At 43.3% G+C, this 70,991-nt stretch overlaps 4 protein-coding genes across 5 annotated transcripts in view; all 4 read right to left on the bottom strand.

Moving 5' to 3' along the window:
* Positions 1-21,072: 21,072 nt before the first annotated feature.
* Positions 21,073-35,974, bottom strand: LOC106546669 (uncharacterized). Its single transcript, XM_087708037.1, has 11 exons — positions 35,855-35,974; positions 34,793-35,394; positions 34,455-34,569; positions 34,268-34,335; positions 32,490-32,619; positions 30,051-31,029; positions 25,496-25,973; positions 25,139-25,253; positions 24,952-25,019; positions 23,996-24,122; positions 21,073-22,452 (listed from the first exon to the last, which is right to left on the bottom strand). The coding sequence occupies exons 2-11, from the start codon at positions 35,204-35,206 to the stop codon at positions 21,500-21,502; spliced, it is 3,447 nt and encodes a 1,148-aa protein (XP_087564163.1). The 5' UTR covers positions 35,207-35,394; positions 35,855-35,974; the 3' UTR covers positions 21,073-21,499.
* A 6,488-nt stretch (positions 35,975-42,462) lies between these two features.
* On the bottom strand, positions 42,463-48,187 carry LOC148047305 (uncharacterized). Its single transcript, XM_087711586.1, has 5 exons — positions 47,649-48,187; positions 47,278-47,392; positions 47,096-47,163; positions 46,088-46,217; positions 42,463-44,513 (listed from the first exon to the last, which is right to left on the bottom strand). The coding sequence occupies exons 1-5, from the start codon at positions 48,060-48,062 to the stop codon at positions 42,634-42,636; spliced, it is 2,607 nt and encodes an 868-aa protein (XP_087567712.1). The 5' UTR covers positions 48,063-48,187; the 3' UTR covers positions 42,463-42,633.
* A 3,952-nt stretch (positions 48,188-52,139) lies between these two features.
* On the bottom strand, positions 52,140-61,478 carry LOC148047304 (uncharacterized). Its single transcript, XM_087711403.1, has 6 exons — positions 61,421-61,478; positions 60,387-60,969; positions 60,025-60,139; positions 59,838-59,905; positions 57,621-57,750; positions 52,140-55,170 (listed from the first exon to the last, which is right to left on the bottom strand). The coding sequence occupies exons 2-6, from the start codon at positions 60,786-60,788 to the stop codon at positions 53,360-53,362; spliced, it is 2,526 nt and encodes an 841-aa protein (XP_087567529.1). The 5' UTR covers positions 60,789-60,969; positions 61,421-61,478; the 3' UTR covers positions 52,140-53,359.
* A 5,786-nt stretch (positions 61,479-67,264) lies between these two features.
* Positions 67,265-70,991, bottom strand: part of LOC106555978 (uncharacterized) — a 20,667-nt gene continuing 16,940 nt past the window's right edge. The window contains exon 6 of one of the 2 annotated variants that reach the window (XM_087711368.1): positions 67,265-69,345. In XM_087711368.1, coding sequence (XP_087567494.1) covers positions 67,265-69,345 — 2,081 coding nt within the window. Of the gene's footprint in view, positions 69,670-70,991 lie in introns of both variants that reach the window. The other variant, XM_087711367.1, reaches the window with a different exon arrangement.

The following is a 70,991-nucleotide window of genomic DNA, read 5'->3' as shown; positions in this document are numbered from 1 at the left end:
GTATATTTCCTAGTAAAATACATGGGGAATGCCATTGGGGAAAATTCCACTTAGGGTTAGGGTTAGCTCTCCATGAATTCGGAGAGCAAAATGGACATCGCCATTCGATTTGGAGCCCATCAGTTTGGTTAGGAGGGTGCACGACTTTTTAACCAGACTTATGTATATTTCCTAGTAAAATACATGGGGAATGCCATTGGGGAAAATTCCACTTAGGGTTAGGGTTAGTTCTCCATGAATTTGCAGAGCAAAATGGACATCGCCATTGGATTTGGAGCCCATCAGTATGGTTAGGAGTGAGCACGACTTTTTAACCAGACTTATATATATTTCCTAGTAAAATACATGGGGAATGCCATTGGGGAAAATTCCACTTAGGGTTAGGGTTAGCTCTCCATGAATTCGCAGAGCAAAATGGACATCGCCATTGGATTTGGAGCCCATCAGTATGGTTAGGAGGAAGCACGACTTTTTAACCAGACTTATGTATATTTCCTAGTAAAATACAGGGGGAATGCGTTTGGGGGAAATTCCACTTAGGGTTAGGGTTAGCTCCCCATGAATTCGCAGAGCAAAATGGACATCGCCATTGGATTTGGAGCCCATCAGTTTGGTTAGGAGGGTGCACGACTTTTTAACCAGACTTATGTATATTTCCTAGTAAAATACATGGGGAATGCCATTGAGGAAAATTCCACTTAGGGTTAGGGTTAGCTCTCCATGAATTCGGAGAGCAAAATGGACATCGCCATTGGATTTGGAGCCCATCAGTTTGGTTAGGAGGGTGCACGACTTTTTAACCAGACTTATGTATATTTCCTAGTAAAATACATGGGGAATGCCATTGGGGAAAATTCCACTTAGGGTTAGGGTTAGCTCTCCATGAATTCGCAGACCAAAATGGACATCGCCATTGGATTTGGAGCCCGTCAGTATGGTTAGGATGGAGCACGACTTTTTAACCAGACTTATGTATATTTCCTAGTAAAATACATGGGGAATGCCATTGGGGAAAATTCCACTTAGGGTTAGGGTTAGCTCTCCATGAATTCGGAGAGCAAAATGGACATCGCTATTGGATTTGGAGCCCGTCAGTATGGTTAGGAGGGAGCACGACTTTTTAACCAGACTTATGTATATTTCCTAGTAAAATACATGGGGAATGCCATTGGGGAAAATTCCACTTAGGGTTAGGGTTAGCTCCCCATGAATTCGCAGAGCAAAATGGACATCGCCATTGGATTTGGAGCCCATCAGTATGGTTAGGAGGGAGCACGACTTTTTAACCAGACTTATGTATATTTCCTAGTAAAATACATGGGGAATGCCATTGGGGAAAATTCCACTTAGGGTTAGGGTTAGCTCCCCATGAATTCGCAGAGCAAAATGGACATCGCCATTGGATTTGGAGCCCATCAGTATGGTTAGGAGTGAGCACGACTTTTTAACCAGACTTGTGTATATTTCCTAGTAAAATACATGGGGAATGCCATTGGGGAAAATTCCACTTAGGGTTAGGGTTAGCTCTCCATGAATTCGCAGAGCAAAATGGACATCGCCATTGGATTTGGAGCCCATCAGTATGGTTAGGAGGAAGCACGAGTTTTTAACCAGACTTATGTATATTTCCTAGTAAAATACACGGGGAATGCGTTTGGGGGAAATTCCACTTAGGGTTAGGGTTAGCTCCCCATGAATTCGCAGAGCAAAATGGACATCGCCATTGGATTTGGAGCCCATCAGTTTGGTTAGGAGGGTGCACGACTTTTTAACCAGACTTATGTATATTTCCTAGTAAAATACATGGGGAATGCCATTTGGGAAAATTCCACTTAGGGTTAGGGTTAGCTCTCCATGAATTCGCAGACCAAAATGGACATCGCCATTGGATTTGGAGCCCGTCAGTATGGTTAGGATGGAGCACGACTTTTTAACCAGACTTATGTATATTTCCTAGTAAAATACATGGGGAATGCCATTGGGGAAAATTCCACTTAGGGTTAGGGTTAGCTCCCCATGAATTCGCAGAGCAAAATGGACATAGCCATTGGATTTGGAGCCCATCAGTATGGTTAGGAGGGGCCACGACTTTTTAACCAGACTTATGTATATTTCATAGTAAAATACATGGGGAATGCCATTGGGGAAAATTCCACTTAGGGTTAGGGTTAGCTCCCCATGAATTCGCAGAGCAAAATGGACATCGCCATTGGATTTGGAGCCCATCAGTATGGTTAAGAGTGAGCACGACTTTTTAACCAGACTTGTGTATATTTCCTAGTAAAATACATGGGGAATGCCATTGGGGAAAATTCCACTTAGGGTTAGGGTTAGCTCTCCATGAATTCGCAGAGCAAAATGGACATCGCCATTGGATTTGGAGCCCATCAGTATGGTTAGGAGGAAGCACGACTTTTTAACCAGACTTATGTATATTTCCTAGTAAAATACACGGGGAATGCGTTTGGGGGAAATTCCACTTAGGGTTAGGGTTAGCTCCCCATGAATTCGCAGAGCAAAATGGACATCGCCATTGGATTTGGAGCCCATCAGTTTGGTTAGGAGGGTGCACGACTTTTTAACCAGACTTATGTATATTTCCTAGTAAAATACATGGGGAATGCCATTGAGGAAAATTCCACTTAGGGTTAGGGTTAGCTCTCCATGAATTCGGAGAGCAAAATGGACATCGCCATTGGATTTGGAGCCCATCAGTTTGGTTAGGAGGGTGCACGACTTTTTAACCAGACTTATGTATATTTCCTAGTAAAATACATGGGGAATGCCATTGGGGAAAATTCCACTTAGGGTTAGGGTTAGCTCTCCATGAATTCGCAGACCAAAATGGACATCGCCATTGGATTTGGAGCCCGTCAGTATGGTTAGGAGGGAGCACGACTTTATAACCAGACTTATGTATATTTCCTAGTAAAATACATGGGGAATGCCATTGGGGAAAATTCCACTTACGGTTAGGGTTAGCTCCCCATGAATTCGCAGAGCAAAATGGACATCGCCATTGGATTTGGAGCCCATCAGTATGGTTAGGAGGGAGCACGACTTTTTAACCAGACTTATGTATATTTCCTAGTAAAATACATGGGGAATGCCATTGGGGAAAATTCCACTTAGGGTTAGGGTTAGCTCCCCATGAATTCGCAGAGCAAAATGGACATCGCCATTGGATTTGGAGCCCATCAGTATGGTTAGGAGTGAGCACGACTTTTTAACCAGACTTGTGTATATTTCCTAGTAAAATACACGGGGAATGCGTTTGGGGGAAATTCCACTTAGGGTTAGGGTTAGCTCCCCATGAATTCGCAGAGCAAAATGGACATAGCCATTGGATTTGGAGCCCATCAGTATGGTTAGGAGGGGCCACGACTTTTTAACCAGACTTATGTATATTTCCTAGTAAAATACATGGGGAATGCCATTGGGGAAAATTCCACTTAGGGTTAGGGTTAGCTCTCCATGAATTTGCAGAGCAAAATGGACATCGCCATTGGATTTGGAGCCCGTCAGTATGGTTAGGAGGGAGCACGACTTTTTAACCAGACTTATGTATATTTCCTAGTAAAATACATGGGGAATGCCATTGGGGAAAATTCCACTTAGGGTTAGGGTTAGCTCCCCATGAATTCGCAGAGCAAAATGGACATCGCCATTGGATTTGGAGCCCATCAGTTTGGTTAGGAGGGTGCACGACTTTTTAACCAGACTTATGTATATTTCCTAGTAATATACATGGGGAATGCCATTGAGGAAAATTCCACTTAGGGTTAGGGTTAGCTCTCCATGAGTTCGGAGAGCAAAATGGACATCGCCATTGGATTTGGAGCCCATCAGTTTGGTTAGGAGGGTGCACGACTTTTTAACCAGACTTATGTATATTTCCTAGTAAAATACATGGGGAATGCCATTGGGGAAAATTCCACTTAGGGTTAGGGTTAGCTCTCCATGAATTCGCAGACCAAAATGGACATCGCCATTGGATTTGGAGCCCGTCAGTATGGTTAGGATGGAGCACGACTTTTTAACCAGACTTATGTATATTTCCTAGTAAAATACATGGGGAATGCCATTGGGGAAAATTCCACTTAGGGTTAGGGTTAGCTCCCCATGAATTCGCAGAGCAAAATGGACATAGCCATTGGATTTGGAGCCCATCAGTATGGTTAGGAGGGGCCACGACTTTTTAGCCGGCCTTATATACATTTCCTAGTAAAATAAATGGGAAATTGCATTGAGGAAAATTCCACTTAGGGTTAGGGTTAGCTCCCCATGAATTCGCAGAGCAAAATGGACATAGCCATTGGATTTGGAGCCCATCAGTATGGTTAGGAGGGGCCACGACTTTTTAACCAGACTTATGTATATTTCCTAGTAAAATACATGGGGAATGCCATTGGGGAAAATTCCACTTAGGGTTAGGGTTAGCTCTCCATGAATTTGCAGAGCAAAATGGACATCGCCATTGGATTTGGAGCCCATCAGTTTGGTTAGGAGGGTGCACGACTTTTTAACCAGACTTATGTATATTTCCTAGTAATATACATGGGGAATGCCATTGAGGAAAATTCCACTTAGGGTTAGGGTTAGCTCTCCATGAGTTCGGAGAGCAAAATGGACATCGCCATTGGATTTGGAGCCCATCAGTTTGGTTAGGAGGGTGCACGACTTTTTAACCAGACTTATGTATATTTCCTAGTAAAATACATGGGGAATGCCATTGGGGAAAATTCCACTTAGGGTTAGGGTTAGCTCTCCATGAATTCGCAGACCAAAATGGACATCGCCATTGGATTTGGAGCCCGTCAGTATGGTTAGGATGGAGCACGACTTTTTAACCAGACTTATGTATATTTCCTAGTAAAATACATGGGGAATGCCATTGGGGAAAATTCCACTTAGGGTTAGGGTTAGCTCCCCATGAATTCGCAGAGCAAAATGGACATAGCCATTGGATTTGGAGCCCATCAGTATGGTTAGGAGGGGCCACGACTTTTTAGCCGGCCTTATATACATTTCCTAGTAAAATAAATGGGAAATGCCATTGAGGAAAATTCCACTTAGGGTTAGGGTTAGCTCTCCATGAATTCGCAGAGCAAAATGGACATCGCCATTGGATTTGGAGCCCATCAGTATGGTTAGGAGTGAGCACGACTTTTTAACCAGACTTGTGTATATTTCCTAGTAAAATACATGGGGAATGCCATTGAGGAAAATTCCACTTAGGGTTAGGGATAGCTCCCCATGAATTCGCAGAGCAAAATGGACATCGCCATTGGATTTGGAGCCCATCAGTATGGTTAGGAGGGGCCACGACTTTTTAGCCGGCCTTATATACATTTCCTAGTAAAATACATGGGGAATGCCATTGGGGAAAATTCCACTTAGGGTTAGGGTTAGCTCCCCATGAATTCGCAGAGCAAAATGGACATCGCCATTGGATTTGGAGCCCATCAGTATGGTTAGGAGGGAGCACGACTTTTTAACCAGACTTATGTATATTTCCTAGTAAAATACATGGGGAATGCCATTGGGGAAAATTCCACTTAGGGTTAGGGTTAGCTCCCCATGAATTCGCAGAGCAAAATGGACATCGCCATTGGATTTGGAGCCCATCAGTATGGTTAGGAGTGAGCACGACTTTTTAACCAGACTTGTGTATATTTCCTAGTAAAATACATGGGGAATGCCATTGGGGAAAATTCCACTTAGGGTTAGGGTTAGCTCTCCATGAATTCGCAGAGCAAAATGGACATCGCCATTGGATTTGGAGCCCATCAGTATGGTTAGGAGGAAGCATGACTTTTTAACCAGACTTATGTATATTTCCTAGTAAAATACACGGGGAATGCGTTTGGGGGAAATTCCACTTAGGGTTAGGGTTAGCTCCCCATGAATTCGCAGAGCAAAATGGACATCGCCATTGGATTTGGAGCCCATCAGTTTGGTTAGGAGGGTGCACGACTTTTTAACCAGACTTATGTATATTTCCTAGTAAAATACATGGGGAATGCCATTGAGGAAAATTCCACTTAGGGTTAGGGTTAGCTCTCCTTGAATTCGGAGAGCAAAATGGACATCGCCATTGGATTTGGAGCCCATCAGTTTGGTTAGGAGGGTGCACGACTTTTTAACCAGACTTATGTATATTTCCTAGTAAAATACATGGGGAATGCCATTGGGGAAAATTCCACTTAGGGTTAGGGTTAGCTCTCCATGAATTCGCAGACCAAAATGGACATCGCCATTGGATTTGGAGCCCGTCAGTATGGTTAGGATGGAGCACGACTTTTTAACCAGACTTATGTATATTTCCTAGTAAAATACATGGGGAATGCCATTGGGGAAAATTCCACTTAGGGTTAGGGTTAGCTCCCCATGAATTCGCAGAGCAAAATGGACATAGCCATTGGATTTGGAGCCCATCAGTATGGTTAGGAGGGGCCACGACTTTTTAACCAGACTTATGTATATTTCCTAGTAAAATACATGGGGAATGCCATTGGGGAAAATTCCACTTAGGGTTAGGGTTAGCTCTCCATGAATTTGCAGAGCAAAATGGACATCGCCATTGGATTTGGAGCCCGTCAGTATGGTTAGGAGGGAGCACGACTTTTTAACCAGACTTATGTATATTTCCTAGTAAAATACATGGGGAATGCCATTGGGGAAAATTCCACTTAGGGTTAGGGTTAGCTCCCCATGAATTCGCAGAGCAAAATGGACATTGCCATTGGATTTGGAGCCCATCAGTATGGTTAGGAGGGAGCACGACTTTTTAACCAGACTTATGTATATTTCCTAGTAAAATACATGGGGAATGCCATTGGGGAAAATTCCACTTAGGGTTAGGGTTAGCTCCCCATGAATTCGCAGAGCAAAATGGACATCGCCATTGGATTTGGAGCCCATCAGTATGGTTAGGAGTGAGCACGACTTTTTAACCAGACTTGTGTATATTTCCTAGTAAAATACATGGGGAATGCCATTGGGGAAAATTCCACTTAGGGTTAGGGTTAGCTATCCATGAATTCGGAGAGCAAAATGGACATCGCCATTGGATTTGGAGCCCATCAGTATGGTTAGGAGGAAGCACGACTTTTTAACCAGACTTATGTATATTTCCTAGTAAAATACACGGGGAATGCCATTGGGGAAAATTCCACTTAGGGTTAGGGTTAGCTCCCCATGAATTCGCAGAGCAAAATGGACATCGCCATTGGATTTGGAGCCCATCAGTTTGGTTAGGAGGGTGCACGACTTTTTAACCAGACTTATGTATATTTCCTAGTAATATACATGGGGAATGCCATTGAGGAAAATTCCACTTAGGGTTAGGGTTAGCTCTCCATGAGTTCGGAGAGCAAAATGGACATCGCCATTGGATTTGGAGCCCGTCAGTATGGTTAGGATGGAGCACGACTTTTTAACCAGACTTATGTATATTTCCTAGTAAAATACATGGGGAATGCCATTGGGGAAAATTCCACTTAGGGTTAGGGATAGCTCCCCATGAATTCGCAGAGCAAAATCGACATCGCCATTGGATTTGGAGCCCATCAGTATGGTTAGGAGGAAGCACGACTTTTTAACCAGACTTATGTATATTTCCTAGTAAAATACACGGGGAATGCGTTTGGGGAAAATTCCACTTAGGGTTAGGGTTAGCTCCCCATGAATTCGCAGAGCAAAATGGACATCGCCATTGGATTTGGAGCCCATCAGTTTGGTTAGGAGGGTGCACGACTTTTTAACCAGACTTATGTATATTTCCTAGTAATATACATGGGGAATGCCATTGAGGAAAATTCCACTTAGGGTTAGGGTTAGCTCTCCATGAGTTCGGAGAGCAAAATGGACATCGCCATTGGATTTGCAGCCCATCAGTTTGGTTAGGAGGGTGCACGACTTTTTAACCAGACTTATGTATATTTCCTAGTAAAATACATGAGGAATGCCATTGGGGAAAATTCCACTTAGGGTTAGGGTTAGCTCTCCATGAATTCGCAGACCAAAATGGACATCGCCATTGGATTTGGAGCCCGTCAGTATGGTTAGGATGGAGCACGACTTTTTAACCAGACTTATGTATATTTCCTAGTAAAATACATGGGGAATGCCATTGGGGAAAATTCCACTTAGGGTTAGGGTTAGCTCCCCATGAATTCGCAGAGCAAAATGGACATCGCCATTGGATTTGGAGCCCATCAGTATGGTTAGGAGTGAGCACGACTTTTTAACCAGACTTGTGTATATTTCCTAGTAAAATACATGGGGAATGCCATTGGGGAAAATTCCACTTAGGGTTAGGGTTAGCTCTCCATGAATTCGCAGAGCAAAATGGACATCGCCATTGGATTTGGAGCCCATCAGTATGGTTAGGAGGAAGCACGACTTTTTAACCAGACTTATGTATATTTCCTAGTAAAATACACGGGGAATGCGTTTGGGGAAAATTCCACTTAGGGTTAGGGTTAGCTCCCCATGAATTCGGAGAGCAAAATGGACATCGCCATTGGATTTGGAGCCCATCAGTTTGGTTAGGAGGGTGCACGACTTTTTAACCAGACTTATGTATATTTCCTAGTAAAATACATGGGGAATGCCATTGGGGAAAATAACACTTAGGGTTAGGGTTAGCTCTCCATGAATTCGCAGAGCAAAATGGACATCGCCATTGGATTTGGAGCCCGTCAGTATGGTTAGGAGGGAGCACGACTTTTTAACCAGACTTATGTATATTTCCTAGTAAAATACATGGGGAATGCCATTGGGGAAAATTCCACTTAGGGTTAGGGTTAGCTCTCCATGAATTCGGAGAGCAAAATGGACATCGCTATTGGATTTGGAGCCCGTCAGTATGGTTAGGAGGGAGCACGACTTTTTAACAAGACTTATGTATATTTCCTAGTAAAATACATGGGGAATGCCATTGGGGAAAATAACACTTAGGGTTAGGGTTAGCTCTCCATGAATTCGCAGAGCAAAATGGACATCGCCATTGGATTTGGAGCCCGTCAGTATGGTTAGGAGGGAGCACGACTTTTGAACCAGACTTATGTATATTTCCTAGTAAAATACATGGGGAATGCCATTGGGGAAAATTCCACTTAGGGTTAGGGTTAGCTCTCCATGAATTCGCAGACCAAAATGGACATCGCCATTGGATTTGGAGCCCGTCAGTATGGTTAGGAGTGAGCACGACTTTTTAACCAGACTTATGTATATTTCCTAGTAAAATACATGGGGAATGCCATTGGGGAAAATTCCACTTAGGGTTAGGGTTAGCTCTCCATGAATTCGGAGAGCAAAATGGACATCGCTATTGGATTTGGAGCCCGTCAGTATGGTTAGGAGGGAGCACGACTTTATAACCAGACTTATGTATATTTCCTAGTAAAATACATGGGGAATGCCATTGGGGAAAATTCCACTTAGGGTTAGGGTTAGCTCCCCATGAATTCGCAGAGCAAAATGGACATCGCCATTGGATTTGGAGCCCATCAGTATGGTTAGGAGGGAGCACGACTTTTTAACCAGACTTATGTATATTTCCTAGTAAAATACATGGGGAATGCCATTGGGGAAAATTCCACTTAGGGTTAGGGTTAGCTCCCCATGAATTCGCAGAGCAAAATGGACATCGCCATTGGATTTGGAGCCCATCAGTATGGTTAGGAGTGAGCACGACTTTTTAACCAGACTTGTGTATATTTCCTAGTAAAATACATGGGGAATGCCATTGGGGAAAATTCCACTTAGGGTTAGGGTTAGCTCTCCATGAATTCGCAGAGCAAAATGGACATCGCCATTGGATTTGGAGCCCATCAGTATGGTTAGGAGGAAGCACGACTTTTTAACCAGACTTATGTATATTTCCTAGTAAAATACACGGGGAATGCGTTTGGGGGAAATTCCACTTAGGGTTAGGGTTAGCTCCCCATGAATTCGCAGAGCAAAATGGACATCGCCATTGGATTTGGAGCCCATCAGTTTGGTTAGGAGGGTGCACGACTTTTTAACCAGACTTATGTATATTTCCTAGTAAAATACATGGGGAATGCCATTGAGGAAAATTCCACTTAGGGTTAGGGTTAGCTCTCCTTGAATTCGGAGAGCAAAATGGACATCGCCATTGGATTTGGAGCCCATCAGTTTGGTTAGGAGGGTGCACGACTTTTTAACCAGACTTATGTATATTTCCTAGTAAAATACATGGGGAATGCCATTGGGGAAAATTCCACTTAGGGTTAGGGTTAGCTCCCCATGAATTCGCAGAGCAAAATGGACATAGCCATTGGATTTGGAGCCCATCAGTATGGTTAGGAGGGGCCACGACTTTTTAGCCGGCCTTATATACATTTCCTAGTAAAATAAATGGGAAATGCCATTGAGGAAAATTCCACTTAGGGTTAGGGTTAGCTCTCCATGAATTCGCAGAGCAAAATGGACATCGCCATTGGATTTGGAGCCCATCAGTATGGTTAGGAGTGAGCACGACTTTTTAACCAGACTTGTGTATATTTCCTAGTAAAATACATGGGGAATGCCATTGAGGAAAATTCCACTTAGGGTTAGGGTTAGCTCCCCATGAATTCGCAGAGCAAAATGGACATCGCCATTGGATTTGGAGCCCATCAGTATGGTTAGTAGGGGCCACGACTTTTTAGCCGGCCTTATATACATTTCCTAGTAAAATACATGGGGAATGCCATTGGGGAAAATTCCACTTAGGGTTAGGGTTAGCTCCCCATGAATTCGCAGAGCAAAATGGACATCGCCATTGGATTTGGAGCCCATCAGTATGGTTAGGAGGGAGCACGACTTTTTAACCAGACTTATGTATATTTCCTAGTAAAATACATGGGGAATGCCATTGGGGAAAATTCCACTTAGGGTTAGGGTTAGCTCCCCATGAATTCGCAGAGCAAAATGGACATCGCCATTGGATTTGGAGCCCATCAGTATGGTTAGGAGTGAGCACGACTTTTTAACCAGACTTGTGTATATTTCCTAGTAAAATACATGGGGAATGCCATTGGGGAAAATTCCACTTAGGGTTAGGGTTAGCTCTCCATGAATTCGCAGAGCAAAATGGACATCGCCATTGGATTTGGAGCCCATCAGTATGGTTAGGAGGAAGCACGACTTTTTAACCAGACTTATGTATATTTCCTAGTAAAATACACGGGGAATGCGTTTGGGGAAAATTCCACTTAGGGTTAGGGTTAGCTCCCCATGAATTCGGAGAGCAAAATGGACATCGCCATTGGATTTGGAGCCCATCAGTTTGGTTAGGAGGGTGCACGACTTTTTAACCAGACTTATGTATATTTCCTAGTAAAATACATGGGGAATGCCATTGAGGAAAATTCCACTTAGGGTTAGGGTTAGCTCTCCTTGAATTCGGAGAGCAAAATGGACATCGCCATTGGATTTGGAGCCCATCAGTTTGGTTAGGAGGGTGCACGACTTTTTAACCAGACTTATGTATATTTCCTAGTAAAATACATGGGGAATGCCATTGGGGAAAATTCCACTTAGGGTTAGGGTTAGCTCCCCATGAATTCGCAGAGCAAAATGGACATAGCCATTGGATTTGGAGCCCATCAGTATGGTTAGGAGGGTGCACGACTTTTTAGCCGGCCTTATATACATTTCCTAGTAAAATAAATGGGAAATGCCATTGAGGAAAATTCCACTTAGGGTTAGGGTTAGCTCTCCATGAATTCGCAGAGCAAAATGGACATCGCCATTGGATTTGGAGCCCATCAGTATGGTTAGGAGTGAGCACGACTTTTTAACCAGACTTGTGTATATTTCCTAGTAAAATACATGGGGAATGCCATTGAGGAAAATTCCACTTAGGGTTAGGGTTAGCTCCCCATGAATTCGCAGAGCAAAATGGACATCGCCATTGGATTTGGAGCCCATCAGTATGGTTAGGAGGGGCCACGACTTTTTAGCCGGCCTTAGATGTTGCGATATACGTGCAGGTATGCATTTAGCCATACTGTAACACGTATAGAACAGAAGCAATAATTAACCATATGATTAAATCAGTAAACTAAAAGCAATAATTGGCCATATGATTAGATCAGTAAGACAAACTGTCCAACTCCAAGCGTTGATTAAATCAGTACCCTTAACACTAAGCAGATCAGCAACCACAGACTTGTAACTAAGCGCTGATTAAATCAGGGGTTACAACTGTTTAACTCTCAAACATTAATTAAGCATTGGATGTTTGCATGATGATAAAAGGTTTATTGACTATGAGTGTTCTTCAAGTCTACATGAGAGTAAATGAGTTACCATATACTGTAAGCTTGCACAATCATGATTGGTCCGCATTGGCTATGTGAATCCACCCCTCCCTTGTGTATGATCAATAAAAGAAGCCCCCAGACTTCGTTCTGGGTCGGTTTCGTCCCGAAGGAAATTCGTGTCCGAGTCTTCTTTCCTCATTGGCTTCATGAACCACCCGCGGAGAAATCGCATCTGGTGACCCCCGACGTGATGATCCATGCTGCCCGTCTCATCTCACCCTCGGCCGGGAAAAGCCTCGCACCCAGGGCCGGCCGTCTGCGAACGGAGCACCCTCTCAATTCGTGAGTATGGGATCGGGTTTCTCGAAAGAACAGGAAGCGCACCTTCATGAGCTTCGGGATATCTAAATTTTCTAGTGTAATTATTCAAGCGATGGGCAAGTCGCTTCCCGTTTTCCCCTCAAAAGTATTTAATTGACTTATTGACTGATGTCTAAAATCATTGTCCAATCTACCCGGAAAAAGGGGTCTTTAAAGCTCTCCTTATGGATAAAATTGGGCACCTACTTCCATGAGGAACCCCTAGCCCCTCCGGGCGTTTTAACAACATGGCGTTTACTTATCAAAAAAGCCTAGCAAGCCCCTTCCTCTTCCCTTCTCTCTTCTTCTCCATCAACATTGAAACATGTGATCACCTTTTCTGTTCAGGGCTCAAGCCATGTGGCCCTGTCCAACAGTAAACCATCTTTCCAAGCAGCCTCCATGTCTCCAGTGTCTTCTTCCCCACTTGGAGCTGAACCCAGAAGGACATTTCTCTCAACAATTGGCGACCCACAGATGGGACTCCAAGCTAGCCTAACAAATGGATATGGCCCAGGTAAGCCTCCCATGCCGGCAAAGACCCCATTGAGTCTGTGGGTGGACTTTATCTTGGCCTTAACCATTGGATCTAGGTTTTAAAGGGGTTTTGAGTTTGAGTTCAAAGGCTGCCTGGAAAGAAGGTGAGTACCTTTAAATTTTAATTCTCTAAAGTTTAAATTTTTGTTGTTGTTTCTGTTGTTCTGTGATAATACAGGAAAACTAATTTGGCTACATAAAGGTACTTAAAAGAAAAGGGAAAAATGTTGAGGTTTCTTTTTTTCTCCTGTCTCTTTGTCTCTTTGTCTTCTATGTAACCACGTGGTTTGTTTGTTAAGATTTGTGCCTTCCCTAATTTGACATATTTGTGCTAGGAATGTAGGATGTGAAAACCTGAGAGTTCTGTTTTTCCCCTTCTTATTTTCTCCTTGTTCTTGTGTAAATGTGTGCACCCTGAAGGTCTTTGTGCACCCTGAAGGTCTAAACTGGCAGAAATTGCCTTCGCTCAGTTTGTTTTCCCCCCCTCAAAAAGAGTACAGATAAGGTTTTTTTTCCTTCCTTCCATCCCTTTGCCTTAAAGTAACAACCCAGGAAATGTTTTAAGTTCATTTACAGGAAAAGTTTCATCCTTGCTTCTATCGTGTGTTTAAATGATTTTACCTGTTTATTTCCTTCCTGAAGCATGTGAATCCAGACCCCATTTTGCATCTGTGATATCCCCATAAATGTTACCAGTTTATCTGTTTAGTAACTGATGATTTTACCTTTTTTTTTAACTCTGCCTGCAAGCTTTCTACCCTCCCCAAGCCCCTCCCTTACCCTTAATCCCCCAACAATGCCTTTTCTGTGGGGGAGGGAACCTTGTTTTCATGTTTTTCAGGCCTGGAAGATTTACTCTTCAGGTGAGTAAAGATTTTTTCTTTTGGGGGAGGAGGAGAGTGTTGCCTTGTGTGTGCATGTATAAGATGAAGGAAATTCCTACTAAAGGTTTGCCTTCACCCTGAGTAAAAACCCTCTGCACATTTATCTGGCCAACCTACTCGAAACCTGGCCCCTAGAAGACAGTTTTCATTTAGATTTTGTAACAAGTTTGCTGATTTTCTGGCCACCATCAGATGAACTGAAGAGAAATTCTAACTGAGTTTCTTCCCCAAAGCGATTAAAGCCTGACTGAATGGGAAGACCTAGGTAATTGGACTTGATTACTTTGATGTGATGTCTGTTAAAAAAAAATTCTTAGGTGTGCATCTAATAACATGTAGAATTGAATTGAAGTTTGATCAGCTAGCTAAATAAAGACATTTGAAGATTTAAAGTGGCAGAACCTCCCCCAGGCCTGAAAGTGTTGTTTCATGGTATGTGTGCATGTGTGTTTGTAATCATTTTCAGACCTGGAGGGAAGTTGAGATCTCTTAATAATAGAAAGTGGAGCTCATTGGCTTATGTACAGCTCCCTGAAATAATTGTAATAACTGCTTTGTATGAAAGAATGAATGAAATGGGATATTTTTGTGTGTGAAATTAATTTACACAAGCAGTCTGGTTGCAGTGCAAATGTATGTTGAATAGTAAAAGTTGGTATGAATGTACTTTAATTCCTTTCATATAAAGAAATAGTAAGTTGCAAGATTGTTTAATGGTATGTGTGTGTATGCTTGTGTGTTATCATTTCCAAACCTGAAAGGAGGGTGAGATCCTCTAATAAATAAAATGAAGCTTGGTGGCTTGTGAAAAAGCTTCCTGAAATAATTATAATGATTGGTTGGCATGAGCAAGCATGATTGCAGTATGAATGTATATGTCCCCGAAAGTGATAACTGAAGAGATCCAAAGACCTGTGATTGCCTGCGTGAAACCCCCCCCTCTTCCCCCCCCCCAGTCATTCTTTGGAGGGAAGCAGGAGAAATGGGGAGAGTGTGTGTCTGCTCATTTTTACAGTGAACATGTGTATGAGATACCTGTGAATGCCTCTGTGCATTCCCCCCCCTTCTTTCCCTCATTCTTTTTGGGTCATTGAAGAGTGGCTGAAGTTTTCTGCTCATTTTAAACAATTTTTATTTCCTCTCTCTTCTGAGAAATTTGGAGTAAATGGGTGACTTGCTCCTTCACCTTTACCTTTTACTGTTATCTTTTCATCTATAAAAGTTATGCAGTTACATTTCCTTTTCTGCTCTGAATGCAATTTTGATTTTTTCTCTTTTCCTTCTGGAACTTTTTGAGGTTTAAAATGCTTAATTAAACCTATAAACAGAAATGATTTTGAGATATTTTGCTTACATTTGTAAATGTTCTAACATACTTGTTGAGAATTTGCTTCCATCTGAATGAAATCTAATATTTTGGAGCGTTCAAGTACCTCTTTTTTAATTGCATTTTTTTTTAAAGCTATTTTTCTTCCCTTTCTCTTTTACACCTGAGTGCAATTTTAAAAGCTTGTGAGTCAAGGTGCTTTACCCTATGATATTTTGTTTGTTTGTTTGCAACACAAGTTGTTGTCTCTTTTGAAAATTTACTCATCTTACTGCAAAAGTGTTTTAATCATAGAAGCAGTGGGAATGTCCTGTTCCATGAAATTTACATCATTTACATCGTCTGCCTTCTGGAATAATGTTTGGATTTCCACATTTGGACAGAATGGGTGAGATTCCACAACATGGGACTATGTCTGTATAGAACTGTATATTTGGCCTCTCTTTTTCTTCACCTAAGACACAAAGGACTGCTAACTCTTGAATTGGCTGCTGGTGATTGCATTCTGATAAAACCTGACATGAGGAGAAAAAACTTACCCAAGCCTGGGACAGACTCTACCTGACTGACCACTCTTATCAGCAAGCTAAGCCTAATGCCATCCAGCAGATATGAAAGAATGGACCCTGAGATGGAGAAGTAAAGACCAAAGGACTTTCTTCTATCCCTGTAAAGACTATAGGGGAGGGTGAAAATTGATCCTAAAGTTCTCTTTCTTTGCTTTCTTCACAGAAATTCATTGTTAGGTTTCTTTCTTGTCTCATTTATATTGTAATCAGTTTAATGTATTCATGTAAGAATTGTATTTTGAGAATGATAGCACAGCAATTCTGAACACCTTGGATTTATGTCTAGTGGGAGGAAAAGTTTGTCCAAAATGTCTGTATTTTCTGTATTGTAGAAGCAGCTACACACACACACACACATAACAAGAAAGAGAGAGAGAGAGTGAGAGAGAGAGAGAGAGAGAGAGAGAGAGATAAGAGCCTATTCAGAATTAGATTGAAACTATCTCTTCCACACACAGTTTTTGCACATTAGCTAAACTCAATTTGGCCTCACTAAAATAAAAGCCAGGGCAGGTTGAAGAACCATCCCTTTTAAAATGGGCAGCCTATACCTTAAAGGGAAAGCAAGGCTGTGAATTTCTGCTTGTTTAAAACCTGTCTGGAAGCTCATATAAAGTGATATCTGAAACTAATTGGCATGGAAAATTGGATACTGTAAATTTCTTTCCAGAAATTTGTACCCTCGTTGCTAGACCTTCATGGTTGAAAGCTAAACACATGTGCATTCCACTCACATGTTTTGAAGAGAAAACAAAAGAAAGGGGAGTATGTAGGAAATTTAATCTTACAAATTGCTGTCTTCAAATTGATTCAACTGGCAAGGTAGTGGCCAATCTCAGTTGCAGAAATTGGTTCACGTACCCGTGCAAAAGTGGACAGGATTAATGGATGATGCAGGCTTCCTGGGAGGAATTTTTCGCAATTGGAAACAAGCCGCCTTCATGGCAGGCATGGCGCTCCTAGGGTTTCTCCTTTTACCCTGTTTAATCCCAGTGATCCAAATCATCATTCAATCCACAGTAGAAAGTATGACACAGGGCAAAAACATTAACACAGCAATCTTTGATTCGCAACACAAAGCCCTACTAACAGCATTCTCTGATGAAGACCCAGAGAAAAACGATACTCCCTTCCGACTCCTCAAAATTTAAAACAAAAGGAGGAGATGTTGCGATATACGTGCAGGTATGCATTTAGCCATACTGTAACACGTATAGAACAGAAGCAATAATTAACCATATGATTAAATCAGTAAACTAAAAGCAATAATTGGCCATATGATTAGATCAGTAAGACAAACTGTCCAACTCCAAGCGTTGATTAAATCAGTACCCTTAACACTAAGCAGATCAGCAACCACAGACTTGTAACTAAGCGCTGATTAAATCAGGGGTTACAACTGTTTAACTCTCAAACATTAATTAAGCATTGGATGTTTGCATGATGATAAAAGGTTTATTGACTATGAGTGTTCTTCAAGTCTACATGAGAGTAAATGAGTTACCATATACTGTAAGCTTGCACAATCATGATTGGTCCGCATTGGCTATGTGAATCCACCCCTCCCTTGTGTATGATCAATAAAAGAAGCCCCCAGACTTCGTTCTGGGTCGGTTTCGTCCCGAAGGAAATTCGTGTCCGAGTCTTCTTTCCTCATTGGCTTCATGAACCACCCGCGGAGAAATCGCACTTATATACATTTCCTAGTAAAATACATGGGGAATGCCATTGGGGAAAATTCCACTTAGGGTTAGGGTTAGCTCCCCATGAATTCGCAGAGCAAAATGGACATCGCCATTGGATTTGGAGCCCATCAGTATGGTTAGGAGGGAGCACGACTTTTTAACCAGACTTATGTATATTTCCTAGTAAAATACATGGGGAATGCCATTGGGGAAAATTCCACTTAGGGTTAGGGTTAGCTCCCCATGAATTCGCAGAGCAAAATGGACATCGCCATTGGATTTGGAGCCCATCAGTATGGTTAGGAGTGAGCACGACTTTTTAACCAGACTTGTGTATATTTCCTAGTAAAATACATGGGGAATGCCATTGGGGAAAATTCCACTTAGGGTTAGGGTTAGCTCTCCATGAATTCGCAGAGCAAAATGGACATCGCCATTGGATTTGGAGCCCATCAGTATGGTTAGGAGGAAGCACGACTTTTTAACCAGACTTATGTATATTTCCTAGTAAAATACACGGGGAATGCGTTTGGGGAAAATTCCACTTAGGGTTAGGGTTAGCTCCCCATGAATTCGGAGAGCAAAATGGACATCGCCATTGGATTTGGAGCCCATCAGTTTGGTTAGGAGGGTGCACGACTTTTTAACCAGACTTGTGTATATTTCCTAGTAAAATACATGGGGAATGCCATTGGGGAAAATTCCACTTAGGGTTAGGGTTAGCTCTCCATGAATTCGCAGAGCAAAATGGACATCGCCATTGGATTTGGAGCCCATCAGTATGGTTAGGAGGAAGCACGACTTTTTAACCAGACTTATGTATATTTCCTAGTAAAATACACGGGGAATGCCTTTGTGGAAAATTCCACTTAGGGTTAGCGTTAGCAATCCATGAATTCGCAGAGCAAAATGGACATCGCCATTGGATTTGGAGCCCATCAATATGGTTAGGAGTGAGCACGACTTTTTAACCAGACTTGTGTATATTTCCTAGTAAAATACATGGGGAATGCCATTGGGGAAAATTCCACTTAGGGTTAGGGTTAGCTCTCCATGAATTCGCAGAGCAAAATGGACATCGCCATTGGATTTGGAGCCCATCAGTATGGTTAGGAGGAAGCACGACTTTTTAACCAGACTTATGTATATTTCCTAGTAAAATACACGGGGAATGCGTTTGGGGAAAATTCCACTTAGGGTTAGGGTTAGCTCCCCATGAATTCGCAGAGCAAAATGGACATCGCCATTGGATTTGGAGCCCATCAGTTTGGTTAGGAGGGTGCACGACTTTTTAACCAGACTTATGTATATTTCCTAGTAAAATACATGGGGAATGCCATTCAGGAAAATTCCACTTAGGGTTAGGGTTAGCTCTCCATGAATTCAGAGAGCAAAATGTACATCGCCATTGGATTTGGAGCCCATCAGTTTGGTTAGGAGGGTGCACGACTTTTTAACCAGACTTATGTATATTTCCTAGTAAAATACATGGGGAATGCCATTGGGGAAAATTCCACTTAGGGTTAGGGTTAGCTCTCCATGAATTTGCAGAGCAAAATGGACATCGCCATTGGATTTGGAGCCCATCAGTATGGTTAGGAGTGAGCACGACTTTTTAACCAGACTTATATATATTTCCTAGTAAAATACATGGGGAATGCCATTGGGGAAAATTCCACTTAGGGTTAGGGTTAGCTCTCCATGAATTCGCAGAGCAAAATGGACATCGCCATTGGATTTGGAGCCCGTCAGTATGGTTAGGAGGGAGCACTACTTTTTAACCAGACTTATGTATATTTCCTAGTAAAATACATGGGGAATGCCATTGGGGAAAATTCCACTTAGGGTTAGGGTTAGCTCTCCATGAATTCGCAGAGCAAAATGGACATCGCCATTGGATTTGGAGCCCATCAGTATGGTTAGGAGGAAGCACGACTTTTTAACCAGACTTATGTATATTTCCTAGTAAAATACACGGGGAATGCGTTTGGGGAAAATTCCACTTAGGGTTAGGGTTAGCTCCCCATGAATTCGCAGAGCAAAATGGACATCGCCATTGGATTTGGAGCCCATCAGTTTGGTTAGGAGGGTGCACGACTTTTTAACCAGACTTATGTATATTTCCTAGTAAAATACATGGGGAATGCCATTGAGGAAAATTCCACTAGGGTTAGGGTTAGCTCTCCATGAATTCGGAGAGCAAAATGGACATCGCCATTGGATTTGGAGCCCATCAGTTTGGTTAGGAGGGTGCACGACTTTTTAACCAGACTTATGTATATTTCCTAGTAAAATACATGGGGAATGCCATTGGGGAAAATTCCACTTAGGGTTAGGGTTAGCTCTCCATGAATTTGCAGAGCAAAATGGACATCGCCATTGGATTTGGAGCCCGTCAGTATGGTTAGGAGGGAGCACGACTTTTTAACCAGACTTATGTATATTTCCTAGTAAAATACATGGGGAATGCCATTGGGGAAAATTCCACTTAGGGTTAGGGTTAGCTCCCCATGAATTCGCAGAGCAAAATGGACATCGCCATTGGATTTGGAGCCCATCAGTATGGTTAGGAGGGAGCACGACTTTTTAACCAGACTTGTGTATATTTCCTAGTAAAATACATGGGGAATGCCATTGGGGAAAATTCCACTTAGGGTTAGGGTTAGCTCTCCATGAATTCGCAGAGCAAAATGGACATCGCCATTGGATTTGGAGCCCATCAGTATGGTTAGGAGTGAGCACGACTTTTTAACCAGACTTATGTATATTTCCTAGTAAAATACATGGGGAATGCCATTCGGGAAAAATCCACTTAGGGTTAGGGTTAGCTCTCCATGAATTCGTAGAGCAAAATGGACATCACCATTGGATTTGGAGCCCATCAGTATGGTTAGGAGTGAGCACGACTTTTTAACCAGACTTTTGTATATTTCCTAGTAAAATAATGGGGAATGCCATTGGGGAAAATTCCACTTAGGGTTAGGGTTAGCTCTCCATGAATTCGCAGAGCAAAATGGACATCGCCATTGGATTTGGAGCCCATCAGTTTGGTTAGGAGGGAGCACGACTTTTTAACCAGACTTATGTATATTTCCTAGTAAAATACATGGGGAATGCCATTGGGGAAAATTCCACTTAGGGTTAGGGTTAGCTCTCCATGAATTCGCAGAGCAAAATGGACATCGCCATTGGATTTGGAGCCCATCAGTATGGTTAGGAGGGAGCATGACTTTTTAACCAATTGACCGTAAAAAGCCATCTCCTATCTGCATTTTTTGCAATGTCTTCAGCAGGAATTGCCAATTAACTCGATCAAAGGCTTTCTCCGCATCCAAAAATATGAATGCTCACATGCATCCCGCCTTTGCACATTACTATTGATCGATATAAATGGACTGAATTATATGAAAAGGACTTTTAACAAATAAGGAAAGTTAAAATTATATTTTATTTGTCTTCAAGAGGGCCACATCGAAAAAAAATACAATAAATTATTGGAATATCCTAAAAATTGGGAAACTATGCTCATTAGCACAAAAAAAGCAAAGTGGGATGGTTTTATATATTAACCCCAACCCTGTTCTTGAGCCAGGTTTCATGCAATGTTTTTCCCGCCCAGATGTAAAACTTTACTTTTCTTCACATTAAATTTCACTTTGTTGGAACCAACCTTGTCTCATTTGGATCAGAAAGGCACAATACGCATAAACATAAAAATCTATAGACATGGTGAGTCAGAGGTTAGAATGCCGTACTACAAGCTAATTGCTCACACCCAGGAGTTCAGTCCTGACCAGCTCATGCTTGATTCAGCCTTTATTCTTTGCCAGGTCAGTTAAAATGAGGACCCAGATTGCTACGGACAATATGCTGACTTTGTAAACTGCTCAAAAACTGCTATAAAGCTTTGTGCAGTGGTATATAAGTCTAAAGTGGAATTGCTATTGCTATATACTTTATCCTGAACATGGATCCTTTTATGAGAAGTAAGATTACCATTATGAGCAAAGGTCTTTCCACATTCCATGCATTTATACGGCTTCTCTCCTGTGTGAATTCTGTTATGAGAAGTAAGAGCATTGCTGTTAGTAAACGTCTTTCCACACTCTATGCATTTAAATGGTTTGTCTTCTGAGTGGATCATCTTATGGGAAATAAGATTACCTCTTTGAGCAAAGGTCTTTCCACACTCCATGCATTTATATGGCTTTTCGCCTGTGTGAATCATCTTATGTGAAATAAGATTACATCTTCGAGCAAAGGTTTTCCCACACTCCATGCATTTAAATGGCTTTTCCCCTGTGTGGATCTTTTTGTGGATAGTAAGTCTATTGCTCAGAGTAAAGGTTTTTCCACACTCCATGCATTTATAAGGTTTTTCTCCTGTATGGGTTGTTTTGTGGTTTCTAAGTCCATTGCTATGAGTAAAGGTTTTCCCACACTCCACACATTTATATGGTTTCTTTCCTAAGTGGATCCTTTTATGGGAAATAAGATTACTACCACTTCTGAACATGTTATCATACTCTTTGAATTTGTTTTGGGTTAAACAGTGTTCATCTACATGTAATTTATCTTTGATTAGCTTCACACTATTCCCAATATTTTTTTTTCTTATTTTCTCTTGTTGGGCAAGAAATTCTTGCATCGGAGCATCAGTGGAAGATGAGCTTTTCTGATTCCAATCATTTGACTGGGTTTTCTCATGGCTTTCGAAATCCATTCGAAATCCAAACTTATCCGTTCCATCTTTAAGATTTATCACTTGGAACAATTCACAGGAATCTTGTTTCTCCTGCCCGTTATTACCTTCAAAGCAAAAGAGAAATGAAAATAATAACAAGGTTAGAGAAAAAGATCAAACTGTAGAAAGTCAAGTGAATTTCCTTCTGAATTTTTCCAAAATTCCATTAGGTTTTTTGTTTGCATGTTTACAGTGGTGGTGATTTCTATGTATGTGAGTCATGAAAGTTTTGAAAATATCTAGAAAATATCTGTTTCTTTACAATTATCTAATTATGTATGCAAATCTCACTCAGTTTTCCGTGAAGGAATAATCAGGGTAACCCTCCAAGGAGGAATTATTAGAAATCGTAAAATTTATTGGTTTTTTTTAGTTTCAGTAGAGACTCGTGAGAACTGAAACAACAAGCATCTGTCTGTCTTGCAGGCAGAGCTCCCGCTCAGCCTGTTCCATGATCTCAGCAATGGAGCGAACTCCCTTCCTTGAAATCTCCCATTGGTTTGTAAACGCTCTTTGCACGGAGACTGGAATGGTTGAAAGGTTTCAAGAATGGCTGTCCCAAAGTCTCAGTGGCTTGTAAGGACTCTTTGGCAGGATCGGGTACAGGCTTTAGTTCAAGATCACACAAGACAAATAGTGCAAGATCTCAGGCATGATCTTGCACTACAGTATTTTTGGCCCAAGTTGAGGACTGCACAAGTTCCAGGGGCAAAGTCTTTGAAAATGAAGAGGCCTTCCCTCTGTTTCCAAAGCATTTTGACTTTGATATCATGCAGGCCTTGGTTAGTAGAGAACAGGGGTCTAAAGTACTGTAGTTAAGAGATCGCGTGAAATCCATAGCCTGAGATTTCGTACTACCAATCTCGCATCTCTCTTGCTAATTTAGGCCTCTGTTTTCTGCAAATGCACTGAAGCAGGCAAAGGAACCAAGTCTCTGTGGGTGGGTTCTAGCTATCGTTTCTGCCAGTTCACTCGTGTGCACACTGGATGCGTGCTGCATGCGCATTTCAATGGAAATGAACTCCCCCAAAAAGATGGCGGTGGCAACGGTGGTGATTGGGGAACTGGTTTGGAGGTCAGCCTGGATCGCTGCCGGTTCTATAACCCAGGCGGATATACCACTACCAGTTTGGCCGAACCAACTACCTCTGACGTCTTGCTACATTATCGCAATGGAAGTCTCAGCCAGCTGGGGTGGGGTTATAGATAGCGCAAACGTTGCAGAGCCTCTGCTATCATTTGTAAGTGTGAATGACAACTGTTGTGCTGCAACAGTCATAATTTCAAACCGTGTTTTAAGTACTTGAGGGAGGACTAGGTCGTAACTTGGAACAGTCACTTTGTGAATTGTCGTATCTCAGGGATTTCCTGTACCCTAGGAGTCATACTGCATCAGGCCTCTGTTCATTAATTTTGTTGGGAGAATGCTCTTCACGGAAAGCATCAAAGCAAAGAGATATTGACTTTTTCCTTCCTTGGAGTAGCAGAAGGCCAGATCATTTCCTTCTCCCACCAAGAAGGCAACATCTAATTAGTGATTTTTTAATTAAAAAACTAACTATAATCTGTCTTCTTGAACTCTCCGATTAGGGACTAAAAAACTCTTACCCAGAGAGACCACATTCCTATGGTTTTCAAGCATGACTTCTGAATGCAGAGCTTTTTGGTCAGGATCCAGCTGAGACCATTCCTCCTCAGAGAAATATACAGCCACCTCCTCGAAGGACACAAGATCCTGAACAAGGAAAAAAGAACAGAATTGGAGGATTTGCAAGATCTGCTCATCTTCATCAATGATTTAGACAATTAGAAGGGGAACAACTGATCTATCACTCTATCATTTAGTGATCTAGTAGTCTAAGCCATTGGCTGAATGAGAGAAAAGAAAGAAGAGATAATTCCCTGTGAAAGTCTTTTGTGAAGGTCTTTGCAAAGCGGGAATGTTTGATCTCCTAATCCAGGCAGAAATCAGAGAAAAGGAAATTATAGCCTGACGTACCATAATTACATGTTCTGTGGCCATTCTCCTTGGATTCTGCTTTATCTTTTAATGTGATATGCTTATTTTTTGAACTACTGGTTATGAACAAGGCTTTTTGAAAATGGTAATGTGGCAAGAGGGGTATTTAGTTATTTTTCATTAGCCTCGCACAAGAATTAAAAAAGGACAGGTCTCTAAAACAATGGATCTCTAGCAGTTACTACAACTGTGATATGTTTATTCCTATTTTTGAAGGACTTGTTAAAAAATTACTTCTAGTAAACTCATAGTTGGATGAGTACCTAGCAGAACCAGTTAATCTGTGGTCTTTTAAAAAAAAATTCCTAAACAGAATCTGAGGGCAGAAATGACAATCCATTGTATCGCAGTAATAGCCTACAGAAGAAATTAAGCTGGCTGACAGCAACTTAAACCTGTTATTATGCTGTCCATGTTGCGCAGAACACAAAAATAATCCAGTCCAAACAAGGCGGGAAATAGAAAGAGAGAGCATTCTGCACATCCACTTCACTTCACCTAAAGGAAAGAACAATACAAATCTAATAACATTTCCCTTTCTTACTTGATTTGGAGGTTCAACCGCTGTTTGAGGTCCATTGTAAAAACCAGAAAACTTCATTCTCTGTTTCTCTGTAAGGAATAAATAATTTCAAAATGTATATTTAACAAAATAAGAGGATGTATACTACAGAAGAGAAGAAGGTAAGACAGATGGGATCTCTCTGGGTAATCGGAGGCTCTTAGATTACCTCCTATGGTGTCCCGACTTTGATCTTTCCAAGGGATCCTCCTGAAAAATAGCTTTTGAGAGGGATTTGATGGGTTCTTCTCTTCCTCAGGATCCCTAATCCCCACAGTGCAGCACTTCAAAATGGAAGAAGGAAAAAAGAAGCAGAATTAATGTACACCACATGCCATTACGTGGATTCTTATATTCGGAACGCAAAGACCCCAATATTGGTGAGGTTGAGTGGGAAAACAATGGAACAATGTCCTACAAGAATTGGTAAATTGCCACATATTATGAATGTCAGAAGTTTGGGAAGGAGAGGTAAAGTGTTCAAACACATCCTCTATTCCCTTTTGACCTCCCTAAAGTCTCTTACCTGCAAGTGGACCTGCTCCTTCTGCTCCTCTGCCTGGCTTAGGAGGAAGCCTTCAGCCAGGGCCACCGCCTGGGAGCTGGTCTCTGCTCCACACTCCCGCACCCAGCTCTCCATCGCTGGGGGCAGAAGGAGCAGGAGCTGCTCCAGAACCACCAGGTCCAGCATCTGGGCTTTGGTGTGCTTTTCTGGTCTCAGCCATCGCCTACAAAAGTCATGGAGTTGGCTGCAAAGTCCTCGGGGACCCTCAGCACCCCAGTGTTGCATGAAATTACAGAGCTGAACTTCTGAAGGGTGGATAGTTTCCTCCTCCAGGATCTTTTGCCCAGTCCTTGTCCAGAGCTTCCAAACCTTCCCAGGCTGAGCAGCTGAAGGGCCTTTTCCACTTCCATCCTTGGCAAAAGTTTGTGTCTCCATCCTTTCTCTGTCCTGCAACTCCAGATGGGTCCAAGGACTCTGGTGGGTCTCCAGATGCCTTTTCCTTCACGGGACCATTTCTGGTGTCGCAGGACGGATCCCGGCAAGTTATTCCGCTCTTTTTTTTCTCCCCAAGAGAAAATCTAGGCTTGCAAAGATTTCAAATGGCTTTGAGTTTCTGTATCCAGGATAGAAAGAAAATAAAAAAAACCCCAAGAATTAGAAAGTGGAATTCAGCCACTGAAGAACCTTCACCCAACCTGCCCGGAGCCCCATCCGGCTCATCCCAGCGCAGGACCGAGGTCCCTCCGAGAAGGGCCGCCCCGCTTCTCTCCCTCTCCGGAGGCAGGATCGGGCCCTCGGGGAGCCTGGTGCGAATCTTACCTCCTCCTCTTACCCTTTGGAATGAACTCCCCGCGGAGATTCGGACCCTCACCTCTCTCCAGGCATTCCGGAAAGCCGTCAAAACCTGGCTGTGCCGGCAGGCCTGGGGTTGATGAGTTCCCCTCCCCTCTCGACTTGTATGGCTGTGTGATTCTTGTTTATTTTAATTACGTGTATCGTGTTTTATGTTCCCTTTTCCCCCCTTTTGAGTTGTTCGCCGCCCTGAGTCCCTCCCGGAGAAGGGCGGCATACAAATAAACTAAACCTGAATCTAAATCTGAATCCTCGCCCGGCTTCTCTCCTCTCCTGCTGGGCAATGCCGACCCTTCTTTCCCCACACTCGGGCTCTTTCCCGGATCCCCGCCGCTTCCCTGGGATCCCCGCTTCCCCCTGGAGGGAGAGGGCGGCTGGGGAGCATGGGACCCGGGTTGAAGCCGGAGGAGGGTTGGGCGCAGGTCTCTCCCTCCGCCGCCTCCCTTTGCCGGAAAGAGCCCCTAACTCACCCGGGGCACGTCGGACTCTCCCGCAGCCTCTCCACCTCTTACGGAGTCACAGGGGTTAAGGAGAGCGAGTGCGATATCCCAGAGCGGTAAGCGTTTATGATGTCACTTCCTTCGCAGCCTCCTCTACAAAGGCCCCCCGTGACTTTCCCCTTCCAAGCGGGCCAATAGGGAGGCGCCTGATGTTTTCTCCTCTTGAAAGCAGGCGCCCCCTAGTGGATTTTGCGTAAATTTACAGGATTCCCTGCAAAGCGCGGGAAAAGAGTAGAGCATCATTCTGAGGTAAGGGCAGGGATGGTCGTCATGGGAATAGGAGGAAAGGCCCCTCTCAGAGCCTCCCTGCCCAAGAAAAGCTTTGTGGTGTCCATATACGGCACTATCTCCATCTCCCTCTCCTTCCTGTCTAGAAACCGTATGTGGAAATGGGGAAAAAAATATCTCTGGATATTTAAACTCGCTTCCCTCAAGAACAGCCGCCCTGAAGGATGGGCAGAGATTGGCCTCAAAAGGGTCCAAATCCTGTCAGAAGCAGCCAGGTGGTCAGAAGATGAGGACCAAGAGGCTCTCCAGGAAGCATACAGTAGCTTGTGTCTTATGGTTGTTGAGAACTTTGGTCGTAAGTGGAGGAAGATGGGACACAGGCAGGGAAGCCACAATCAGGAAAATGATTGTTTTTTTTTAAATTGATTTCTTTATTTGAATACATACAGTTGCCCTTCTCAAACTATTCCCTCAACCTCACAATGAAAGGGCGGCCAAAAGGGGCAAAGAAAAAGGGCCCTCCAGGCTCTTCTGATAAACACTCCGGGTGATCCATCTTCTGTACCCACGGAAAGACTGTGAAGAAAAATAAAAACCAGTTCCACAACGGAGGAAAAGCTGAAACCAATGGATATTCCCTAAATTGTACCTCATAATGAGGCTCCTTAATTGAGGGTAAATGGTGTTTCATCCCTGAATGAAGAAATAGTAAAATTACAAAACTAAGAAAGGAAGATCATGAAAAATGGAATATAAAGCTAAACTATGATGAGGAGAAAAAAAATTTACATAGGGATTGAAGAGGAAATTCACTACAAGAAACGTGACTAGGAAGCTTAAGCCCTTTAGAGAATTTAACATAGATATATCATTAAACCATAAATAAAGAGGAAAATAAAATAAAATAGCAAAATAAGAAAAGCTCAAGACTCTATTGGTATGAAAAGATTCAATTTGAGTCGACAATGACACACAAAGCGATTAGGTACAGTGAGCAAAGCAAAGTATTTAAAATGATGGAAACATGGTTAAAATCAATTTTAAATAATGGTGGTAAAGCATTTTTCCCCTCGTTTTGATACAGAATCTTTAGTAAGCCGTATTTGGGGGTGGGAACCAGCAAGAGCTGAAATATGTACACACACACCCAAGGCCATCCAAACAATTTATTGTTAATAAAGTAATTTTTAATGCAACAAAGAGAATTTTATGCCTGTTTAGACCATAACCACACCAAGTACTTACTTTTGTTTAAATTAGTTTTATACTTTTCCCTAGTCCCTGGCACACCATTAAAAAGGCAGAAATGGGGCCCTAAAGCTTGAAAAATATCTTTTGCCCCTGCATTTTTTCTGCTTCTGTTTGTTCTGGTCTTTGAAAGACGAATTGTTCACTCTGAAGCTTTTTGCACACTCTACAGACATCTGTCATTATTCCATCACATCATAACCGGTCTTTAACCTAAAAAGTTTCCCTGCTTCTGCATTCATACCGGTTGACGCAGATCTTAATTTGATAATGGACGCAAGTTGGATTGAGGTCCTTGGTGCCTTCTGAGGTTGCTTAATGCACTAATGATGGTTTGGATAATGAAATGTCTGCTCAAACAATTGAGCTCAGAGAAGATCCCTTGTTTCAACTGTGAATTACACATTTTCTCCTTTATTGACAGGTTTTTGGTATCTTCTCAACTCAAGAGAAAGTTCCTATTTGCATGTTTCATCAGGAAGGACTGAAAGTTTTTTGAAGTAGTTCTTAATTTCACGTTATTTTGACCCCATTGTTTTTCAAAGGTCTTCCTGATCTTTTGCAATGTTAGCACACGAGTGGTTTTCATTCTGATTCAGATCAAATTAACAGTTGGTGTCAGCCTTTCCACAAACTCCTCATTGCAATTCAGAACTCCGAGACAAAAATCCATCAAAGTAAGATTTTATTAGAGAAATCATATTGGCACATATGGGGAAAACCCGAATCTGAAATCCCACGTTTCCCCCCACCCACACTAACTCACCCTGTCCAGTGACGTTCACATCACATGGCCCAATCAATCCCATCTCAGCTGCCACCAAATTTTGGTCACTTCCCTCCATGTACCAGCAGCCTGTCTTTGATCTCATGTTAAATAATCTTATGACTATACTCCCATCGCTACTTTTCTGTTCCCGTTGCGGCAGCCCTGTAAAGTCTGAAGAATGATGGATCTAGGGCTCAAGCAGGAGATCCTACGTCATTTCAGTCAAGTGACTGTCCAGTCTCTTCTTAAAAACATCCAGTGATGAAGCATCCACAATGTCTGAAGGCAAGCTGTTCCACTGGTTGTCTCACTGTAAGGAATATTCTTGTTAATTCCAGGTTGCTTCTCTCCTTCATTAGTTGATATCTGTTGTTACTTGTACTGCAGTCTGGTGCTTTGGAAAATAAATTGATGTCCTCCTCTTTGTGGCAGCCTCTCAAGTACTGGAATACCACTATCTTGTCACTCCTAATCCTTTTCTCTAGACTAGCCAAACCAAAATCCTGCAACGTTTTCATTTGTTTTAATCTTCAGGCCTTTTAATTAGCTTAGCTGATCTTCTTTGCAAAGTCTAAACATCTTTTTTGTAATGTGATAACCAAAACTGGATGCGGTATTCCAAGCGTGCTCTTACTAAGACTTTATAAACGGTACTAATACTTCATTTGATTTTATGTCTCTGCTTATACAAACCAAGGATTGTACTAGTTTTTTTTAGCTGCTGCCACACACAGGTGACTCATGTTTAACAGATCATCCATTCGGACTCCCCAGGTCCCTCTCACATTACCCTTTTTAGCCAGGTTTCATGTATTCTGTTTTTACTGCCCAGATATAAAATCTTACTTTTCTCCACATTAAATTTCCTATTGTTGGATTCAACCTGGCTTCATTTGGATCAGAAAAGCCCAATATGAGTAAACATAAAAATCTATAGATATGGTGGATTAGAGATTAAAATACAGTACTACAAGCAGCTCATGATTGATTCAGCCTATGAGAGGACCTAGATTTCTTGGGACGATATGCTGATTTTGTAAACTGCTCAAAGACTGCTATAAAGCTTTTTGGAGAAGTAGATAAGTTTGTAGTGGAATTGCTATTGCTAGATACTTTCTCCCGAGTGTGGGTTCTTTTATGATAAGTAAGACTACCGTTCTGAGCATAGGTCTTTCCACATTCCGTGCATTTATATGGCTTCTCTCCTGTGTGAATTCTGCTATGAGAAGTAAGAGCATTACTCTGAGCAAAGGTTTTTCCACACTCCATGCATTTATATGGTTTCTGTTCTGCGTGGATCCTTTTATGGGAAGAAAGATAACTACACTGAGCAAAGGTCTTGCCACACTCCATGCATTTATATGGCTTTTCACCTGTGTGGATCATCTTATGGGAAATAAGATTAGATTTTTGAACAAAGGTCTTGCCACACTCCATGCATTTATATGGCTTTTCCCCTGTGTGGATCCTTTTGTGTTTAGTAAGTCTATTACACACAGTAAAGGATTTTCCACACTCCATGCATTTATATGGTTTCTCTCCTGTGTGGATTCTTTTGTGGTTTCTAAGCCCACTGTTACGAGCAAAGGTTTTTCCACACTCCATGCATTTATATTGTTTCTCTCCTGAGTGGATCCTTTTATGGGAAATAAGATTACTACCACTTTTGAACATGTTATCGTGCTCTTTGCATTTGTTTTGGGTCAAATAGTGTTCATCTACATGTAATTTATCTTTGATTATATTCCCAACATTTGTTTTCCTTATTTTTTCTTGTTGGGCAAGAAAGTCTTGCATCGGAGCATCAGTGGAAGATGAGCTTGCCTGATTCCAATTATTTGATTGGATTCTCTCATGGCTTTCGAATTCCATTTCAAATCCTAACTTCTCAGTTCCATCTTTAGCCTTTTTCACTTGGAACAGTTCACAGGAATCTTGATTCTCCTGCCCATTATTACCTTCAAAGCAAAAGAGAAATGAAAATGTTAACGAAGTTAGAGAAAAAGATCAAAATGTAGAAAGTCAAGTTAATTTACTTCTGAATTTTTCCAAAATTCCATTATGTTGTATTTTGCACGCCTATAGCGCTGTGATATTGACATGATGATTTCTATATTCGTGAGTCATGAAAGGTTTGGAAATAACTAGAAAATATATCTTTCCTTACAATTATCTATCTATCTATCTATCTATCTATCTATCTATCTATATGCACGCATGCACGCACGCATGAAAATCTTAGTCAGTTTTGAGTATAATCAGGGGAAACAACCAAGTAGAAATTGGGAGAAATCTCAAGATTTATTGGGGTGTGCTAATTTCAGTAGAGACCTGTGAGAACTGAAACAATTTTTGAAGCAAGCTCCTTCTCTGGGGTACCTTGGAGCAGCTGCTCCATGGTATTTGTCTTGCAGGCAGGGCCCCCGCTCGGCCCATTCCTTGATCTCAGCAATGAGACTTTGGAGCGAAATCCCTCGCTTGAAGCCTCCCATTGGCTTTTAAATGCTCTTTGTGCGGAAACTGGAAAGGTTGGAAGGTTTCAAGAATGGCTATTTCGCTGTCCCAAAGTCTTATCAGCTTGTAAGGGCTCTTTGACCAGATCTGGTGCAGGTTTCAGTTGATAGAAAACGGAGGCCTAAACTACTTTAGTACGAGATCAAACAAGACAAAAAGTGCAAGATCTCAGGTTACTGATCACACGTGATCTCGCACTGCAGTATTTTTGGCCTGTGTTCTTTACGAACTGATGCCTGCACAAAATTCAGGGGCAGTTTTTGAAAATTAAGAAGCCTTCCCTCTGTTTGCAAAGCATTTTGACTTGGATATCGTGCAGGCCTTGGTTAGCAGAGAACAGAGGCTTAAAATAATGTAGTACAAGATCACGTGACATCACTAGTGTGAGATTTCGTACTACTGATCTCACATATCTCTCACTATTTTAGGCCTCTGTTTTCTGCAAATTCACCAAAGTAGGCAAAGGAACCAACGTCTCGCTATATCATCACAATGTAAGTCTCAGCGGGCTGGGATGGGGGTATAGATGGAGCGAATGCTGCAGCGCCTCTTCTGTTGTTTGTAAGTGTGAATGACAGCCGTTGTGCTGCAACATTTATATTTTCAGGACCGGGTCTTAAGTAATTACTTATGAATGGTCGTAACTTGGGGATTACCTGTACCCTTGAATTCTCTGAGCCATACTACATCAGGCCTCTGTTCATGAATTTGATTGGGAAAATGCTCTTCACGGAAAACATGTAAGCAAAGACATATTGACTCTTTCTTTCCTTGGAGTACGAGAAGGCCAGATCCTTTCCTTCACCCTCCGAGGATACAATATCTAATTAGTGACTTTTTAAATAAAAAACTAACTATAATCTGTCGTCTTGAACTCTTTGATTGGGGACAAGAAAACTCTTACCCAGAGAGACCACATTCCTATGGTTTTCAAGCATGACTTCTGAATGCAGTGCTTTCTGGTCAGGATCCAGCTGAGACCATTCCTCCTCAGAGAAATACACAGCCACCTCCTCGAAGGACACCAGACTCTCCTGAACAAAGGAAAAAGAACAGAATTGGAGATTCACAAGATCTGTTCATCTTCATCAACCACTTAGACAAGAGGATAGAAGGGGAACTCATCAAATTTGCACACAAGACCAAATTGTCAGGAATAAGAAGACTCCAAAAGATAAGCTCGAGATATAGAAGGATCGACAGATTGGGCGCCATCTAACAATATGAAAATCAACGGTGAGAAATGTAAGGTCCTTTATTTAGGAAAGAAAAACTAAATGCACAGTCATAGAATAGTTGATACTTAGTTCAACAGTAGAAAGTGCAAAAGGAATCTTGGGAGTCCATTACAGAGTCTCTTAAACAAGAGTCAGCAGTATGCTACAGTTGCCCCCCACCCCCCAAACCCCAATCCAATCATAGGCTGCATTAAGACAAAGATAGAATCAACATCACATCGAGTATTGCTACCACTTTATAAACCCTCGGTAATGGTTGCAGGAATTGTGTATGTCTAGTTTAATGAAAAGAAGAACTATGGGTGACAAGGTAGCAATATTGCAAGATATAAGGGGCTGCCACAAAGAAGAGAGAATCAAAGAGGGATTCTCCAATGCACTTGAAGGCAGAACAAGAAGCAATGAATGGAAACTAATCAAGGACAGAACCAACCTACAAATAAAAAGAAATGTCCTGAGAGTAAGAACAATTAATCAGTGGAATGACTTGCCTCCAGAAGTTGTGGATGCTCCATCACTGGAGGGATTTGAGAAGAAATTGGACAGCTATTTATCTAAAATGTTATAGGCAGGGCTTCATGTCTGTGCAGGGGGTTGGACGAGAAGACCTCCAAGATCTCTACCAACTCTGTTATTCCGCTCCATTGTTCCCAAATTTGAAAAGCAGAGATATGCACTAAGTAAAATGGCTGGAATATGGTAGAAATATTTGGGGCAAGTGTTATCAAGTTGCTTGATTCTGTAGAACTTACAGTGCCTTTCATAAAGTAATCCCACTTGTGGATCAACTGATGTATCGCTCTATCTATCATGTATTAATGTAGTAGTCTAAGACAATGGATGAATGAAAGAAAAGAAAGAAGAGAAAATTCTTTGCAAATGCCATTTCTCAGCCTTTGCAAAGCGGGAATATTTGATCTCCTAATCCAGGAACAAATCAGAGGATTGGAAATTATTTTATAGCCCAACGTATCGCTATGACATGCTCAATAGGCCATTCGCCTTGGATTTTAAAATTCTGCTTTATTTTTTAATATGATTTGCTTTTTTTTTTTTTGAACGACTGGTCACGAACAAGGCTTTTTAAAAATAGCAATGTGAGTATTTACTTATTTTTTTATTAATCTTGCACAATTCCAAGTCAAAGTATTAGAAAAAAGAACAGGTCACCTGCAGTTACTGCCATTATGATATATTTATTCCTATTTCTTGAAGGACTTGTTAAAAAATTAACATTGTGTCGCAGTAGTAGTGTACAGAGGAAGTTAAGTTGGCCGACAGCAACTTGAACCTGCTATTATGCTGTCCATGTAGCGTAGCGCAGGAACACAAAAATAATCCAGTCCAAACAAGGGGGGAAATAGAAGGAGAGAGAATTCTGCAAACCCGCTTTACGTCCCGAAGGAAAGAGCAATACAAATCTAATAACTTTTCTCTTTCTTACTTGATTCGGAGATTCAACCACTGTTTGAACTCCATCGTAAAACCCAGAAATCTTCATTCTTTGCTTCTCTGTAAGGAATAAATAATTTCAAAATTCATATTTAACAAAATAAGAGGAGGTATTCTACAGAAGAGCAGAAGGTAAGACAGATGAGATCTCTCTGGGTAATCGAAGGATCTTCAATTACCTCCTAAGGTGATTTGACTTGGGTCTTTCCAAGGGATCCCACTGAAAAATGGCTTCTGAGGGGGGTTGGATGCATTCTTCTTTCCCTCAGAATCTCTGATCTCCACAGTGCAGCACTTCAAATAGGAGGAAGTAAGGAAGAAACAGAATTAATGTACATCACACAACATAAAGTGGATTCTTATATTCAGAACTCGACCTCAAAGCCCTCAATATCCATAAGTGTGGTTGAGTAAGAAAACAATGTCCTACAAGAATTGGTGGGACATCACCACATATTATGAATGTCAGAAGTTTGGGAAGGAAGGGTGAAGTATTCAAACACATAAAGTCTCTCACCTGCAACTCGGCCTGCTCCTTCTGCTCCTCCGCTTGGCTCAAAAGGAAGCCTTCGGCCAGGGCCACCGCCTGGGAGCTGGTCTCTGCTCCACACTCCCGCAACCAACCCTCCATCTCTGGGGGCAGAAGGAACAGGAGCTGCTCCAGAACCACCAAGTCCAGCATCTGGGCTTTGGTGTGCTTTTCTGGTCTCAGCCATCGCCTACAAAAGTCATGGATTCGGCTGCAAAGTCCTCGGGGACCCTCAGGCCCCCAGTATTGGATGAAATTCTGGGGCGGAACTTCTGAAGGGAGGTTGGTTTCCTCCTCCAGGATCTTCTGCCCAGTGCTTGTCCAGAGCTTCCAAACCTTCCCAGGGTGAGCAGCTGAAGGGCCTTTTCCGCTTCCCTCCTTGGCAAAAGGTTGTGTCTCCATCCTTTCTCTGTCCTGCAGAGCAACTCCAGATGGGTCCAAGGACTCCGGTGCGTCTCCAGATGCCTTTTCCTTCACGGGACAATTTCTGGTGCCCCAGGACGGATCCCTGCAAGTTATTCCGCTCTTTTTTTTCCCCCAAGAGAAAATTTAGGCTTGCAAAGACTTCAAATGGCTTTGAGTTTCTGTATCTGAGATGGAAAGAAAAAGAAAAGCCAAGAATTAGAAATTGGAATTCAACCACTTTAGAACCTTCGCCCAACCTGCCCGGACCCCCATGCGGCTCATCCCAGCTCAGAGCCGAGGTCCACCCACCCCCCCAGAAGGGCCTGGAAGAAGGCAGCTGGGTAGGCCTCCGGAGACAGGATCGGGCCCTCGGGGAGCCTGGTGCAAATTCTGCCCCCTCCTTGCCCGGCTGCTCTCCTCTCCTGCTGGGCCTCTGCAAGGCGGGCCTTCCCCTCCTGCCACTCGGGCTCTTCCCCGAACACCGGTAAGGGAAGGGAATCCCGCCGCCTTCCTGGGATCCCCGCTCTCCCTTCCAGGGAGAGGCCGGCTGGGGAGCATGGGACCCGGGGCTGAAGCCGGAGGAGGGCCGGGCGCGAGTCTCTCCCTCCTCCGCCTCCCTTTGCACGGGAAGAGCCCCCAACTCACCCGGGGCACGTCTGGATCTCCCCTTGCCATACTCTCCGCCTCATGCGGAGCCCCAGGGATTAAGGCCAGCGAGTGCACGGTCGTAGAGAGGCAAGGCTCAATTATGTCACTTCCTTCCCTACAAAGACAGCCGTGACGTTCGCCCTCCAGTGGACCAAAGGGGAGTTCCCTTCTCTAGCGGAGGGCGCCCCCTGGTGGATTTGCCGCAAAGTGCCAGGATTGTAGAAGGGGCGGGAAAGAGGAGCGCGTCTCAGGGGAAGAGAGAGGGCGGGGATGATGGGCTTGGGAGTAGGAGGAAAGGCCCTTCTCAATGTCTCCCTGCCCGACAAAGGCTTTGACGTCTCCAGAGGCGGCCCTTTCTCCATCTTCCTCTCATTCCTTCCAGGAACCCTCTGTGGGGATGGAGAAAAAAAAATATCTCTGGGGGATTTGAGCTAGCCTCCCTCAGGAACAGCAACCCTGAAGACTAGGGAGAGATTTGAGGAGGCCTCAAAAGGGACCAGATCCTGTCAGAAACAGCAGGGTGGTCAGAAAAGGAGGACTAGGAGGCTCTTTAGGAAACACAGTTTATGTCTTGCGATTGCTGAGAACTCCGGCCCCATGGCAGGCAGGAGTAGCCCGGGAGGGCAGCCAAAAGCTGCCAGTTCTGTCAGGAGGACGAAGAGCCCCCAAGAGTCACTTGTGCCAATTGCTGCGAGTGGTGTGCCGAAAGTGAAAACCAGAACTCGCCCATATGTTTTGGAAGGAGATAAAAATAAACCCTGCAGTATCTTGCAGCGTCGTGCAAACCCCAGTACGGGAAATAGCAGCTGTGCCTTCCCTTTTCTAAAACATGCCAGGATGTGATCGGAATAAGACCTGGGTTGACCTGCTACTGAAATGCCTCCTGGTTCTCTCTCCCAAAGGGAGGGTGGCTATTCGCTACATTTCGCCACCTTCTGTAGTCCAAGGAGCAGCAGGGTGAGTCCTGCTTTTCGCTCTCGACATGCTTGCTCCTCACTTGCAGCAACTGGGACTGAGGTGTGTGGCACTGGCCGCGCTGAGGAGAAGGGGCTGCAGCCAGTACATTGTTCCGAGGCCCATTGAGCTCAAGGGGGGGCCCATGACGGGGAATTTTTTACTAAAAATTTACATAACCAAATTTTTAAATATATATACTTTATACCCATGATGGCAAACCTATGGCACATGAGTATATGTGCCCACATGACTCTACCGTGCATGTCCGCGTGCCTCCCGCTGGTCAGCTGATTTTTGGATCTCTGCCGTGCATGCGGGAGACAGGTGCATATGTGCAAGGGGGTGTGCCCCCCGTTCTCTATTTTTTGTCCCAGGAGGCTTCAGGGAGGCCTGCTAGGGCCAAACCTGGCACATGTGCTAGGGGCAGGAGGAGTGGGGGACGCACATGCATGGGGGGTTGTGCATGCATGCGCATGGGATGGGGTGAATTGTATTATGGGTCTGGGCAGGCAGGTGCTCTGTCACATGCACACTTACGGTAGGTGAGGACAAAAAGGTTAGCTATTTATATTTTGTGTGTGTCACAGCTCCTTCACTTAATAACCAAGAAAGAAACCACTCAACTCCATTTTGCAGAATTAAGTGTACTTTTACTGATTATAAGTAATGAGAAGCTAAGCAAAGCTGGATCTGAGTAAAAAGGCGCGAAAGCATTAGATATCAATATTCATCCCCTTCCCCTTGGTACCCCAGTCCATAGTCCAATCGTATATAACCACAGCTGTCAGGTGGGAGACATCTTCAAAAAGCATCATCAGGTGGGTATGCCGGACAGTTGGCCTTGGCGGGAAACTCCCCTCCTTCCACATGCGCAAACGAATGGTGAGAACAACTTCCAATTAACAGTCCTCCTGTACAGATTATTTCCCTCACCCAAATACTATGCCCTCCCTCTGCGTTTCAATGGCAGCCGAAAAGCAAGCAGCAAAACAGAGGCTGACAGTGTATATAGCAAAACTGCATTGTATGACATAGCCTTTATTAATCTGAAACTCAGTGAAGTTATTTATGTAATTTATTGAATTTTAATTTCATTACTTATTACCGTATTTTTCAGAGTATAAAACGCACCTTTTTTCCTCAAAAAAGAGGCTGAAAATCTGGGTGTGTCTTAAACACCGAATACAGCATTTCTTGCCTCCCAAAACTCCGCTCCCTTCACCAAAATGGCCGTGCATACACTTATGGAGGCTTCCAGAGACCTCCTTGGGGCTGGGGAGGGCAGAAAAGAGCAAAAAAAGGGGCCATTTTTTTGCTCCCCCAGCCCCCAATAGCACTCTATAAGCCTCCATAAGGCTATGCATGCAATTTTTTTGTCAAAAAATGGGCCCGTTTTTTGTTCAGTTTTGCTAACCCCCGAGCACTCTGCAAGCCCCCCCCCCCAGGCTATTCATGCTTTTTTTGGGAAGAAAAAAATGGGCCCATTTTTGTAAAAAATGAGTTGTTTGGGGGAGGTTTGCAGAGTGCAAATTTTTTTTTCCTTTCCAAAAGTTCTTTGATTGATGAGAATTACATTGATCAAGTGCTGTGCCAGCAGAAACACCTACCTACTTTTTTTCTCTATCTCTATTTCTCTCTCTCTATCCCTCTACCTACAGTACCTACCTACTCTGTCTCTCTCCCTACCTACCTACTGTATTTCTCTTTCTCTTTCCCTTTATATACCTACCGACCTAACTACTTTCTCTCTCTCTCCCTATGTACTGATTTCTCTATTTCTCTCTCTATATATATCCCTCTACCTACCAACCTACCTACTCTCTCTCCATACCTATCTACTGTTTTTCTCCATCTCTATTTCTCTCTCTCTATCCCTCTACCTACATACCTACCCACCCTATCTCTCTCTATTTCTCTCTATCCCTTTATCTACCTACCTACCTAACTACTCTCTCTCCCTACCTACCTCTATTTCTTTCTCTCCCTCTCTATCCATCAATCTACCTACATACTTTTTTTTAAAAAAATGCTTCTTCAAAACCTTGGTGCGTCTTATACTCCAGTGCATCTTATACTCCGAAAAATACGGTAATTTAAGTTGGCAAATTCAGTTTCATTTCATTTATGAATATATTTTATGTTTTATTTCAGTTTATGAATGGTTATGAAATGTCATCTCAAAAATCTGGAGCTCAAAAATGGAAGGAAAAATAGAAACGTGTGTCCATGTGTAGGTGAGGGGCCGCATATTAGTCTTGTTCCAGCACTTAATAATCCTCTTGACAATCCTGGGCACTGGCAGTAGGCAGAGGCAGGGAACCGACCACTTAGTATACAGCAGCCACTGCAAGCACATTTCAGGCAGCTGCTGCAAACACACTTTGGGAGAGAGTCAGGAAGTGTTTCAAAAGCAGGGCAAGCCGTGTCTTATTCAGATCACATCCCAACATGTTTAGGGAGAAGGCGCAGCTGCTATTGTCCTGGATGTGATCTTTATAACACCTAGTATTGAAACACTTCACAAAAAGGGGGCAACAAACACAAAGGGCAACCGGACTTGTGGCACTTCTTTATTCAGGCGCTGCTGCTGACTTGGAAGGAGAGGCTTTTACACTTGCACAATGTGTCACTCAAGAGGTCTCGTGGCGAGGCAGGTGAGCCACTTAGTTTCTCACCCGGTCTTTGGTTCAGCCCAGCCTAGCCCTCCATTCAGCAGCTAATGATAAGGGGCTCACTCGCCTTTCCACGAAGAATCTCAGGAGACGCAGCATGCAAATCAAAGCATAGTGCTGTGAGGCCGGGTGCCCTTTCAGTTTGTTCCCCCCACCTCTCTCTCTCTCTCCCCTCTCCCTTCGTGGGAACTGCAGGGGAGGGGAAGGACAATCAAGGAGACGCTGTGCCAAGACACTCCCAGGAAAAGGATGAAACGGGCCCACTACCAGAGCCCAGGCGCTGTTGTGGACTGGATCGCATGCTTCCTCCAAACCCGTGTTTCTGCTGGTGTTGCTGCCGTGAGGTGAGGCAAGAGGTAGCACAGGGATGACGCCTTGCCGCGATCCCTGCGCTCTCAACCCCACTATCCAACCTCGTCCTCCAGCTCCACTGCACGCTCACATGTAAAGACAGATGGTGGGATAGATTAGGTCCTCACTGAGACACCTCTGCCTCCATTTGCTGCTTGGAGGGACTTGGCTGCACGGGCTACAGGTACTTCTGAACACCATTGGCCCCTGCACATGTAGCCACCTGTGCTGGCCAACACTCACCCACCCACTGATGAACTAGGGCTGAACTACAGCTTGATTTGCAGATAGGGTTTATGTTGCAAGCACTATGAAAAATCACGCTATGGCTTATTTTTGGAATAGGTCTTATTTTGGGGAAAATGCGGTAGTAACCTGTTGTGGCCCAGCAGGAGCCGTTGGAGTTGCCACCAGACTCCGACAGTGAGGGGCCCTATGAGTCGGCCCTGGAGGATGTGGAGGACCCTGGACAGGGTTCCGATTCCGAGCAGGGCGCAGAGAGACTGGTTGGCCACTAGGTGGCGCCTAAGCCTTGGATCAGTGGGGAGGAGACAAGGGAGAGTGATCCAGAAACCAACATTGAGTTGTTCCAGGATGCACGCCGTCAAAGAGCTACTCGGCGTCAAGAACAACTACATAATTACAGGAGGTAATTGCGCTCAGCTGATGGCCATTAGGCTCCTCTTCAGACTATAAAAGAGACTGCTTGTGCCACGCCCTTCTTGCAGAAGTCAATGCTTGGACTAAAGAGAAACTAACTTGGCAGGCTGGATTGCTGCCAGAATTTGTTTGAATTGCTGCCAAGGTTTGTCGGACTTGCTGCCAAGGTCTTTATCTGTTTGTTTACTTGGCTTTCAGCCACCGAGAGTTTGGTCTTGTTATTAAAGGACATTCTCATTAAGCATGTCTCGGCTTTCGTTACTGGATGGATGGAGGGGGTCAGAACAGTAAGCACACCATTAATTTTCTTTTAAGTTACCTTTATCTTTTTTTCTAGCCCCTAGCACACCATAAAAGGATAAATATAAGGCCCTAACGCTAGAAAAATATATTTTACCCATGCATTTTCTCAGCTTCTGTTCATTCTGACCCCTTGTTTGAAAGACAAATTGTTCAACCTGAAGCTTTTTGCACAAAATCTACATTGACATTTCTCATTATTCCATCACAACAGGTCTTGGACCAACCGAAAAAGGTTCCCTGTTTCTGCATTCGTACTGGTTGACTCAGATCTTAATTTGACACAGCAGATACAAGTTGAATTGAGGGGTCCTTGGTACCCTCTGAAGCTGATAGGTGCACTGATGATGTTCCTGAGTTTTGGGTAATGAAAGGTCGGCAACCAAAAAAATCTAGCTCAGAGAGCACCAAGGACCCCTCATTTCAACCATGAGTGACACATTTTCTCCTTTATTGGCAGGTTGATTATTTTTTGTATCTTCCTATCCGAGAAAATTCCCATTCCCATTTCTGGGTGTTTCATCAGAAAGGACTGAAGTAGTTTTCTGAAGCAATTCTTAATTTCACGTTAGTTGGACCCCTATGATTTTCAAAGGGCTTCCTTTTTGATTGATCATTTGCAATGTTAGCACACTGTAGAGGTTTTCATTCCGAACTTCTGGAGTATCTCTAATTTGGGACAAGGAAGGAAAGGAGGGAGGGAGGGAGGAAGGTATTACTATTGTAACTTCAAATGGTTACGTAATAAATAAATTATTGCAAAATCAAGGACTGAGTTGGCCAGTAGGCTGGCTATTTAAGGAAACTTAATATGCATCCATATGTCCCCACTGCTGCTTTCCCTTAATAAAACTACTTGCTTCAACAATCCATGTTTGGACAAAGGTCAGAAGAGATGCAAAGGTATCCATATTTCCAGAACACTAGAACTATTAAAGCAGCACTTTTTTCACATAATTGTGTGAAGTTACCATTGCAGTGAAAAAATGATATCTGCAAAACGAGTAAACAATGTGAACAGGCAGCTGTGAAGGCTGTGAAACAAAATCCTAGGATGCCTTACCAGAAGTATCGCCATCAAGAAAAAGAAGGTCCTAACTCGCTACATAGGGCTTTAGTCAGTCCCCAATTTGAATACGGTGTCCAGTCCTGCAGACATCACTTTAATTGTATTGATAAGATTGTGTAGGTTCACAGATGGGCAACATGAAGAAGGTAAGATCACCACAAAATTAGAAGAAAGAGCCCATCAGTTCAATTTTCTAATTCAGCTGTCAACCCCGAAGTGAATCTGGCCAAAGCAATCTTGGAGGCTTCAGGGTTGCCACACAAATGGTGGGAGGGGTAAAATAGTTAGATGGAGTTTTGTAGCCAAAACAGTAAAGTTTTCCTGTGGGAACCAAGGGCATTCATTCAGGTGGAAGGGCAGAGGAGGAGCAAGTAATTAAGAAACTGGGCAGGACCTGGATTGAACAGTGAAAGGGAAACTTGATTTTAACCAGGAAAAAGCCATGGGAAAATTCAGAGTCGGTTTTCACCAGTTATGCCAATATAAAGTGTCCAATAATCTGTTCTTTGAGGTACCTACCTGCCTTGGAGTTCTGTTTTCAATGAGTGCATTCCTTGGAACACTGACATTTGCATCACTTTATAACCCAATTATCCTTATCGTTGTGTTTCTCATTTATTACTTGCATTAAATAATATGAAGCAGGGTGGAAAGGCAGATCTATAGACATGGTGGGTCAGAAGTTAGAATGCAGTACTACAAACTAATTACCCACAGCCAGGAGTTTGATCTGACCATGGTTGATTCAACCTTTAATCTTTTTCAAGTCAGTAAAATGAGGACCCAGATTGCTGGGGACAATATGCTGACTTTGTAAACTGCTCAAAGACTGCTATAAAGCTTTGTGAAGTGGTGTATAAGTCTAAAGTAGAATTGCTATTGCTAGATACTTTCTCCCGAGTGTGAATCCTTTTATGAGTAGTAAGATAATAATTCTGAGCAAAGTTCTTTCCACATTCCATGCATTTATATGGCTTCTCTCCTGTGTGGATTCTGTTATGAGAAGTAAGAGCATTGCTCTTAGTAAAAGTCTTTCCACACTTCATGCATTTAAATGGTTTCTCTTCTGAGTGGATCTTTTTATGGGAAGCAAGATAACTGCATTGAGCAAAGGTCTTTCCACACTCCATGCACTTAAATGTTTTCCCTTCTGAGTGGACCTTTTTATGGGAAGCAAGATTACGTCTTTGAGCAAAGGTCTTTCCACACTCCATGCATTTACATGGCTTCTCCTCTGTGTGGATCATCTTATGGGTAATAAGTTTATATCTATGAGCAAAGGTCTTTCCACACTCCATGCATTTAAATGGCTTCTCTCCTGTGTGGATCATCTTATGGGAAGTAAGTTTACCTTTTTGAGCAAATGTTTTTCCACACTCCATGCATTTAAATGGTTTCTCTTCTAAGTGGATCTTTTTATGGGCAGTAAGATTACTTCTTTGAGCAAAAGTCTTTCCACACTCCATGCATTTAAATGACTTCTCTCCTGTGTGGATCATCTTATGGGAAGTAAGATTACCTCTTTGAGCAAATGTCTTTCCACACTCCATGCATTTAAATGGCTTTTCTCCTGTGTGGATCTTTTTGTGGATAGTAAGTCTACTTCTCAGAACAAAGGTCTTTCCACACTCCATGCATTTACATGGCTTCTCCTCTGTGTGGATCATCTTATGGGTAATAAGTTTATATCTCTGAGCAAAGGTCTTTCCACACTCCATGCATTTAAATGGCTTCTCTCCTGTGTGGATCATCTTATGGGAAGTAAGTTTACCTCTTTGAACAAATGTTTTTCCACACTCCATGCATTTAAATGGTTTCTCTTCTAAGTGGATCTTTTTATGGGCAGTAAGATTACTTCTTTGAGCAAAAGTCTTTCCACACTCCATGCATTTAAATGACTTCTCTCCTGTGTGGATCATCTTATGGGAAGTAAGATTACCTCTTTGAGCAAAGGTCTTTCCACACTCCATGCATTTAAATGGCTTTTCCCCTGTGTGGATCTTTTTGTGGATAGTAAGTCTACTTCTCAGAACAAAGGTTTTTCCACACTCCATGCATTTATATGGTTTCTCTCCTGTGTGGATCATTTTGTGATTTCTAAGTCCATTGCTATGAATAAAGGTTTTCCCACACTCCATGCATTTATATGGTTTCTCTCCTGCTGCTTGGAGGGACTGGGTTGCGTGGGCTTCTGAACACTGTTTCCCCCCAGTATGAATATTTTCATGGGAAGTAAGTTGCCTAGTTGTTCTAAAATGTTTTCCAGATTCCAAACATTTATAAGGATCCTTTTTTGTGTGAATCATTTTTTGAGATCTAAGGAAGTTATTTCCAATAGAAAGAATAAATGTCTCATTGCAATTTTGTCTGTTGTGTCTTATAGCATCTTCTCCTTTGTTTTGAGTTAAATAGTGTTCGTTTACATGTAATTTATCTTTGATTAGCTTCTCACTTTTGGCAATATATTTTTTCCTTATTTTTTCTTGTTGGGTATCGGTGGAAGATGAGCTTTCCTGATTCCAATTATATGACTGGTTTCTCTCATGGCTTTCTAATTCCATTTGAATTCCAAATTTCTCTTTTTCATCCTTAGCATTGATCACTGGGAACAGTTCACAGGAATCTTGATTCTCCTGCCCATTATTACCTTCAAAGGAAAAGAGAAATGAAAATGATAACAAGGTCAAACTATAGAAAGTCAACAAATTTTCTTCTGAATTTTTCCAAAATTCCATCATGTTGTATTTGGATGCCTACGCTGCTGTGATATAGACATGATGATTTCTTAAATTCATGAGTCATGAAAACATTGAACATATTAAGAAAATATCTCTTTCTTTACAATTATCTATATATATTCAAATCCCACTCAAAGTCAGTTTTGAGTTAAGGAATAATCAGGAAGATCATCCTAGAAGGAATTTAGAGAAAATTTAAGATATGTCGGGGTGGGGTAATTTCAGCAGAGAGCTATAAGAACTGAAACTTTGGGGCAAAATCCTTTGCTTGAAGCCTCCCATTGGCTTGTAAACGCTCTTCATGCTGAGACTGAAAAGATTGGGAGGCTTAAAGATAGGCAATTTCACCGCCCCAAAGTCTCATCAGATTGCAAGGGCTCTTCGGCCAGATTTGATATAGGCCTCAGTTAGCAGGGAACAGGCCTAATGTACTATAGTGCAAGATCACATGAGATCAGTACTGTGAGATTTTGAGCTACTGATCTCACATGATCTCTCACTACTTTAGCCCTATATTTTCTGCAAATGCAGCAAACAGGCAAAGGAACTGATGGCTTGCTAAATTGTCGCAGGGTAACTGGATGCTTCTGTCCCTAACCTTTTCTAGATATATAATATTTACCTTTCAAAGCAGATTGAGGTGTGTGTGAGAAAGAGAGAGCAAATCGGTGGGGTTTGTGTTTGTCTGCCTACAGACAATCTCAATGGGGTTTATATAATTCGAAATCTGTGTTTTAAATAAAAGTAGGAAATGCAGATTAATATTGCTGGAAGTAGTCACAAAAGGTCATTTCATGGGTTAAATTCATCACAAATGAATTTACATAGTTATATGGTGCATTCAGAGAAATTGTATTGTATTGTAAATGCAACGTTAATGGCTTTTAGAGCAGTTCTCCTTCCCAAATCTGGGGCTTTCAGTTACCGTCTTAATTGGTGCAGTTCTCAGTCTGGTTTATTGTGTGGTCATCTGAAACATATGATCAGGAGTTATTTGGAAGGAAATCCTGTTTGTTTAATTCTTTTGTTAATGGCCTATTTTAAGGAACCTAAAGCTGCTGTATGGAGTTAGGCAAGAGGCAAGAAAGTTTGCGCACTTTTTCCATTCAGGGAGGGGTCTTATTAAATAAATAGATGCCTTTGAGCAAGACTGGCTTACGAAGGACAAAGGTAAAATGGACCACTAAATCGGCCATGCCCACCGAGTCACAAGACCACCTGGCCAGGCCCATTCAGCCGGTCATTAGGCAGATCACACTATAGTTTGAGGGACCATGAACTGGCCACCAGTTTAAAAAGTCCTGTGGACCTGTGATGTAAGCAAAGAGACATTGCTTTCCTTCCTTGGAATATGAGAAGGCCAGATCCTTCCCTTCTCTCTGCCAGGAGACGATATTTGATCAGTGATTTTTAATAAAAAAAAACAACACTAACTGTAATCTGTCTTCTTGAACTCTCTGATTGGGGACTAGAAAACTCTTACCGAGAGAGACCACGTTCCTATGGTTTTCAAGCATGACTTCAGAATGGAGTACTTTTTGGTCAGGATCCAGCTGAGACCATTCCTCCTCAGAGAAATACACAGCCACCTCCTCGAAGGACACCAGACTCTCCTGAACACAGAACAAAGAAGAGAACATGAGGATTCACAATATCTGTTCATCTTCATCAATGATTTAGACAAGGAGATAGAAAGAAACTCAGCACATTTGCAGACAAGAACTAATTGACAGGAATAGCAACAATCCATAAGGTAAGCTTGAGATGTAGAAGGGTCGACAGATTGGGCCCCATCTAACAAAATGAGAATCAGTGGTGAGAAATGTAAGGTTCTTTATTTAGGAAAACAAAACTAAATGCACAGGCATAGAATAGGTGATACCTGGCTCAACAGTAGAAAGTGCAACAGGGATCTTGGAATCCTAGTGGACAATCACTTAAACATGAGTCAGCAGTAGGCTACACTTGCCAAAAAAAAAAACACCCCAAAAGCATATAAAGAACAGTTGCTGGAATTGTGTATCCCCAGTTTAATGAAAAAAAGAACTAGGAATGCAACGATAGTAGTGTTGCAATATCTAAGAGGCTACCACAAAGAAGAGGAGGCCAACTTTTTCTCCAAAGCAGCTAAAGGTTGGACGAAAAACAATGGATGGAAATTAATCAAGGACAGAACTAACCTACAACTAAAGAGAAATTTCCTGGCAGCGAGAACAATTAGTCAGTGGAATGACTGACTGATTAATTAAAAACATTTCCTAAACAGAATCTGAGGGTAGAAATGACAATCCATTGTAGTAATAGTCTACAGAGGAAGTTAAGCTGGTGGACAACTTGAACCTGCTATTATGCTGTCCGTGTCACACAGGAATACAAAAATAATCCAGGAAGAAGGGGGGGGGCGGGAATAGAAGGAGAGAGAATTCTGCACACCTGCTTCACTTCCTGAAGGAAAGAACAATACAAATCTAAAAACTTTTCTCTTTCTTACTTGATTTGGAAGTTCAACCGCTGTTTGAGCTCCATCGTAAAAAGCAGAAAACTTCATTCTCTGTTTCTCTGTAATGATAATATAATATCAAAATGCATATTTAACAATATAAGAGGAGGTATACTACAGAAGAGGAGGAGACAAATGGGATCTTTCTGGGTGATTGGTGGATCTTTGATTACCTCCTGCAGTGTCCAGACTTTGATCTTCCCAAAGGATCCCGTTGAAAAATAGCTCCTGAGGGGGATTTGATGGGTTCTTCTTTCCCTCGGGATCTCTGATCTCCACAGTGCAGCACTTCAAATAGGGGAAAGGGAAAAAGCAGCAGAATTAATATACACCACACAACATAAAGTGCATTCTTATATTAGGAACGCAATCTCAAAGCCCCCCAAATCCATCAGTGATGTTGAGTGAGAAAACAATGGAACCATCTCCTACAAGAATTTGCGGAACATCATCATGTATTATGAATCTCAGAGAAGTTTGGGAAGGCGGGGTGAAGTATTCAAACATATTTTAATTCCTTTTTCACCTCCCTAAAGTCTCTCACCTGCAACTGGACCTGCTCCTTCTGCTCCTCCGCCTGGCTCAGGAGGAAGCCTTCAGCCAGAGCCACCGCCTGGGAGCTGGTCTCTGCTCCACACTCCCGCACCCAGCCCTCCATCTCTGGGGGAAGAAGAGCCAGGAGCTGCTCCAGAACTACCAAGTCCAGCATCTGGGTTTTGGTGTGCTTTTCCGGTCTCAGCCATCGCCTACAAAAGTCATGGAGTCGGTTGCAAAGACCTCGGGGACCCTCAGCTTCCTGGTATTGGATGAAATTCCGCGGCTGAACTTCGGGAGGGAGGATGGTTTCCTCCTCCAGGATCTTCTGCCCAGTCCTTGTCCAGAGCTCCCCTCCCTTCCCAGGCTGAGCAGCTGAAGGGCCTTTTCCGCTTCCCTCCTTGGCAAAAGGTTGTGTCTCCATCCTTTCTCTGTCCTGCAGAGCAACTCCAGGTGGGTCCAAGGACTCTGGTGGGTCTCCAGATGCCTTTTCCTTCACGGGACCATTCCTGGTACCCCAGGACAGATCCCTGCAAGTTATTCCGCTCTTTTTCCTCCCACAAGATAAACTTTGTAATGAGCCGAGGTGGCGCAGTGGTTAAATGCAGCACTGCAGGCTACTGCTAGATCAGCAGTTCAGCGGTTCAAATCTCACCGGCTCAGGGTTGACTCAGCCTTCCATCCTTCCAAGGTGGGTAAAATGAGGACCCGGATTGTTGTTGGGGGCGATATGCTGACTCTCTGTAAACCGCTTAGAGAGTGCTGAAAGCCCTATGAAGCGGTATATAAGTCTACTGCTATTGCTATTGCTATTTTGCCGTGCAAAGACCACAAATGGCTTCCAGTTTCTTTATCTGAGATGGAAAGAAAAAGAAAAGCCAAGAATTAGAAAGTGGAATTCAACCACTGAACAACCTTCACCCAACCTGCCCGGAGCCCCAAGCGGCTCATCCCAGCGTAGGGCCGAGGTCCCGCGAGTAGGGCAGGGAAAGGGGCAGCTGAAGAGGCCGCAGCGCTTCTCTCCCCCTCCAGAGACTGGAACGGACCCTCGGGGAGCCTGGTTCGAATCCTGCCTCCTCCTCGCCCGGCTTCTCTCCTCTCCTGCTGGGCCTCCGGAAGGCCTCTCCTCCTCTCCCCCCACTCGGGCTCTTCCCCGGACACCGGTAAGGGAAGGGGTCCATTCCGCCTTCCTGGGATCCCCGCTCCCCCCTGCAGGGAGAGGGAGGCTGGGAACCATGGGACCCGGGGTTGAACCTGGAGGAAGGCCAGGCGCGAGTCTCCCCGTCCTCCACCTCCCTTTGCCAGGGAAGAGCTCCCAACTCACCCCGTGCACGTCTGAATCTGCCCCGCCAGACTCTCCCGCAGCCGCTCCGACCCCTTCGGAGCCTCAGGGGTTAAGGAGAGCGAGGGCTGCGTCCTAGAGAGGCAAGCCACTATGCTGTCATTTCCTTCCCAGCCACCTCTGGAACGTCAGCTGTGACGTTCGCCCTCCACTGGTCCAATAGGGAATCGCCTGATGTTCCCTTGTCCTTGCAGAGGGCGCCCCCTGGTGGGCAAAGTGCCAGGATGGAAGAAAGGGCGGGAAAGAGAAGCGCTCTGAGGGGGAGAGGGCAGGGATGATGGGCTTGGGAGTAGGGAAAAAAGGCCCTTCTCAATGTCTCCCTGCCCGACAAAGGCGTCTTCAGAGGTGGCAGCTTCTCCCTCTCCTTGTCCAGAAACCGTCTGTGGAGATCGAGAAAAATCCCTGGATGATTTGAACTCAAGTCCCTCAGGAATAGCCGCCATGAAGGTTGGGCAGAGATTGGAGGAGGCCTCAAACTGGGCCAAATCCTGTCAGAAACAGCCGGGCGGTCAGGAGAACCAGGAGGCTCTCTGGGAAACACAGCTTGTGTCTTGTGGTTGTTGAGAACTCTGGCCCTTGTCAAGCAGGAGCAGTCCAGCAGGGTGACCTAGAGCAGGGCTGTCAGGAGGACGAAGAGCCCGCAAGAGTCACTTGTGCCAATTGCTGCAAGAGGTGTGTCGAAAGCGAAAACCAGAACTCACCCCGTCGTCCGTATGCTTTGGAAGGAGATAAAAATAATCCTGCAGTATCTTGCCGCCACTGTGCATAATAGCAGCTGTGCCTTCCCTATTCCAAAACATGCCAGGATGTGGTCTGAATAAGACCCGGCTTGACCGGCTATTGAAACGCCTTCTGGATCTTTCCCAAAGGGAGGGTAGCTGTTCTCTACGTTTTGCCACCTTCTGCAGTACAAGGTGCCGCAGATGAGTCCTGCTTTTCGCTCTCGACATGCTCGCTGCTCACTTGCAGCAACTGGGACTGCAGTAGGTAGCACTGGCAGAGGCACGGGACCGGCCACTCCATATCCAGCAGCCACTGCAAGCATATAGCAATAGCAATAGCAGTTAGACTTATATACCGCTTCATAGGGCTTTCAGCCCTCTCTAAGCGGTTTACAGAGTCAGCATATCGCCCCCACAGTCTGGGTCCTCATTTCACCCACCTCGGAAGGATGGAAGGCTGAGTCAACCTTGAGCCGGTGAGATTTGAACCGCTGAACTGCAGATAACAGTCAGCTGAAGTGGCCTGCAGTACTGCACCCTAACCACTGCGCCACCTCGGCTCTTACAGTCAGCTGCTGCAAACACAGTTTGGGAAAGAATCAGGAGGGGTTTCAATAGCAGGGCAAGCCGTGCCTTATTCGCATCACATCCTGGCATGTTTAGGAAGAAGCCGCAGCTGCTATTGTCTGTGAGGTGATCTGAATAACACCCGATTTGACTTGGCATTGAAACACTTCCCAAAAAAGGGGCAAGTGAACTTGCAGCACTTTTTTATCCAGCAGGCGTTTGCTGCTGACTTGGAAGGCTTTGACATTTGCACAATGTGTCTCCCGAGAGGTCTTGTGGACAGGCAGATGAGCCCCTTGTCCTTAGCTTCTGACCGCACTCTTTCTCCACTGCTCCAGCCTAGTCTAGCCCTCCATCCAGCAGCTGATGATGAGGGGCTCACTCGCCTCTCCACGAAGAATCTCAGGAGACACAGCATGGAAATCAGAACATAGTGCTGTGAGGCCGGTTCGGTTTGTTCCACCCTCCTCTCTCTCTTCCCCCCCCCCTTTCCCTCCCTGGGAACTGTGCAGGGGGAGAGGAAGGGCCATCAAGGGGACGCTGTGCCAAAACACTCCCGGGGGAAAGGACGAAATGGGCCCACTACCAGAGCCCAGGCACTGCTGCTGACTTGGAATGAGTGGCATTTACATTTATTTATTTAGTTTGTCAAACACATATGAGATAACAGGTATAAGTATAAACATGGACATGAACACAGGAAATGGGGACAATATGACAAGGACAGTAGCCATGCTGTTGCGCTTATGCAACCCCCCTACAGCTCTTAGGAAAGGGCTGAGGTCCACGCTAGACAGTTTAAGATTAAAGTTACGGGGAAGTTATGTCTCCTGAGAGGTCTCATGGAAAAGTAGGAGAGCCGTGCATCCTTAGCTGCACAGCGTCATCCCGATCTTTCTCCTCTGCTTCAGCCCAGGGTAGCCCTCCATCTCCCTCAAAAGGATGGGAGAGTTGGGAAAAATCTGCAAGAAAGAGACCTTTGCTTCTGCCCCGGTTCTCAAAACAGCAACTGTTCTCCTTTCCCACCTTCCCCATGCTTCTGAGGTGAGGAATGAAAAGACCCAATGTTCCCAGTCGCTGTTCCACCGTCTGTCTTTGCTTGCGGAGTGTGTGCAGTGGAGCTGGAGAACCAGGTTGGATTACGGGGGCCGAGTGGACAGTGGCCATGGCATGGCGCCACCTCTGCTTGACTACACCTTGCGGTGGCGGCGGTGGCACCACCAACAGATGAAGACAGGTGCAGGAGTTGGTGGAGACATGTGAACTGGCCCACTGGACATACCATGCAGCCACCTGCCCCCATCACAACTGCAGGCAAGAAAAGGTAGACCTAGTGAGCAGCCAGCCATGCAGCGCATCCGGCAGACTGGATCACATGCCTCCTCCAAACATGTGCTTCTGCTGGTGTCAGTACACAGATGGGCAACATGAGGAAGGTAGTTGAATTTTTTAATTCAGCTGTCAACCCTGAAGTGAATCTGGCCCAATTCATCTCGGAGGCTTCAGGGCTGCCACATCAATGGTGGGAGGGTGGGAAATAGTAAGATGGGGTTTTGTAGCCAAAACAATAAAGTTTTCCTGTGGGAACCAAGGGCATTCACACAGGTCGATGGGCAGAGGAGGAGCAAGTAACCAGGAAACTGGGTAGAACCTGGATTGGACAGCATGACCAGTGACTTGTGGGGGAAAGGGAAACTTACTTTTAACAGGTGAAAGCCGTGGGAAAACTCAGAGTCGACTTTCATCAGTTGTGCCAATATAAAGTATCCAATAAACTGTCCTTTGAGGAACTTGCCTGCCTCAGAGTTCTGTTTTCAATGGGTGCATTCCTTGGAATGCTGACATCAGCATCACTATAACCCCATTCTCCTTAAGGTTTTGTTTCTCATTTATTATTTGCATTGCATATATGAAGCAGGGTGGAAAGGCAGGTTTTGACAATATAAAGCAAAAGAAAAGCTGAAACAATAGTAAGAGATTTGAGACTAATTAATTTCTGACTGCAACTCTGGAGTTTCTTGCAATGATTGGGGAATTTCCACGACTTAAATATTGGCAACCACACATTACTTTCAGGGCAAATGATAACCTTAATCTCCACTGATGCTCATGTTTGCTTTAAAACCTACTTAGCAAAAAAGCACAAGAAAGAATTGAGGATTCAGAATCAGATTCAAGCTGGAATGGAACTTGGAGCTCTTCTAGTCCAGCCAACTCTCAGGCAGGAGATTCTATGTCATTGCAGCCAAGTGACTGTCCAGTCTCTTCTTAAAAACATCCGGTGATGAAGCAACCACAATGTCTGAAGGCAACTTCTTTTCCACTGGTTAATTGTCGTCACCGTAAGGAAGATTCTTGTTAATTCCAGGTTGTTTCTTTCCTTGACTAGGTCGCATGCATTGTTTTTTTGTCCTACCCGCTGATACTTTGGAAAATAAATCAACCTCCTGCACTTAGTGGCAGCCTCCCAAATACTGGAATACTGCTATCATATCACTCCAAATCCTTTCTTTTCTCTAGACTAGCCAAACCCAAATCCTGCAACAGTTCTTCATATATGTTAGTCTGCAGGCCTTTAATCATCTTAGTTGCTCATTTTTGCACTTTTTCTAAAGGGTAAACGTATTTTTTGTAGTATAATGACCAAAACTGGATGCGGTATTCCAAGTGTGGTCTTACGAAGGCTTTATAAAACTATAGAAAATCATGTGATTTTGATTCTATGCATGTTTATACAACCAAGGAATTATTAGGGATTTTGGCTGCTGCCGCACACAGGTGACTCATGTTTAAGTGACTATCTGTTCGGACTCCAAAGGTCCCTCTCACAGTTACTGTTTTTGAGCCAGGTTTCATATAATCTATTTTTCCTGCCAGGGTGAAAAACCTTACTTCTCTCTACATTAAATTTCACATTGTTGGATTCAATCTTGTCTCATTTAGATCAGAAAGGCACAATAGGCATACACATAAAAATCAATAAACATAGTGGGTCAGAGGCTAGAATGCAGCACTACAAGGTAATCGCCCACAACCAGGAGTTCGATTCTGACCAGCTCATGGTTGATTCATCCTTTCATCCTTTTGAGGTCAGTCAAATGAGGACCCAGATTGCTGGGGAGGGTATGCTGACTTTGTAAACTGCTCAGACAGAGATGTATGGCAGTGCTGTGGATTGGTATATAAATCTAAAGTGGAATTGGTATTGTTATATATTTTCTCCCGAGTGTGGATCCTTTTATGAGCAGTAAGATTACCATTCTGAGCAAAGCTCTTTCCACATTCCATACATTTAAATGGTTTCTCTTCTGAGTGGAACTTTTTATGGGAAGCAAGATAACTGCGTAGAGCAAAGGTCTTTCCACACTCCATGCATTTATACGGCTTCTCCCCTGTGTGGATCGTTTTATGGGAAATAAGATTACCTCTTCGAAGAAATGTCTTTCCGCACTCCATGCATTTATATGGTTTCTCCCCTGTGTGGATCTTTTTATGGGAAGCAAGATAACTGCTCTGAGCAAAGGACTTTCCACACTCCATGCATTTAAATGGTTTCTCTTCTGAATGGATCTTTTTATGGGAAGCAAGATAACTGCTCTGAGCAAAGGTCTTTCCACACTCCATGCATTTATATGGTTTCTCCCCTGTATGGATCATCTTATGAGAAGTAAGAGCACTGCTCTTAGTAAATGTCTTTCCACACTCCATGCATTTAAATGGTTTCTCTTCCGAGTGGATCTTTGTATGGGAAGCAAGATAACTGCGTTGAGCAAAGGACTTTCCACACTCCATACATTTATATGGTTTTTCCCCTGTGTGGATCATCGTGTGGGAAATAAGATAACCTCTTCTAGGAAAGGTCTTTCCACACTCCATGCACTTATACGGCTTCTCCCCTGTGTGGATCATCTTATGGGAAATAAGATTACCTATTTGAGCAAAGGTCTTTCCACACTCCATGCATTTATATGGCTTCTCCCCTGTGTGGATCTTTTTATGGGAAGCAAGATAACTCCGTTGAGCAAAGGTCTTTCCACACTCCATACATTTAAATGGTTTCTGTCCTGTGTGGATTGTTTTGTGTTTCCTAAGTCCATTGTTATGAATAAAGGTTTTCCCACACTCCATGCATTTATACGGCTTCTCCCTTGTGTGGATCATCTTATGGGAAATAAGATTATCTCTTTGAGCAAAGGTCTTTCCACACTCAAGGCATTTAAATGGCTTTTCTCCTGTGTGGATCTTTTTATGGGAAGCAAGATAATTGCGTTGAGCAAAGGTCTTTCCACACTCCATGCATTTAAATGGCTTCTCTCCTGTGTGGATCGTTTTGTGGTTTCTAAGTCCATTGCTATGAATAAAGGTTTTCCCACCCTCCATGAATTTAAAGGGTTTCTCTCCTGCAGCTTGGAGGGGCTGGGCTGCGGGGGCTACAGGGGCTTCTGAACACCTTTTCTCCCCAGTGTGAATCCTTTCATGGAAACTAAGTTGCCTGCCTGTTCTAAAACGTTTTCCAGATTCCAAACATTTATAAGGTGTCTCTTTTGTGTCAATCACTTTTTGAGATGTAAGGAAGTTATTTCCAAGAGATTGAATGAATGTCCCATTGTAATTTTGTCCGTTGTGTCTTATTGCATCTTCCCTTTTGTTTTGGATTAAATTGTGTTCATTTACACTTTTCACACTTTTTCCAATATAATTTTTCCTTATTTTCTCTTGTTGGGCAAAGAAGTCTTCCATTGGAGGATCAGTGGAAGATGAGCTTTCTTGATTACAATTATTTGACTGGTTTCTCTCATGGCTTTTGAATTCCATTCGAATTCCAAACTTCTCCGTTCCATCTTTAGCATTGATCACTTGGAACAAGTCACAGGAATCTTGATTCTCCTTCTCGTTATTACCTTCAAAAAAAAGAGAAGTGAAAATGATAAGAAGATTAGAAAAACAGATCAAACTGTAGAAAGTCAACAAATCTTCTTCTGATTTTTTCCAAAATTCCATTATGTTGTATTTTGCATGCTTACAGTGGTTTGCTATAGACATGATGATTTCTATATTCATGAGTCATGAAAGCTTTGAAAATACCTAGAAAATATATTTCTTTACAATGATCTATATCAGAGATGGTATTCAGCAAGTTCTGACCAGTTCTGGAGAACCGGTAGCAGAAATTTTGAGTAGTTTGGACAACCAGTAAATAACACCTCTGACTGATCCCACTACCATCTATTCTCTGCCTCCCGAATCCCAGCTGATCGGGAGGAAATGGGGATTTTACAGTAACCTTCCCCTGGAGTGGGAAGGGAATGGAGATTTTACAGTATCCTTCCCCTGCCACGCCCATCAAATTGGTAGTAAAAATTTTTGAATCCCACAAACTGATCTATATTTATATGCAAAGAGCCTTGGCCTATCCTCCATGTAGATGCAGTTTTATTGAGAACTACACGTTGAGTATAGTTGGTTAGTCAGTTACGAATCCATCTGGTGGTGATCCAGGCAAAAGTCTTTGAAAATGAAGAGGCCTTCCTTCTGGTTGCCCCAGATCTTGTGCAGGCCTCGGTTAGCAGAGAACAGAGGCCTTATGTACTATAGTGCGAAATCACACGAGATCAGTTGTGCAAGATTTCTCACTACTTTAGCCATATGTTTTCTGCAAATGTACCAAAGCAGACATAGTCACAGGTTAAGTCTTGGCGGGGAGCGGGGGAGGGGAATAGGTAGGGCAAAGGCTACAGTGTCTCTGCTGTCATTTGTAAATGTGGACAGCCGTAGTGCTGCAACATGCGTAATTTTAGGATTGGGTCTAAAGTATTGAGGGGTGTAAATCATAACTTCTAATAGTCGCTAAGTGAACTGTCGTAACTCGGGGATTACTTAAACCATAGGATGCTCTGAATCACATTTCATGAGGCCTTTGTTCTTCAATTGGATTGGGAGAATGCTCTTCCATGGTCTGAGCAAGAAAGTTTGGTTCTCACAAAATTTTGGAGATTTCAGAGGACAATTGAGAACACATTCCTCTCACATGACCTCCAGGGGACACATAAAAGAACACCCCACAATGTGGAATAGGTTTTCTCTCTTTTTTTAATTGAATAACTTCATTTATTTAATGTTTGAATAAACATTGGACATAGAGCAACCTTTCTGGCTTTGTCATTTCCATACATATTTTAACATAACAACAAATGCAGTTTCTACTTGTCGTAAGTAGCTACTTTAATCTTATTAACATATCCCTTATCCTCCTTATTTACATATTTATCTACATATTATCCAGTTCCAATTTTACAATCCTCAAAATATTCTGTTCCGACTCCTTTTCCTCATTTCCAACCATTGATACATTTTGTTTCAAATTTCATAATATTCTGTCTTGTCTCTATTTTTGATTTCTAGTGTTAGTCTGTCCATTTCTGCACAGACCAAAATTTTATTACTTCTTCAGTGGGGGCATTTGTTTTTCCAATTTTGCACATATGCCAATCTTGCTGCGGTTATCACATGCAGCATTAAATATATCGCTCCTTTACTATATTTTTCTTTTGTTATTCCTAATTGGAATAGTTCTGGTTTTAAATCTATCTTTTGATCTAACATCTCTTCCAACCATGTCTTTATCTGATGACAAAATTCCTTGTCTTTTGTACATAATCACCATATATGAAAAAAGATTCTAAAGCCGAGTTACATTTCCAACCCTGCAGAGATTGATTCTTATTCATTTTTCTTAACCTCGGGGGGGGGGGGGGGGGGGACAAGGCACCAAAACGCATAGAACATTTTGTGCAGGTGTTCTTTATACGAGGTGGCTAGTATTAATTTTCTATTTCTCTCCCATAAATCTTGCCATTTATCCAGTTCAATGTTATAACCAAAGTAATTGGCCCACGTTACCATAGTTTCCATCACTTGTTCGTGGAATATTTTTTCTCAATGGTTAGAGATAAGAGGTAGACATTAGATGAAGAAAGAACATTGTTATGTATAAATTAAGTATGAACATTGTTTATGTATGGTAATATAATCAATAGGATTACAAATAAGCTAACATAATTACAAATATGGTTAGAATCATTCTGTCGTACTACAACTATTGCTATCAATATATATGTTACTATTTCTTTCTTTATTCTCTTTTGTAAAATGGTATACACAGTATTCAAAATGTTTATATGTAAATTAAAAAAAACTTGTCTCAAAAAAAAGCACACCCCATTCTTTTCAGCCTCCTTCAAATTGAAATGGAAAAATTCAGATAAGAAATGGCATAGAAAGGATCTAAATATAAAAGCTAACTATAATCTGTCTTCTTGAACTCTCTGACTGGAGACTAGAAAACTCTTACCCAGAGAGACCACGTTCCTAGGATTTTCAAGCATGACTTCCGAATGCAGCGCTTTCTGGTCAGGATCCAGCTGGGTACGTTCCTCGTCAGAGAAACACACAGCCACCTCCTCGAAGGACACCAGACTCTCCTGAACACAGAAAAAAGAACAGAATATAGGATTCGTAAGCTCTGTTCATCTTCATCAATGATTTAAACAGGAGGATAGAAGGGGAACTCATCAAATTTTCAGACAAAACTAAATTGACAGAAATACCAACACTTCAGAAGATAAGCTCAAGAGATAGAAGGATCCACAGATTGGGCCCCATATAACAAAATGAAAATCAAGGGTGAGAAATGGAAGATGCTACATTTAGGATAGAAAAACTAAATGCACGGGCATAAAATAGGTGACACCTGGCTCAACAGTAGAAAGTGCAATGGAGATCTTGGAGCCCTAGTGGACAGTTGCTTAAATGTGACCCAGCAGTGTGATTCAGTTGCCAAAAAATGCAACCATAGGCTTTGTTAAGAGAGGGATAGACTCAAGATCACATGAAGTGTTAGTATCACTTTATAATGCTTTGGTAAGACAGCACATGGCATCCAGTATTGGTTGCTATGTTGTAAAAAAGATCTTGAGACTCTAGAAAGAGTACAGAGAAGAGCAACCAAAATGATTAGGGTCCTGGAGGCTAAAACATATAAATAATAGTTGCTGGAATTGTGTATGCGTAGTTTAATGAAAAAAAGAACTAGAAATGACATGATAGCAGTGTTGTCATATATAAGGGGCTGCCACAAAGAAGAGGAGGCCAACCTATTCTCCAAAGCACCTGAAGGCTGGACAGGAAGCAGTGGATGGAAACTAATCAAGGACAGAACTAATCAAGGACAGAACTAACCTATAATTAAAGAGAAATTTCCTGACAATGAGAACAATTAAATCAGTGGAATGACTTGCCTCCAGAAGTTGTGGATGCTCCAACACTGGAGGGGTTTGAGAAGAAATTGGACAGCCATTTATCTGAAATGTCATAGGGCTTCCTGTCTGAGTAGAGGGTTGGCCTAGAAGACCTCCAAGATCTTTACCAACTCTGTTATTCTGCTCCATTGGTCCCAAATTCCCAAAGCGAAGATATGCCCCAATTGTCATCTTCCCTGAATCTTTATGCCACCTGGGTTCGGGTCGGTGCTGGGGCTCAGGACCCTGGACAGCACCCCAAAATTCAGGGTAGCTGGTGAAATATTTTAATTGAGATTCAGGTTAATGTCAGGGTTCCAAAGAGGATTCAAAAGTAAATCAGAGTCCAAGGCAAAGTATTGCTCAGTTCCAATTTATTAAGAGACCAATGTTGGCACATCTGGGAAACTCCGAATCTGAAGGCTTCCCAGTTTTCCCACCCTGTTGTCTTGCCCCCACACCCACAAGTCCATCACATGGCCCAATTGTCCACTGCCATGCTGGCAGCTTCCACCCATCCAGTTCCGGTCAGGTGCAGAGATGCAGAGACAAAGGGTGACCTTGGCTTTCTAGAAAGAATGCTGTTATGGCTACATACCATCTAACTCCATACAATCCCCCCTCCCATTTTCCCACAAGAGAAAATGTATAGTAGAATAATAGAAAGTGTGGCGGGCCTAAGATCCACCAGAAAATATGGCTGCAGGCCTGACACTAAGTTAAATGGCTGTGCTTCACACAAGTCCTAATTTTACATAAGAAAATGGGCAAATATGAAAATTGCTTTAACTGAAGAAATATTTGCAGCAAATTTTATCAAACGTGGCAATGTATTTAGTTATTTTTCATTAGCCTTAAACAATTCCAAGTGAAATTCCAACAATTACAAAAATAATGGGTCTCTAGCAGATACTAACATAGTGATATGTTTATTCTTATTTCTTGAAGGACTTTTTAAAAATTACTTGTAAACTCATAGTTGGATGAGTACCTAGCAGAAACAGTAAACCTGTGGTCTTTAAAAAAACATTTCCTAAAGAGAATCTGAGGGTAGAAATGATAACCTTTGTGTCCTACTAATAGTCTACAGGGGAAGTTAAGCTGGCGGACAGGAACTTGAACCTGCTATTATGCTATCCATGTCACGCAGGAAAACAAAAATAATCTAGACAGAACAAGGAGGGAAAATAGAAAGAGAGAGAACTCTGCACACACACTTCACTTCCCGACGGAAAGGAGAATACAAATCTAATAACTTTTCCCTTTCTTACTTGATTTGGAGGTTCAACCGCTGTTTGAGCTCCATCATGAAAACCAGAAATCTGCATTCTTTGTTTCTCTGTAAGGATAAAATAATTTAAAAATGCATATTTAACAAAAGAAGAGAAGGTATACTACAGAAGAGAAGAAAGTAAAACAGACGGGATCTCTCTGGGTAATTGGAGGATCTTTGATTACCTCCTGAGGTGTCCCGACTTGGGTCTTCCCAAGGGATCCCACTGAAAAATAGCTTCTGAGGGGGATTTGATGGATTCTTCTTTCCCTCAGGATCGCTGATCTCTGCATTGCCGCACTTCAAATAGGAGGAAAGACAAAAGAAGCAGAATTAATGTACATCACACAAAATAAAGTGGATTCATATCTGGAACACAACCTCAAAGCCCTCAATATTCATCAGTGAGTGAGAAAACAATGGAGCAATGTCCTACAAGAATTGATGGGACATCACTATATATTATTATTGCAGCAACGTCTGGTAGGAAGGGTGAAGTATTCAAAAACATTCTTTATTACCTTCTGAGCTCCCTAAAGTCTCTCACCTGCTCCTTCTCCTCTTCTGCTTGGCTCAAGAGGAAGCCTTCAGCCAGAGCCACCGCCTGGGAGCTGGTCTCTGCTCCACACTCCCGCACCCAGCCCTCCATCTCTGGGGGAAGAAGGACCAGGAGCTGCTCCAGAACCACCAGGTCCAGCATCTGGGTTTTGGTGTGCTTTTCCGGTCTCAGCCATCGCCTACAAAAGTCATGGAGTCGGTTGCAAAGACCTCGGGGACCCTCAGCTTCCTGGTATTGGATGAAATTCCGCGGCTGAACTTCTGGAGGGAGGATGGTTTCCTCCTCCAGGATCTTCTGCCCAGTCCTTGTCCAGAGCTCCCCTCCCTTCCCAGGCTGAGCAGCTGAAGGGCCTTTTCCGCTTCCCTCCTTGGCAAAAGGTTGTGTCTCCATCCTTTCTCTGTCCTGCAGAGCAACTCCAGATGGGTCCAAGGACTCTGGTGGGTCTCCAGATGCCTTTTCCTTCACGGGACCATTTCTGGTGCCCCAGGACGGATCCCTGCAAGTTATTCTGCTCTTTTTTTTCCTCCCACAAGAGAAACTTTTGGCTTGCAAAGATTTCAGGTTTCTGTATCTGAGATGGAAGGAAAAATAAAAGCCAAGAATTAGAAAGTGGAATTCAGCCACTGAACAACCTTCACCCAACCTGCCCCAAGCGGGTCATCCCAGCGCAGGGACTCGGGCCACCCTCCAGCAGGGCCGGGAAGGAAGCAACTGGAGAGGCCAACTCTCCCCCTCCGGAGACAGGATCGGGCCCTCGGGGAGCCTGGTGCGAATCCTGCCTCCTCCTCGCCCGGCTTCTCTCCTCTCCTGCTGGGCCTCCGCAAGGCCGACCCTCCGCTGCCCCACCTTGGGCTCTTCCCCGGACAGGGGGCGGGAAGGGAACCCCCGGATCCCCGCAGCCTCCCTGACATCGTCGCTGGCCGGCTGGGGAGCATGGGACTCGGGGTTGAAGCCGGAGGAGGGCCGGGCGCGGGTCTCTCCCTCCTGTGCCTCCCTTTGCCCGGGAAGAGCCCCCAACTCACCTGGGCCACGTCTGGATCTCCCCCCCGTTAGAGTCTCCCGCAGGCTCTCAGCCTCCTGCAGAGCCACAGGGGTTAAGGAGAGCGAGTGCGGCGTCCTAGAGCGGCAATCGTATGATGTCACTTCCTTCGCAGCCCTCTCAGGAAAGGCAGCCGTAACTTCCGCCCTTCTGTAGCCCAATTGGGAAGCGCCTGATGTTCCCTTCTCTTGGTAGAAGACGCCCCCTAGTGGATTTTGCCTAAATTTACAGCATTTCCTGCAAAGCGCGGGAAAGAGGAGCGCATCTGAGGGAAGGGCAGGGATGGTGGGGATGGGAGTAGGAGGAAAGGGCCCTCGCAATGCCTCCCTGCCCAAGAAAAGCTCTGTGGTTTCCAGAGGCGGCCCTTTCTCCATCTTCCTCTCCTTCCTGGCCAGGAACCGTCTGTGGAGATGGAGAAAAATCTCCCTGGAGGATTTGCACTCGCTACCATCAAGAACAGCAGCCCTGAAGGCTGGGCAGAGATTGGAGGAGGCTTCAAAAGGGGCCAAATCCTGTCAGAAAGAGCCGGGTGTTCACAAGAGGAGGAGCCTCTGTTGGAAACCAGCTTGTGTCTTGTGGTTGTTGCGAACTTTGGTCATAAGTGGAGGAAGATGGGACATAAGCCACAATCAGGAAAATTGAGATTTTATTTATTTCAGTATCTAAGGAGATTCTCAGTCTTTCAGGTCATGGTTGTCCCCAAAGGTGCTTTTTTGAGACAACTGGACTTTTTGGTTTTTCTTTAAAGATGTTTCACTTCTCCAAGAAGCTTCTTCAGTTCTGACTGGATGGTGGGGAATGAAATTTATTTCAGTATATACAGCAGCCCTCCTCAAATTCTTAGGTCTGGGTGCCTACGAATAATTGGAAACACCGAGTGGCAGCTCCCAACGATAAGAATAATCTTGAATTATTATGAATTGATCTTTTTCTAAAACATATGAAGACTAAAACATATGAAGAACGGTTACAGGAACTGGACACTGAGAAGGACCTGGGGAGACATCACAGCAGTGTTTCAGTATTTGTGGGGCTGCCACAGAGAGGAGGGGATCAAGATATCTTCCAAAGCACTTGAAGGCCAGACCAGGAATAATGAATGGAAATTGACCAAGGAGAGATTCAACCTAATAATAAGGAGGAACCTTTTGACAGTGAGAACAATCAACCAATGGAACAGCTTTCCTTCGGAAGTTGTGGCGGCTTCATCACTTGAGATTTCAAGAAGAGATTGAACTGCCATTTGTCAGAAATGGTATAGGCTGTTCTGGGGTGTGTGTGTGTGTGTGTTGGACTATAAGGTCCCTTCCAACTCTTTTAATCTCTCTGTGTGTGGTGTGTGTGTGTGTGTGTGTGTGTGTGTGTGTGTGTATTTTCAGTTCCGACATGGAGAAAAAGTTGTGTGGATGTTTCAGAAATTTTACTTCAAAACAAGGCTCATTGATGGAGAAAGGGAGAGTAAATGGTGACACATCTATGACCGGAGAAAAGCTAGAATTTCCAAATGAAGAAAGGAAAAAGGTGAAAATTGGATATAAAGCTCAAATATCATGAGGGTAAAGAAAAAAGCATGTTTTACTTAGGAACTGAATAAGGAATAATGTCATGGAATATGAGAAGGAAATTTAAGATCCTTGGGGAATTTAAGGCAACTGGGGGATACCTTTAGATCAGTAGTGTCAAAACTGGAGGCCTGCAGGCTGGATGTGTCATATGCAGGCCACGGCCACCCCAGTTTTGCGAGGGCAAAAATGTGTCAGGTGACATCACTGTGACGCAGCAAGTTTGCCATCTGTGCTTTAGATCATTAATAAACAAAAACAGGACACACATTTTGTTACTGTTAAAAAGATAAACTGCTCTTAAGAGATTTGTCTGCATTAGGGGTGTTACGCAAGAGAAAAAGAAGTTTAGCTACAATTACCAAAACACAGAATTTAGATGAAGGAAAAGTAGTGGTTAAAAATCAATTTTAAAAGAGTTTGGAGTTAACTTTTTGTGTTTTCAACCCACTTATTATTCTTCAGTTTAACCCAGAATCAGCCATAAAGCAGTTTTTGAATTGAGCTTCAAATGGGGATTTCCCCCCTCTCCAAAATCTTTCCATACATTTTTGTTAAATAATTTTTCATGCAAGCAGAATTTTATACATGTTTAGCAAATAAACGCACCATTGATATTTAATTAATTCTATTTAAATAAAATGTTGGCTTTTCCTTAACCATTGTCATATCATGGGAAGGGGGAAAAAGGGGCTCTAAATGCTTGAAATATTGTCCATGCATTTGGGGTTATTTTCCTGGCTCTTTTTGTGAAACAGAAGTTATTCACCCTGAACTTTTTTATGCATACATACATAAGAGCCAAGGTGGCGCAGTGGTTAAATGCAGCACTGCAGGCTACTGCTAGATCAGCAGGTCAGCGGTTCAAATCTCACCGGCTCAGGGTTGACTCAGCCTTCCATCCTTCCGAGGTGGGTAAAATGAGGACCCAGATTGTTGGGGGCAATATGCTGACTCTCTGTAAACCGCTTAGAGAGGCCTGAAAGGCCTATGAAGCGGTATATAAGTCTACTGCTATTGCTATTGCTATACACTCAATGGTGAGCTGCAATTCTTTTAACAACCGGTTCTCTACCCTAATGACGGGCTGGGTGGGAGTGGCTGGATGGTGGTCCTGTGACTGAGTGGGCATGGCCAAATCAATGTCACTCACAGCAAGATGGGGTGGTGCAGGCGGGCCAAAGTGGCAGTTGTCGGAGCTTTAGTGCAGCAACAGCAGCGTTGATTCTCCGATACCTCATCTGTTGCTGGGTCATGGTTTTTAAAAAGGTTTTTGAACAGGAAATGATGGGCAGCTAATTCCAGCCTTTGTTGGTGCAACTGGGCACATGACCCCGCCCCAAGACACTGGCCTGCAGCTGCTGCCTCTTTTTCCGTGCAACAAGCCTGCAGCCGCCTCCTATTTTTCCATGCAAGAAGTCTCCAAGCTGCCGGTCTTTTTCAGCACAGGAAGCCTGTAGGCGCTGCTTTTTGATGGCACGAAGAGGCTTCTGCCAGCTGGAACCGAGTCGGGAGCGATGGTTGGAGGCTTCTCACACTGGCAAAGACAGGCAGCTGGAGGATTCTCGTGCCGGCAAAGAGGTGGCAGCTGGAGGCTTCTTGAGCAGGCAAAGACCGGCAGCTGCAGGATTCTCATGCCAGCAAAAACTGGCAGCTACAGGATTCTTGTGCCATCATAGAGGTGGTGACTGAAGGATTCTTGGTGAAAAGAGACACAGCTGTCAGGGTTCCAAGTAACACCCCTAATGAAAGAAGACTCCGAGGCTTGAGATTCCTCAAAGTTCCATTTTATTAGAGATGTCATACTGGCACATCTGGGAAAACCCGAATCTGAAAACTTCCAGGTTTTCTCCACCCAAAAGAAAGTTCAAGACCCTGCCCAGCACCCATATGTCTATCACATGATCCAATCAGGTACCATCCAAAACAGGAAATGCCTCCCAGTCATCTCATCACGGCTGCAGGACCAGATGACCTTGACTTTCTGAGAAATAATGCCTCCTGCCGATTACCTCCCAAAGACCCATTAGATCCCACAGATTAGGCCTCCTCCGAATTCCATCTGCCAGCCAATGCCGGCTGTCAACCACCCAGAGGAGGGCCTTCTCTGTGGCTGCTCTGGCCCTCTGGAACGATCTCCCCGTGGAGATTCGGACCCTAACCACCCTTCAGGCTTTCCGTAAAGCCGTTAAGACCTGGCTGTTCCAGCAGGCCTGGGGCTGTTGAGTTCCATCCCCACTCGAATTGGCGCGCTTGTTGAGACCTTTTAAAATTGTTTTGTATTGTTGTTTGTTCTGTTGCCTCCCTTTTGTATTGTCCCCCCCTCCCTTGGTTTTGTTAGCCGCCCTGAGTCTCTTGGGAATAGGGCGGCATACAAGTTGAATAAAACCTAAACTTTCTGAGAAATAATGTTATTATGGCTATATATCAGCCACACTCAGTATAATCCCCCCCTCCCATTTTCCCACAGTAGAAAATGTGGCAGGCCTTAAGTCCAAAAGGTAAAAGATGGCTTCTAGGTCTGACAACATCAAGGCTTGGCTGCCTTTCCGGCCCTGCTCTGTGCTGTCAACTGCTCGACCTCTGCTGTGCCTTGGGTCCTGCATGCAACCCGCAACAAGGGGACATGCCGTTTGAGTGGGTGAGTGGGCGGCATGTGGGTGGAGGCCCTGGGAAAGGCCAGAGCCAGGGACTGGTGCATCCCCCAAAGTGAGGGGAAGGGGCGGCATGCAGGGGAAGGCCCCTAGGAAGGCCAGAGCCAAGGACTGGCACGTCCCCCGACTTGAGACGAAGGATGAGCGGATAGCATGCAGGCAGAGACCTCAGGGAAGGCCAGAGCTAGGGACTGGTGCATCCCCCGACCCGAGGCGTGGGCAGGTGACATGTGAGTGAAAGGATGGCAAGCCAGGCCCGAAAGGTGGCTGAGCCTCGCTGTGTCCACCCCAAGGCAGCCCTTCGGCTGTGCGCCTTACCTTCACAGGCAGCTGTGGTGAACAGAGTGGGTGAGGCGTGGAGATCAGCTGGGCCAAATGGTCTGGGCGAGAGAGCAAAGGAGCCAGAGTAGCTGGGCGCAGGCATGACTCTAGCCACCAGCCAAGGTGCGGGAGGCGAGATAGGGTGGGACGGAGCCAGCCAGTGGTGGGATTTTCCGGTTCACCGAACTGCGCAGAATCTTAATAACTGATATACCCAAACCAGTGCAAACCAGTAGCAGTCCACCTCTCCATACACTCTTCATCTCTGGGATGTATCACATCATGAAAGGCCTTTGAAGTGTTCTATTCATACAGGTTGACTGAGATCTCATTTCTTCACCATGGATGCAATAAATTGGATTATTTTTGGTGGGGTATGTTCATATTCTAGGGGGATTCCAGTTGTCATTTCTGAGTAGTTTTTGTTTATTGTCCGATTATTTTATTTTGGTCTCAATGGATTTCCAAAGAACTTCCTTCTTCCTTCATTGTTTGCAATGCCAGCACAATGGAGTCATTTTCATTCACATTCTCCTGAATATCCCTAACTTGAGATGAAATAAAGAAAGAAAAAGGAGATAAATGTAAACTTAAGAAAAAAATATATCTTATTGATATGAAATATTGTTAGTGGTTAAGATGACAATACATTTAAAATTCACTATTCATAATTAAAAGAACATGTGCCCATTATTTTAGTTTCAATTGCTAAATTCATCTCTCTGGGGCTGCCAGTTGTGCAGATCAGACTCCGAAAAATCTTTCTTTACAAGTTAAGTGAGGCTAGTTGTCAATTTACAACCATAACAGAACCAGTAATTTCCACTGTAAGTCATGACAGTCAAGGCACTCACACAACCAACCCAATTGTACTCTCTTTTGTAGTGGCCATTAAGCAAATCTAGCAGTTTCAAAAAGGAACACCACCATTTGATAATGAAACATCTGCAAGAAAAAAACCAAGCTCAGGGAGCACCAAGGAACCATACACTAGAATTATTAAGCAAGGCAATGCATTCCTACTGTAGCTTTTGCATCCCTCGTGTGACCACAAGATGTGTAATCTCCCTCATATTACCATGAATGCTGCAGTCAGCTCATCCTGATGCAAAATATAACATCAACCACATCATGTGATTGTAGGGATATGTGCCACCACTGGCACATACATGGGCTGGGTCATAAATAGCTTTTGGGGGTTGCACAATAACTTTGAACATTCTTTAAGTGAATGGTCATAAGATGAGGACTACCTATATATGTAAATAGGAAATGCACAAATGTAGCCAACTAAATGTAGAATTTACATGAGTTCTCACCCAAATGGATCTGTCTTTTACAAATTAGATCATTCCTCCTGAAGCTCCTTCTATGCGCCACACTTTTATATAGTTTCTCTTCTGTGTGGACCCTTTTATGGGAAGTAAGTTCACTGCTAGTAGTAAAGCTCTTTCCACACTCCATACACTTATATGGCTTCTCCCCTGTGTGGATCCTTTTATGGGAAGTAAGATTACTACTAATGGTAAAGCTCTTTCCACACTCCATACATTTATATGGCTTCTCTCCAGTGTGGATTCTTTTGTGGGAAATAAGATCACTACTAATGGTAAAGCTCTTTCCACACTCCATACATTTATATGGCTTCTCTCCAGTGTGGATCCTTTTATGGGAAGTAAGAACACTACTAGTGGTAAAGCTCTTTCCACATTCCATACATTTATAAGGCTTCTCCCCTGTGTGGATCCTTTTGTGGGAAGTAAGATCACTACTAGTGGTAAAGCTATTTCCACATTCCATACATTTATAAGGCTTCTCCCCTGTGTGGATCCTTTTATGGGAAGTAAGGGAACCGCTATGAGTGAAGTTCTTTCCACACTCCACACATTTGTACGGCTTCTCCCCCGTGTGGATCCTTTTATGTCTCATAAGGGATGAGTTTTCACTGAAGTTCTTTCCACATTGTCTGCAGTTATATGGTTTCTCTCCTGTGTGGATCCTTTTATGGGAAGTAAGGTGACTGCTAACAGTAAAACCCATTCCACACACCAAGCACTTATATGGTTTCTCCCCTGTATGGGTCCTGTTATGGTAAGTAAGGGAACCACTATGACTGAAGCTCTTTCCACACTCTCTGCATTTATACGGCTTCTCTCCTCTGTGCATCCTTTCATGGGAATTAAGGTTACCCTGTTGGGTGAAACCCTTCCCACATTCTCTACATTTATATGGCTTCTCCCCTGTGTGGATCCTTTTATGTCTCATAAGGGATACATTGTCATACAAGCCCTTTCCACATTCCATGCATTGATACGACTTTTCCCCCGTGTGGATTCGTTTATGGGAAGTAAGTTGACTACTCTGAGTAAAAGTCTTTCCACAGTCCAAACATTTATAAGGTTTTTCCCCTGCATGGATCCTGTTGTGGTAAGTAAGGGAAACACTGTGGCTGTAGCTCTTCCCACACTCTCTGCATTTGTATGGCTTCTCCCCTGTATGAATCCTTTTATGGGAAGTAAGATTACTGCTTTGAGTAAAAGATTTTCCACACTCCATGCATTTATATGGCTTCTCTCCTGCATGGATCTTCTCATGTTTCATAAGGGATGCATTTTCACAGAAGCTCTTCCCACACTCTTTGCACTTATATGGCCTCTCTCCTGTGTGGATCCTTTTATGGGTAATAAGTTGACTGCTATGAGTAAAGGTCTTATCACACTCCTTGCATTTATATGGTTTCTCTCCTGTGTGGGTCCTTTTATGAGAAGTAAGTTGACTGCTATGAGTAAAAGTCTTTCCACATTCCAGGCATTTATAAAGCTTCTCTCCCGTATGGATCCTTTTATGAAATGTAAGGGAACAGCTGTCACTGAAACCATTTCCACACTCCATACACTTACATCGTTTCTTCCCTGTGTGGACCCTTTTATGAGAAATAAGATGACTGCTATTAACAAAACTCTTTCCACATTCCATGCATTTATATGGTTTCTCCCCTGTATGGATCCTGTTATGGTAAGTAAGGGAAACAACATGTCTGAAGCTCTTTCCACACTCCTTGCATGTATGAGATTTCTCTCCTGTGTGAATCCTTTTATGGGAAGTAAGTTGACTGTTATTGGTAAAGCCCTTCCCATATTCCAGACATTTGTTTGGCTTTTCCCCTGTATGAATCCTTTTATGTCTCACAAAGAATGCGTTTTCACAGAAGCTTTTTCCACACTCCATGCATTTATATGGCATCTCCCCTGTGTGGATCCTTTTATGGATAGTAAGATTTCTATGTTGACCGAATACCTTTCCACACTCCATGCATTTGTATGGTTTCTCTTCTGTGTGGGTGTTTTTATGAGATGTAAGGGAGCCATTTCCATAAGAAAAAGTGAAAGTCCAATTGTCGTTTTTTCCATGGTCTCTGGATACATGATCTCCTTTGGTTTGGGTTGGATAATGTTGATTTACATCAAATTTATCTTGGATTAGCTTCTTCCCAATGTAGCTTTTCTTTATTTTTCCTTGTTGGGCAACAAAGTCTTGTATGGGAACCACAATGGAAGATGTACTTTCTTGATTCTTATCATCTGACTGGTTTCTCTCCTGTCTTTCTTTTTTCATTTGAATTGGAAATGTTCTGTCTCCAGCACTGATCACTTGAAACAGTTCACAGGAATCTTTATTCTCCTGCCCATTATTACCTTCAGAAGAAAAGAGAAATGAAAATGAGAGTATTGGCAGGTATTTTTACGCATATAAATAACACCTGGCATATACCAGATGGGTGGAAGATGCCAATAGTTGTCCCCATGTATAAAAAAAGGAAACAAAAAGGATCCTATTAATTAAATGCCCATTAGCCTGATTGACATTGAAATAAATATATATGCTAGGTTCCTTTTGAACAGAATTGAAATCTGGGTAGAGGAAAACAATATCCTCACAGAAGAACAAGCAGGTTTTAGTCAAAGCCATACATTGATAACTGCTTTTTCTTGAACCATCTAATTGCCAAATATGCCTATAAGAGGAGTCCCGTTTGCTGCTTTTATAGACCTTTCAGCAGCATTTGACATAGTAAACAGAGAAATACTATGGAGTAAACTGACATCTCTTAAAATACAACCTAGGCAGCTGTCTTTGATTAAAGCCCTTTACATAAGTGCCTGTTTGAGGGTGCGGTATGGGGTTTAATGGGGCTCTGACTAACAGGATTCAAACAAATAAAGGGGTATGGCAAGGGTGTATCCTGGCCCCATTATTATGTAGTTTATATATCAATGACTTGCCAGGGTTAATGACGCATCCCATGGTATACATACCGAGGATCCTAAATACTTACTGTAACAGCTTGCTTTATGCTGATGATACGATTCTATTATCATATTCACAAGTAGGATTACATAGGCTATTAAGAAGATTCAGCTGTTATTGCCAGGATAACTCCCTAATCATTAGTAAATCTAAATAAAAACCAATGGTGTTTGGAAAACATCATCAGAGACATAGGTGGCAATTAGACGGTGAACCAACTGAACAGGTTAACACCTTTGTATATTTAGGCATAACTTTTTCCAAGACTGGATCTTGGACTTGCTATCAACAGAGTACACTTAGAGCAAAAGCCCATTTGAATTTACTGCTTATACTAAAGAACCATAGTTAGCCAGGGTCCCAAGCCCCATTAATTAAAGTATATAAAGCTAAGTTTATCCCTGGGACCTTTGGGAGGTCTTTACCTCCCGAAGACCCATTAGATCGCACAGGGTTGGCCTCCTCCAGGTCCCATCCACCAGCCAATGCCATCTGGCTACGACCCGGGGGAGGGCCTTCTCTGTCGCAGCTCCGGCCCTTTGGAACGAACTCCCCGCGGAGATTCGGACCCTCACCTCTCTCCTGGCTTTCCAAAAAGCCGTTAAGACCTGGCTGTGCCGGCAGGCCTGGGGTTGATGAGCTCCCTTCCCCTCTCGACAGGTGTGGCTGTTGGTTATTTTAAATGTCTATTTTGTATTTGCATGTTCCC

The sequence above is a fragment of the Thamnophis sirtalis genome, unplaced genomic scaffold (genome assembly GCF_051295495.1).
Source record: "Thamnophis sirtalis isolate CommonGarterSnake01/CBP01778 unplaced genomic scaffold, rThaSir2_p1.2 scaffold_3, whole genome shotgun sequence".
Taxonomy (NCBI): domain Eukaryota; kingdom Metazoa; phylum Chordata; class Lepidosauria; order Squamata; family Natricidae; genus Thamnophis; species Thamnophis sirtalis.
Note: the sequence above shows the minus strand (reverse complement) of the source record. Positions and strands in the feature narration are given on the sequence as shown.

Excerpts from the sequence above, each read along its gene's own strand:
- LOC106546669 (XM_087708037.1), bottom strand. The coding sequence starts at position 35,206 with ATGGAGACACAACCTTTTGCCAAGGAGGGAAGCGGAAAAGGCCCTTCA. Across the intron at positions 25,254-25,495 it reads AGGAGCAGGTCCACTTGCAG|TGCTGCACTGTGGGGATTAG; the intron begins GTAAGAGACTTT and ends TCCATTTTGAAG. Across the intron at positions 24,123-24,951 it reads CGGTTGAACCTCCAAATCAA|GATCTTGTGTCCTTCGAGGA; the intron begins GTAAGAAAGGGA and ends TTCCTTGTTCAG.
- LOC148047304 (XM_087711403.1), bottom strand. The coding sequence starts at position 60,788 with ATGGAGACACAACCTTTTGCCAAGGAGGGAAGCGGAAAAGGCCCTTCA. Across the intron at positions 57,751-59,837 it reads CGGTTGAACCTCCAAATCAA|GAGAGTCTGGTGTCCTTCGA; the intron begins GTAAGAAAGGGA and ends TTCTGTGTTCAG. Across the intron at positions 55,171-57,620 it reads TAGGAACGTGGTCTCTCTGG|GTAATAACGAGAAGGAGAAT; the intron begins GTAAGAGTTTTC and ends TTTTTTTTGAAG.
- LOC148047305 (XM_087711586.1), bottom strand. The coding sequence starts at position 48,062 with ATGGAGACACAACCTTTTGCCAAGGAGGGAAGCGGAAAAGGCCCTTCA. Across the intron at positions 46,218-47,095 it reads CGGTTGAACTTCCAAATCAA|GAGAGTCTGGTGTCCTTCGA; the intron begins GTAAGAAAGAGA and ends TTCTGTGTTCAG. Across the intron at positions 44,514-46,087 it reads TAGGAACGTGGTCTCTCTCG|GTAATAATGGGCAGGAGAAT; the intron begins GTAAGAGTTTTC and ends TTTCCTTTGAAG.